Source organism: Somniosus microcephalus, unplaced genomic scaffold, assembly GCF_052327205.1.
Source record: "Somniosus microcephalus isolate GS21.2 unplaced genomic scaffold, FLI_Smic_1.0 scaffold862, whole genome shotgun sequence".
Classification (NCBI taxonomy): domain Eukaryota; kingdom Metazoa; phylum Chordata; class Chondrichthyes; order Squaliformes; family Somniosidae; genus Somniosus; species Somniosus microcephalus.
The window spans coordinates 16,992-84,575 of record NW_028226049.1 but is presented as its reverse complement, the minus strand read 5'-3'; the positions used below and the strand labels follow the sequence as shown (position 1 = coordinate 84,575).

At 49.4% G+C, this 67,584-nt stretch overlaps 1 long non-coding RNA gene across 2 annotated transcripts; it reads right to left on the bottom strand.

The window, feature by feature from the left end:
• Positions 1-28,621: 28,621 nt before the first annotated feature.
• Positions 28,622-42,250, bottom strand: LOC147081037 (uncharacterized). Of its 2 annotated transcripts, XR_015076896.1 has the most exons (7): positions 42,160-42,250; positions 39,148-39,208; positions 36,478-36,729; positions 34,432-34,497; positions 33,731-34,304; positions 32,821-32,948; positions 28,622-28,813 (listed from the first exon to the last, which is right to left on the bottom strand). It is a non-coding gene; the product is annotated as an uncharacterized LOC147081037 (long non-coding RNA). The 2 variants fall into 2 exon arrangements; XR_015076895.1 differs by lacking the exon at positions 33,731-34,304 and having other exon boundaries at positions 42,160-42,247.
• Between the last annotated feature and the right edge of the window lie 25,334 nt (positions 42,251-67,584).

The window sequence follows — 67,584 nt, the reverse complement described above, 5'->3', positions numbered from 1 at the left end:
ACAGAGCCGGGGAGTGGGACTAATTGGACAGATCTTGCAAAGAGCCGGCACAAGCATGATGGGCTGAATGGCCTCCTTCTGCGCTGTATCGTTGTATTTGATCAGAAATCTATCTAGTTCCTTTGACAGAGTCACAGCGCTGGGCAGCACCCTCTGACCCAGGCTCACTGAGTTCGGACTGATTACAAAAGGAGGTGTGGTTGTGGTTTTCACAAGTTCATGAATCGCCCCTCCCACCTCTGCTATCAGTGGAGAAGGGCCCAATCCCCAGTGCTTGGCATTAACCCACACTTGGCTGTCAGGCAGGCTCCCACCTCGGGAAGATTCTCCAGCCTCTGCCCCTCCCGATCCCTTTTTCCCATCCACACAGCGATTCAGTCATTTAACGGAGGCCACAGCTGGTTACGGCAGTGTTGTCACTTGATTTGACACTGGTACAAAACACACCTTTTAATGATACTCTAAATCCATCCCCTCATATTGCTCTCCCCCTGCCCCAATGACAGTCTCGCACCCACCAGTACTTCACCCCAGTGTTCGCTCTCTTCAGTTTGGAAGGACATGACCGATTGCCGTTCTGCCAGATGTTTCTCTGCAGTTGATGGCAACTTGAACCCATAACCTTGAGTCAGAGGAGAGAGTGATACCACTGACCCATGGCTGACAACCTCCCTCAGCCTGGCACCAATTTCCAGTCACGTTTGGTCATGTTTTTCTTCTGAATCAGTTGGTAGCACTTTTGCCTCTGAGTCAGAAGGTTGTGGGTTCAAGTCCCACTCCAGAGACTTGAGCACAAAATCTAGACTGGCACTCCCAGTGCAGGGCTGAGGCTCGGAGCGCTGCACTGTCGGAGGTGCCGTCTTTCAGATGAGATGTTAAACCGAGGCTCTGTCTTCCCTATCATGTGAACGTAAAAGATCCCACGACACTATTGGAAGAGGAGCAAGGGAGTTCTCCCCAGTGTCCTGGCCAATACAGATTATCTGGTCATTATCACATTGCTGTTTGTGGGATCTTGCTGTGCACAAATTAGCTGCCGCATTTCCCGACATTACAACAGTAACCACACTTCAAAAATACTTCATTGGCTGTAAAGCGCTTTGGGACATCCGGCGGTGGTGAAAGGCGCTGGAGAAATGTCTCTTTCTCTGGCCTTTTCATCCCCAATGTACCTTTCCAATGATCTGAAACCCTGAGGGTCCCTCAAAGTCCCGTAACCAAAGGCATCACAAAGGACAAGCCACAAAGGGTGCTGAGGCCCACACTCCTCTAATAGCAAGCCCCCATTTACAGTGATTGTTTCAAATGCACCGAGTTAGAGGGGACCAAATGTGAATTCAGTGAAAATACAGGAGGAGGCCATTCAGCCCCGAGCCTGTTCCGCCATTCAATGAGATCATGGCTGATCTGTATCTCAACTCTATCCACCCGCCTTAGCTCCATATCCCATCATACCCGTCCAGCAAAAGTCCATCGATCTCAGATTTAAAATGATTAATTGAGCTGGCATCTACTGCTTTCTGTGGGAGAGTGCTCCACACTTCTACCACCCTTTGCGTGAAGAAGTGTTTCCGAATTTCTCTCCTGAATGGCCTGGCTCTGATTTTAATATTATGTTGATGACCCTTCGTTCTGACGTTAACTCTGTTTCTCTCTCTACAGATGCTGCCTGACCAGCTGAGTATTTCCAGCATTTTCTGTTTTGATTTAAGAGCAAATTAGAATCATGCAACTATTCTATGATTCTAGCACAGGAGGAGGCCATTCGGCCCCTCGAGCCCGTGCCGGCTCTCTGCCAGAACACTTCAGCTAGTCCCACTCCCCTGCCCTTTCCCCGTAGCCCCGCAAATAGTTTTCCTTTAGGTACTTATCCAACACCCTTTCGAAAGCCCCAATTGAGTCTGCCTCCACCACCCTTTCAGACAGAGCATTCCAGGTCATAACCACTCGCTGCGTAAAGAAGTTTTTCCTCATGTCACCTTTGGTTCTTCTGCCAATCACCTTAAATCTGTGTCCTCTGGTTCTCGACCCTTCCGCCAATGGGAACAGTTTCTCTCTATCTACTCTGTCCAGACCACTCATGATTTTGAACACTTCGATCAAATCTCCTCTCAACCTTCTCTGCTCCAAGGAGAACAACCCCAGCTTCTCCAGTCTATCCATGTAACTGAAGTCCCTCATCCCAGGAATCATTCTTGTAAATCGTTTCTGCACCCTCTCTAAGGCCTTCACATCCTTCCTAAAGTGCGGTGCCCAGAATTGGACACAATACTGCAGCTGAGGCGAAACCAGTGTTTTATAAAGGTTCATCATATCTTCCTTGATTTTGTACTCCCTGCCTCTATTTATGAAGTCCAGGATCCCGTATGCTTTTTTAACCGGTTTCTCAACCTGCCCTGCCACCTTCAATGATTTGTGCACATATACCCCCAGGTCTCTCTGTTCATGCACCCCCTTTAGGATTGTACCCTTTAGTTTATATTGCCTCTCCTCGTTCTTCCTACCAAAATGTATCACTTCGCACTTTTCTGCGTTAAATTTCATCTGCCATGTGTCCACCCATTCCACCAGCCTGTATGTCCTCTTGAAGTCTATCACTATCCTCCTCACTGTTCACTTTACTTCCAAGTTTTGTGTCATCTGCAAATTTTGAAATTGTGACCTGTACACCCAAGTCTAAGTCATTAATATATATCAAGAAAAGCAGTGGTCCTAGTACCGACCCCTGGGGAACACCACTGTATACCTTCCTCCAGTCTGAAAAACAACCGTTCACCACTACTCTCTGTTTCCTGTCACTTAGCCAATTTCATATCCATGCTGCCACAGTCCCTTTTATTCCATGGGCTTCAACTTTGCTGGCAAACCTATTATGCGGCACTTTATCAAACGCCTTTTGGAAATCCATGTACACCACATCAACCGCATTGCCCTCATCAACCCTCTCCGTTACCTCATCAAAAAACTCAATCAAGTTAGTTAAACACAATTTGCCTTTAACAAATCCGTGCTGGCTTTCCTTAATTAATCTGCACTTGTCCAAGCGACAGTTAATTTTGTCCCAGATTATCATTTTGATTAGTAGAATCATAGATTGATACAGAACTGGATTTGGCCCATCGTGTCTGTGCCGGCTCTTTGAAAGAGTTATCCAATTAATCCCACTCCCCTGCTCTTTCCCCATAGCCCTGTAAATTATTTTCCCTTCAAGTATTTATCCCAATTCCCTTTTGAATGTTACTATTGGATCTGCTCCCACTCTGCACCCTTTCAGGCACTGCATGCCAGATCATAACAACTCACTGTTTTTAAAAAATGTTTCCTCCTGTTGCCTCTGGCTCTTTAGTCAATCACCTTAAATCTGTGTCCTCTGCTTATCGACCCCCCCTGCCACTGGAAACAGTTTCTCGTTACTTACTCTATCAAAACCATTCATGATTTGGAACCCCAGTTTCTCCAGTCTCTCCACATAACTGAAGTCCCTCATCCCTGGTACCATTCTCGAATCTACATTTAATGTCGTGGCCTCAGTCACTTTCCTGGCACTATGATGGTGCGATAATATAAATTGTTGGAGATTTTGCACAGAACAGCTGCACACTTGCCTTTAGCAAAGAGTACCTTGGTGTCTGGCCTGAGCCGACCCATCATGGTACAGCCTCGGTCTTCAGGGCACTGTCAGTGCGGTAACTCAGAGCGCTGCTGCCCTTGCTCCATCCCTAACCAGCAATGAAAGGCTGACGTTTACTGCAGTAACACCGCAACACCGAAACAGCCACATCCCTTAATTTAAAAAAAATCCCAAATTGCACTGCCCGTGTTTGTTTTTCTTGCAAAAATATCAGGTCTGGAGATGCCTGCGCGTTGCATTCGCATGCAACTGTCCTGTGCATAATCTCCAACAATTGCTATTATCACGCCAGGTAAGTGGTTGAACCCACAACATTAAACATAGGTTTTGCTAATTTACTCTCACCAAAAATCTATCTAGCGGTTAAGCGTCCATGAATTGTAAATAATTGTGATTGGTCATCTAGCCTTTCTTGCCCATTTTTGTGAATTTGAGTGATGTTGAAAATAAAACCTGCCACGAATTGACTCAGGTGTTTCTGCATTCCCAATTTTTCTCCCAAATGACTCTCTCTTTCATATTTCTTTTGCATTAAAAAAATAAAATCTGGCTTTTCAAATGGTCAATTAAACAGATTTCAATTACCAGTTCAGCATCCGAACAAAACAAATCCAGCCATTTCATCAAAAGGTTTAAAGAAATCTGAAAGCATGTCAATATTGATGATCCTGGTGCTGAATATGCCTTGCACAGTCCAAACCTGAACACTCCCTTTCATTGCACAGCCAGAGATCAGAGAATGGTTCCAGCACAGGGGGCCGCCGCGGGCTCTGTACCTCGGTGCTGCTGATCCTCCTCCGGCTCCGGCTGCTCCTCCAGGCTCAGGCTCAGGCTCATCTTCATCCCACTCCCGCTCGACGGCCTCCCCGCCTCCGACTTGGCTGCTCGCCTCGGGGAGATGGTGCTGCCGCCATCCCGCTCGCCATCATCATTGTTTGTCAAACTGGGGGAGGGAGAGGAGGGATGCCGCCGGAAAGAGCCGAGCCCAGCCCAGCGCCACCGGAAAGAGCAGAGCCTAGCCTAGCGCCACCGGAAAGAGCCGAGCCCAGCGCCGCCGGAAGCGATGTAAGTGAGCCCTCCCGGCCGTTATATGGCGGTGTGTCAGGATGTCTCCCTTTATAAAGATGCCGGGCTGCAGTGAGCCCTCCCGGCCGGTAGATGGTGCTTTGTCAGGATGTCTCCCTTTATAAAGATGCCGGGCTGCAGTGAGCCCTCCTGGCCGGTAGATGGCGCCGTGTCAGGATGTCTCCCTTTATAAAGATGCCGGGCTGCAGTGAGCCCTCCCGGCCAGTAGATGGCGCCGTGACAGGATGTCTCCCTTTATAAAGATGCCGGGCTGCAGTGAGCCCTCCCGGCCCGTAGATGGCGCCGTGTCAGGATATCAACCTTTACTCCACGCCTCCACTACTCGCCTTCAAACAGCCGCCTCCTCAGAAGACAAACACGGGACATAACCAGAGTACCCTTCGTCATCCAGTACTTCCCCGGAGCGGAGAAACTACGCCATGTACTTCGCAGCCTTCAACATATCATCGATGACGACGAACACCTCGCTAAGGCCATCCCCACGCCTCCACTACTCGCCTTCAAACAGCCGCCTAACCTCAAACAGACCATCGTTCGCAGCAAATTACCCAGCTTTCAGGAGAACAGCGACCACAACACCACACAACCCTGCCACGGCAACCTCTGCAAGACATGCCAGATCATCAACACAGATACCATCATCACACGTGAGGACACCACCCACCAGGTACATGGTACATACTCATGTGACTCGGCCAACGTTGTCTACCTCATACGTTGCAGGAAAGGATGCCCTGGAGCATGGTACATCGGTGAAACCATGCAGACACTGTGACAATGGATGAACGGACACCGCACAAAAATCGCCAGGCAGGAGTGTTCCCTCACAGTCGGGGAACACTTCAGCAGTCAAGGACATTCAGCCTCCGATCTTCGGGTAAGCATTCTCCAAGGCGGCCTTCGAGACACACGACAACGCAAAATCATCGAGCAGAAATTGATAGCCAAGTTCCGCACTCATGAGGACGGCCTCAACCGGGATCTTGGGTTCATGTCACGCTACATGTAACCCCACCTGACGTAGAGTCATCCAGACTCGAGTCGTCATTGGCTTGTTCTCTCTGCACAGATGCGGCCGGACCTACTGTGATTTCCAGCAAAAAAATAGTTTTTTGTTTGTTTTTTGCTTTTCATACAGACCCCAGCATCTGCAACATTTGACCCCTTGTGACCCCATACTTGCTCTCGAGTCAGTACAAAGAAGGTTCACTCGGTTAATCCCGGGGATGAGGGGATGGACATATGAGGAGAGGTTGAGTAGATTGGGACTCTACTCATTGGAGTTCAGAAGAATGAGAGGCGATCTTTTTGAAACATATAAGATTGTGAAGGGGTTGGATCGGGTGGATGCGGGGAGGATGTTCCCGATGATGGGTGAAACTAGAACTAGGGGGCATAGTCTTAGAATAAGGGGCTGCTCTTTCAAAAGTGAGATGAGGAGGAACTACTTCACTCAGAGGGTGGTAGGTCCATGGAATATGCTACCCCAAAAAGCTGTAGAAGCTACATCATTACATAAATTTAAAACAGAAATAGACAGTTTCCTAGAAGTAAAGGGAATTAAGGGTTACGGGGAGCGGGCAGGAATTTGGACATGAGTCTAGGTTCGGATCGGTCATGGCCCTGTGGGTAGCGGAGCGGGCCCAGGGGCCGTGTAGCCTGATCCTGCTCCTATTTCGTGTGTCTAATTCTGTTAAATTCAGGAGATGGTTCTGTGAAAGTAGATTGGCGGTTAGGATCAGATCAGCCATGATCTTATTGAATGGCGGAGCAGGCTCGAGGGGCCAATTGGCCTACTCCTGCTCCAATTTCTTATGTTCTTATGTTCTTATTGTTCTTTGATGTAATGTTTTCCTGACTGACCTGTTTGGACACCATTCACACCTGTGATCGCTGTGATTATCTCTCTGCCGAGGTGTGATAAAGGGCAGTTAGAAAGATTACCAGTAATCATCTGGCAGTGCTCTCTGACTATATATGCTGTGCTTATATGCAACTCTTCACTTCACCTGATGAAGGAGCAGCCCTCCGAAAGCTTGTGATTTCAAATAAAGCTGTTGGACTATAACCTGGTGTTGTGTGACTTCTTACATTCTTCCCTTTATAAAGATGCCGGGCTGCAGTGAGCCCTCCCGGCCGGTAGATGGCGCTTGTCACGATGTCTCCCTTTATAAAGATGCCGGGCGGCAGTGAGCCCTCCGGGCCGCTAGATGGCGGTGTGTCAGGATGTCTCCCTTTATAAAGATGCCGGTAGATGGCGGTGTGTCAGGATGACATCCTGACATCCGGTCAGGTGATGAAGGAGCAGTGCTCCGAAAGCTTGTGATTTCAAATAAAGCTGTTGGACTATAACCTGGTGTTGTGTGACTTACATTTGTCCACCCAAGTCCAACTCCGGCAGCTCCACACCATGGCCTTTATAAAGATGCCGGGCTGCAGTGAGCCCTCCCGGCCGGTAGATGGCGCTGTGTCAGGATGTCTCCCTTTATAAAGATGCCGAGCTGCAGTGAGCCCTCCGAGCCGCTAGATGGCGCTGTGACAGGAAGACTCCCTTTATAAAGATGATAAACCTACAGAGGGCGAGCGAGAGCTTTACAAAGGTGCGTATTGGAAGGTGAGTATCTCTTTGGTTCAAGTGACCCACATTTCACTGCATATGTCCAGGTGCTGACACAGATAAACGGATGCACAACACACACTGTACAGGGGAAAGCTGAGGGAACTCAGGATTAAACAGGGAGCCAGCCAGAGAGAGACAGAGAAAGATGGAGTGAAATAGACACTAATAAATCGACAATCGGAACCGCAGTAACATGAATTAAAATGGCTACCACGCATCTCATTGAAGCCTCAAATTGATCGCACTGCCCAAACCACCAGCATTATTGTGGAATTATAACACGGGTTCGCGTTGAGGACGTTGATTTCCTCTTGGGGGGCCTCTTTGTCCCGCACCAGGGGTTAACGTGTTTGTGCCACATTGCAAGGCCAGGGCTACTTTAACCCCAGGCTTTAAACCTGTTGAAAACTCAAGGCCCACAATCCAACAGGAACAAGTTAACCCAAGGCCCCAGAATCCCAGGCTCCCCGAGAGGAAATGAAAGCCTGGGGTAATAAACAGACACAAACTCACGTGGGCCCATTGGGTGCAGCCTCTGGCGAAGGCCTCGGATTGTCCACTGCGGAGGAAGCTCTTGTCCCAGGTATTCCTCATCCCAAAGCGCTCTCGCTCTCTCTGCATTTTGTTACAGCTTTGCAAATATAATAAATGTCCTTGGGAGAAGAGAGAGAGAAATGAGATTGATTAAGAAACAAAGCAATGAAAAAAAAGCATAGCAAGAGCCCAGGGCTCCCTCGCTCAGTTACACAGACAATCTCCCAACAACATCCCATTACAAACAATTACATTACATTAGAAACCAGAGGATCTAAAGAGTTAAAGATGGAGACAGAGAATTTGCACACAGCAGATTGAGAGAAATGGCCCTTCTGGAGGGAGGAGGGATTGGGACTTGGACCCTCCCAGCCCCAGGACTGGGACCCTCCCACCCCCAGGTCAGCAAATTGCAGAGTCCACCCCTTGAGCCATTGACATGTTGGCTTTGCTCCATAGGGGGCCTGTCCATTGACATGCTAATCCATGGATAGCCCAGGGCAGCACTCTGGCAAGGGAAATGCTTTCCCTGATCTGTTAACCTGTTCTGAACTACACAGGATGCAAAGTGTTTATTGTAAGGACAGGAGATGGTGGAATATACAAAACACAAGGTTTCCAGACCTGATGAGGCAGAAGGTGTTACCACACATTCCAATTTCAATTTTATTTGTCACATAACCAAATACAGCAAGTGAAATCCAGTCAGTGAAATGCTTTTTTCTTAACGAGCCGAGCGCACCAAGCAGCAAAGGACACTTAGCTGCCTGGTACGCACAGAGCCCGCAAGGACGGCAGCCATCTTCATCGGCGCCATCACAATAGGGTCCGCTCTCGCCTCGCTCCGCCTTTCCCGCACTCCTGCCCGACAATCTTCAGCCGCCGTGATACCGACGTCCCGGGGCCTGCTTCTCCCTGGCTCTCCTTCCACCCGGTCTGACCTCCGAGCCTCCCGCGGTGTCCGACCTTCCAGGGCCTGCTTTTCCCACCCTCGGTCCGCTGCATCTCTTGTGTCTTTGGATCAGGTTCTGTTTAACTTTAAAATGTCTCTCTCAAATAATAGGCCTGAGAGAAATTGAGAACGGACAATCTGAGAGTTTCAAAGAGAGCAATGTTCCATTCCATTGCAAATGACTAGAATATTGATCAGTGATATTCCATTGCAATGTTCCATTCCATTGCAAATGACTAGAATATTGATCAGTGATATTCCATTGCAATGTTCCATTCCATTGCAAATGACTAGAATATTGATCAGTGATATTCCATTGCAATGTTCCATTACATTGCAAATGACTAGAATATTGATCAGTGATATTCCATTGCAATGTTCCATTCCATTGCAAATGACTAGAATATTGATCAGTGATATTCCATTGCAAATGACTAGAATATTGATCAGTGATATTCCATCGCAATGTTCCATTCCATTGCAAATTACTAGAATATTGATCAGTGATATTCCATTGCAATGTTCCATTCCATTGCAAATGACTAGAATATTGATCAGTGATATTCCATTGCAATGTTCCATTACATTGCAAATGACTAGAATATTGATCAGTGATATTCCATTGCAATGTTCCATTCCATTGCAAATGACTAGAATATTGATCAGTGATATTCCATTGCAAATGACTAGAATATTGATCAGTGATATTCCATCGCAATGTTCCATTCCATTGCAAATGACTAGAATATTGATCAGTGATATTCCATTGCAAATGACTAGAATATTGATCAGTGATATTCCATTGCAAATGACTAGAATATTGATCAGTGATATTCCAATGCAATGTTCCATTACATTGTGTTGTAGCTAATTTGGGGCTAAGCGGGCCAGGTGATATTCGAGGTCGACGCGATACCCAACAGAAGCTTTTTAGAGTCAATAAAACTCCGACTACGAGTTGAATGGCAAAGTAAAAGAATGCTTTAATTGCAGAGCTCTGGGAGAAACCGTTACACACGCCTTGTGTGATCACCAAGTCTCTCGTTTTACACACACAAGGCTCCTACCTTTATACAGGAGTCAAAACAACTTAGACGGTTGATTACATAATCACAGCGATCCCCCGTGACATCTAAAATGGTTATCTATTCTTAAGCAAACGGTTATCTATTCTTAAGCAAGCGATGGCCATAGGTTAAAACCTTTTGGGACCTCTGGCCGCAGACGAGATAAGCAGAAGTAAACAATGGTTCCAGACTGTTCATCGTTGCAAGGTGACCACAAATGTTCAGTAATAAAACTGCAGCTGACAATTACCTCACCCCTGCCTACGTGCGAGCTCGGGGGCCCCTTGTTAGCCAGTTTTAATGTCAAGTATCCCGACAGTCTTTGCAAAGTCCTTAATACTGAAATTCTCCTTAACACATTGCAAATGACTAGAATATTGATCAGTGATATTCCATTGCAATGTTCCATTACATTGCAAATGACTAGAATATTGATCAGTGATATTCCAATGCAATGTTCCATTACATTGCAAATGACTAGAATATCGATCAGTGATATTCCAAAGCAATGTTCCATTACATTGCAAATGACTAGAATATTGATCAGTGATATTCCAATGCAATGTTCCATTACATTGCAAATGACTAGAATATTGATCAGTGATATTCCATCTCAAATGACTAGAATATTGCTCAGTGTGTGTGTGTCTCTCTCTCTCTGTCTCTCCCTCTCTGCCACTCTCTCTCGCTGTCTCTGTCTCTTTCTCTCTGTCTCTGTCTGTCTCTGTCTCATTGTGTAATCCAGTTCTGCTCCTTTAGATTTCCTCTTTATTCCCCGTCAGTTGTGTCTGGGAACCAGGAACGAGAGGGAGCCTGGGTGCAGCCCTGCGCCTCTGTGCAGTGCTCGTCAGTGTTTGCAGAACCTCAACAGTCTCAGAATTAATTTGGACATGGTCCCTTTAAGGACACCGGGGTCATCAGACCCGCTTGTTGTTAACTGTCCGGGAACCCCGGCAGGGCGTGCTGAACAAACCCAATCCTGTAAAATCCCTCTGAGGGAGCCGCTGTAGCCGGGAGCGGGTCCGTGATCCGCCAACTAGCTCACCCCACCTGGGCACGGGACTTTCCTGTGAGTGTTGGTTCTTTGAATCGCCGCGCCCAGCTTGTAACTTGTACCAGTAACACTGAGCTGCAGACTGGACCGTCCGGACAGAATGATCTGGGTTAGTCCTGAATATTTGCAGTTTGTGGGGAAACAGGCGAGTGAGGATGGGGAATAATAACACAGCGCTGGAAACACTCAGCCAGGTCCGACATTAGCATCTGTGGAGAGAGACACAGAGTTAACGTTTCAGCTCGATGGACCTTCGTCAGAGCTGGAACAAGGTTTCCAGTATCCGCAGTGTTTTGCTTTTGGGTGGGGGTTCTGTACATTTTAGACAAGCCATCTTCAGGAGGGGAATGTGCAGTAAATTCAGATGCAGAAACTCTTTGCCATGAAGTACTCTCTCTCTCTCTCCACCTGGTCAAACACAGCGAGCTAACCCGTCCTCTGTTCAAAAGGAACTGCTGGAAAGTGAATGGGTGGATAAGTTTAATTTCTGGAAAGGGTCGCTAGCTGAACTTCTTTAACCGGATTTGTTTTAAACCCCGCTCTTTCGGAGGATATGAATTTATTGTATCACATGTATTGATAGTGGAGTTTAAAAAGATCACAGGGTTTTCTGAGAGCGGACTTCAGACACAATCTGGGCGGTTTCTATTGTGATTTATGAGCTGATGAGTACAGTACAAGCCACCAGGAACAGACTGGTTGGCAATTGGATTCTCTGCATTTTTAACAACATAAAGTGCAACGAAGATTTGCGCCCAATTAAAGTGTAAACTGAAATTGTAGATGGGAAATTGGCCCATCACATCTCGCCACTAGAATTGCCTCAATACAAAGCTTTGACTGTCGCTGCAAACATCAGGACAAGTGGACATCAAAGTATTTTATGTTGCTAATTATTGGATAGTTCTGCTCTGTTTAAACCTGTATTTCCCACAAGGGGATGAATATATTGTAAATTGACTGATGATATTGAATGTGATGTGTTTGTGAGGATTAAAATGAATCCTTTTAGAGATTGCAAGAGTCACTGATGGTGTGCTCCCTCCCTCAACTGTGTGTCACGATTGTTCTGCCGAGCTGCTCATCAAAGTTACTACCTGGAATGAAAAGTGGGGAAACTTCCAGTATTCGGTTCAGCTAAGTCTTCTGCTAAGTATAATGAATGAAAACAATCCTAACACCATGGTGCAAACTGCTATGCGGTGTACAGAATTGCTTCATAATTAGCATTCCAAATGACTTCAAATATTAAATTTAAAAGATGGCAGTTACCCCTTTGTAAGCTGAATCTAACCGTTGGTCAATACCATAACGCACATTAAAACAAAATCTCTTTCCAAACCATATCTGTAAAAAAACATTACTTGTCTTCAACAAAGGGTCTATACCTGAAATGCTAACCTGAGCTTTCTCTATAGATTCTGACCGACATTCTGTAATCACTTTCTGTTTGTAGGATAGTTATTTCCCTTTTCACTTCGACCTAAGGGAGCTTAGTACTGAAATGTGAGGTACAGTGTAACCTTTCACAGTGGACTGTAGAGAGCACTTCTTTTTGATCATTGTAGTTCATTATACGCTGGTCCAAATGCTGACTTCAGTTTAAGTGAGGAGAACCTTTGTTGTGTTATAGTCTCAAGATATATATATATATATTTTAAAAGTTTCATAAAGTGCCCCAAAGGTGTGTTTTGTCCTTAATCAATGGAGGAATAGATTTTGAGAGCAGCAATATTCTCAAGAGCAGTTCACAGGATTTACTGTAAAAGCCGTTTGATAACTTGTAAGGTTGTAGGTCTAAACAGAAATAGCACCCCTGAGGTTAAACACAATTTAATTTGTAACTTTATTTTTAGGCAATTAATATTTATTTTATTTAGGATCTGCTTAAGATACCCCACTATCTTCATTATAAACCTGCATAGTTTTCAAATGTACTAGTATCAAAATACTTACACACCATATAAAAACATTCATCAGCTGGACTTGACTGTTGGGGAAGGAGCCTTCACATAAAAAGGACCAGTATTCAGTAATGTCATATATTCTGATCCTAGTTTTTAGCAGTTAAAAATGCATCTTGATAATAGCGATGCCCAAAATGTGCTGCCACCATTAGGGTAAACAAACTGGAGAGAAAAGATTCTTTAAAAGTGAAACATTGGTCATAAATGATAGTAATGTAATGACAATGGTTAGTTCCTCTCATTTCAGGAAAAGTCTTTTATTTTTATTTTTTATTTTTTAAATTTTAACCAAAATCGTAAAGTGCATGTTATAGCAAAACTGCAAGTCACCGGTGATGAAGTTGGGTCGGAATAACTGGCCTTCACTTTTTATCGTTTTCAAAGTACTCCAGATTAACATGTACACACAGATTTGACCCCAAAGTAATGGCCTCACATTCAAAGCCTTACATAATGCTTACAGAGTGGGCTTCACTTGTTTTGACAGGAGGTTCCCGATGGCGGGGAGTCCAGAACCAGGGGTCACAGTCTAAAGATAAGGGGTGAGCCATTTAGGACAGAAATGAGGAGGTGTTTCTTCAGCCAGAGAGTGGTGAACCTGTGGAATTCACTACCACAGAAGGCAGTGGAGGCCAATTCATTAAATATATTCAAGAAGGAGTTGGATATACTTCTTAAGGCTAAAGGGATCAAGGGATATGGGGAGAAAGCAGGGACAGGGTACTGAATTTGGATGATCAGCCATGATCTCATTAAATGGTGGAACAGGCTCGAGGGGCCGAATGGCCGACTCCTGCTCCTATCTTCTATGTTCCCTCCCTGACACTGCTCCTGTGAGTCGATTTGTTTGTGAAATGTCGAGTTTTTCAATTGTTCAATCGTTATTCTTAATCGGCCGATATTTATTTTTCTGAAATATTCTAACGTGGTGAAGGGGGAAATAATCCACATTGGAGGGTGCAGTGGGAACAGGAGCTGTCATTACTGGGTTTCTAACAAGTGAGGGCAAATTATAACACAGGTTAGGGTTAAAGCCATTGCTCACACCCTGTGTATTGGATTGGTGAAGAATTACTTGCACTGTGTGGGTGTAAGATGGTGATGTTTCCTGAGAGTCGTGCCTGACACACGCGGAGGAATTTCTCTTCTCATTGAGCTCCGTTTCTCAAACAAGATCAGGTTTTGTTTTAACTCTATCAGGGGCAAAGCTATGGGCTGACTTGAACTGCGAGCAGGAATTGTGGTGACATTTCCAAAATATTATCGGGAGGGGTGTGTCAATAAAATTGGGTCAGTGAAACTGGCTCCTGTGTTTCCCGTGTGTCTTCTGTTGATAAACATTTCGATTGAAGGAGAGTTTATATTTATAAGCGAGTGACTGTGTTAAAATCTGTTCATGAGACAGGGACTGAACTGATCTGCACTCTGCAACACTGAACATCCTGATTTTACAGACACATTTTGCGCATATTGAATAGTCCATGTGCTTATTTCCCAATTCACAGATGTAGGTTTCACTCTGGAACAGGTGGAGGTGTGAATTTCAGTGCAGGAAGCGGTGGGACACGGGTCCCATCCCGGTTCAGGTGGAGCCCCTGTCCCATCGGTACCAGCTCCTTCCTGCCCCAGAACTGGTGCCAGTGTCCCATGAAAAGGAACCCCTCTTTCCCACACCAGCCGTTTAGTCACCTGTTAATTCTCCTGATCTCTCTGCTTCTGTGACAACTTGCACCTGGCCCAGGCAATAATCCAGAGATTGTTACCCTGGAGGTCCTGCTTTTTAATTTAGATCCCAGCTCCTGATACTCTGTCAGCAGGACCTCCTCCCTGTTCCTACCGATGTCGCTCGTTCCAACATGGACCAGGACAACTGGATTTAACCCCTCCCTTTCCAATCTGACTATTCCTCTCAACCAGAATCACTGTCCGGGTGAATGAACTTCTCCAATCAGAAGTCTACATTTCCCAACCTATCCCTTGATTGCTAAATCATCATTTACCATCAAACATTGTTGCTAAATTCAACATTTTTCATTCGTTCAATTCAGTCCTAGAACAGGCGGAAAAGCCTCTCGGTTTTAGGACTGAACATTTAATTTTAAATGTGGAATACGGAGAGGGTCAGGCGGATAATCCCACTGATGATAAATCCCCAAACTGGGTGACTCGGATTTTAATGCAAGTTTTAGGGAATAAAGTGGAAATCTAAAGGAGCAGAGCTGGATTACACAGGGACATTAATATTTAACTGATTATTATGGTCTGTGCGCTTCCTGCACTGAAATTCACACCTGCACGTGTTCCAGAGTGAAACCTACATCTGTGAATTGGGAAATAAGCAAATGGACTATTCAATCTGCACAAAATGTGTCTGTAAAATCAGGATGTTCAGTGTTGCAGAGTGCAGATCAGATCAGTCCCTGTCTCATGAACAGATTTTAACACAGTCACTCGCTTGTAAATATAAACCCTGCTTCAATCGAAATGTTTATCAACAGAAGACACACGGGAAGCACAGGGGCCAGTTTCACTGACCCAATTATATTGACACATCCCTCCCGATAATATTTTGGAAATATCACAATTCCTGCTCGCAGTTCAAGTCAGCACATAGCTTTGCCCCTGATAGTTAAAACAAAACCTGATCTTGTTTGAGAAACGGATCTCAATGAGAAGAGAAATTCCTCCGAGTGTGTCGGACACGACTCTCAGGAAACATCACCATCTGACACCCACACAGTGCAAGTAATTCTTCACCAATCCAATACACAGGGTGTGAGCAATGGCTTTAACCCTAACCTGTGTTATAATTTGCCCTCACTTGTTAGAAAACCAGTAATGACAGCTCCTGTTCCCACTGCACCCTCCAATGTGGATTATTTCCACCTTCACCACGTTAGAAGACTTCAGAAAAATAAATATCGGCCGATTAAAAATAACGATTGAACAATTGAAAATCTCGACATTTCACAAACAAATCGACTCACAGGAGCAGCGTCAGGGAGGGAATCATCAGTGACTCTTGCAATCTCTAAAAGGATTCATTTTAATCCTCACAAACACATCACATTCAATATCATCAGTCAATTTACAATATATTCATCCCCTTGTGGGAAATACAGGTTTAAACAGAGCAGAACTATCGAATAATTAGCGACATAAAACACTTTGATGTCCACGTGTCCTGATGTTTGATGTTTAGAGCGGGGTTTAAAACAAATCCGGTTAAAGAAGTTCAGCGAGCGACCCTTTCCAGAAATTAAACCTATCCACCCATTCACTTTCAAGCAGTTTCTTTTGAACAGAGGACGGGTTAGCTCGCTGTGTTTGACCAGGTGGAGAGAGAGAGAGAGAGAGAGAGTACTTCATGGCAAAGAATTTCTGCATCTGAATTTACTGCACATTCCCCTCCTGAAGCTGGCTTGTCTAAAATGTACAGAACCCGCACCCAAAAGCAAAACACTGCGGATGCTGGAAACTTTGTTCCAGCTCTGACGAGGGTCCATCGAGCTGAAAGGTTAACTCTGTGTCTCTCTCCACAGATGCTAATGCCGGACCTGGCTGAGTGTTTCCAGCACTGTGTTATTATTCCCCATCCTTACTCGCCTGTTTCCCCACAAGCTGCAAATACTCAGGACTTACCAGAAGGTCCATTCTTCAGCTCAGTGTTACTGGTACAAGTTACAAGGTGTCTGCTGCCGACTGTGACTCCTCCCAAGCTGGGCGCCGCTCACATCACTCACATGACAACAACCACAATGGTGGAGCGATGGAAATCGGGGGGATGCACAAGAGGCCAGAATTGGAGGAGTGCAGAGATCTGGGAGGGTAGGAGGAGGTTACAGAGATAGGGAGGGTTGTAGGTGTTGTGTCTGTATATAATAAGACACAGACTGCAGGAGAACGGTACAACAGGTGTTTACTCAATGTGGCTCACAGTGAAACTGCCTGTACAGATTACTACTCAGTGCTATATACAGGTGTGGTCACTGCCGGTACTACAGTATACATGAGCTGTAAAAAGTAGTTCCCCCCTTAAAAGGTATATACATTACAATTCCTCCCCTTTTAGATTAACAGTACCATAACACTCACTTAGCAATTAAATATCAAACTAATTACAATTAACACTTTTAACATGCAACATTAGCTGAAAATAGTCTATTTATATATTCAGTCTTTGGGGAGGCTTCCTGATCCTTTCTGGATAGCGCCTTTCCTGAGTGTCTTGCTCTTGGTGCGGAGGCAATTCTGGCCCCCTGTCATCGGTTGGTTCATCAGCTTCCGATTCTACTGTTTCTGGGGTAGATGCGACTTGTACGTCGGGTTCATCACCAGGTACGTATGGGCGAGGCATGGGGTTGACTTGTTCCTGTGACTCGAGGATCTGGTCAGCATGGCATCTCACGATGCTCTCCCCAATGTCCACTGTGTACATTAGTGGGCCCTGCTGTGGTGCATATCGTTCCTGGCTGCCATTTTTCTGTTCGGTAGTCGCGGGCCCAGACTGGTTGCCCTACATTGAAGCTCCTTGTTGGCTTCTCATGGATGTGCTGCAATTGCTTACTCTCAACATCTCTTCGTACGTTTGGTCTGAGCAAACCCAGGCGAGATCTTAACCTTTGGTTAAAGAACATCATGGCTGGGGCCTGGTTGGTGACTGCATGTGTCGCATTCCGGTAGGCGAACAGGAAATTGTCCACCTTGTGCTGCAGCGGAATGTTGTCATTGTACATAGCCTTTATTGCCTTCTTAAAGGTTTGTACGAACCTCTCAGCCAATCCATTTGTGGCTGGATGATACGGGGCGGATGTGTAATGCCTCACCACATTCTTTTTCAAGAACCTCCGGAACTCTTCGGACACAAACTGTGGTCCGTTGTCGGAGCAAATCTGTTCTGGCAAGCCATTCCTGGCAAAAATGGTCCGTGGGACTGCAATAGTTTTCTCCGTGGTGGTGGAGGACATTTTGATGACCTCAGGCCATTTCGAGTGTGCATCCATGGTTATTAAAAACATTGAGTCCATGAATGGACCAGCAAAATCAATATGCACCCGTTGCCATGGAGATGAGGGCCACCCCCATGGGTGTAGACGGTCCTGTGGTGGTGCATTTATGACTCTCTGGCATCCTGAGCAGCTCTTGGTCAGGTCCTCGATTTGTTTATCGATTCCTAGCCAGCACACATAAGCCCTGGCTAGGCTTTTCATTTTTACCCCTCCCAGATGACTCTCATGAAGCTCATTGAGCACTCTATCCCTTAACTTGGGTGGAATTACCACTCAGGATCCACACATCAAGGTCCCCCGGCACACTGACAGCTGTTCTCTCCTTGTCGAGAATGCTGGCAACAGTGAGTTGGGGAACAATGGGGAACAAAGAAATGGCAGACCAACTAAATACATATTTTGGTTCTGTCTTCACAAAGGAGGACACAAATAACCTCCCAGAGATGCCGGGGAACATAGGGTCTGATGAAAGGGTGGAACTGAAAGAAATCAGTATTTGTAGGGAAATGGTGTTCGGAAAATTGATGGGACTGAAGGCCGATAATTCCCCAGGGCCTGATAATCTACATCCCAGGGTACTTAAGGAAGTGGCCCTAGAAATAGTAGATGCATTGCTGGTCATCTTCCAGAACTCGATAGAGTCTGGAACGGTACCCATGGATTGGCGGGTAGCTAATGTTACCCCACTATTCAAAAAAGGTGGTAGAGAAAAGGTGGGGAATTATAGACCGGTAAGCTTGACATCGGTAGTGGGGAAAATGCTCGAGTCCATTATAAAAGATGTAACAGCAGAGCACTTGGAAAGCAGTGACAGGATCGGACAAAGTCAACATGGATTTACAAAAGGTAAATCATGCTTGACTAAACTACTGGAATTTTTTGAGGATGTAACTGGTAAAATAGATAAGGGAGAACCAGTGGATCTGGTGTATTTGGACTTGCAGAAGTCTTTCGATGAGGTCCCACATAAGAGATTAGCATGCAAAATTAAGGCACATGGGATTGGGGGCAAGGTATTGACTTGGATAGAGAACTGGTTGGCGGACAGAAAGCAAAGAGTTGGAATAAATGGGTTGTTTTCCGAGTGGCAGGCAGTGACTAGTGGGGTACCGCAAGGATCGGTCCTAGGACCCCAGCTGTTCACAATACATATTAATGATCTGGACGAGGGAATTGGATGTAATATCTCCAAATTTGCAGACGACCCAAAGCTGGGTGGGAGGGTATGCTGTGAGGAGGATGTCGTGAAACTCCAGTACGATTTGGACAGGTTGGGTGATTGGGCAGAAACATGGCAAATGCACTTTAATGTGGGTAAATGTGAGGTTATCCACTTTGGTGGCAAAAACAGGAAGGCAGATTATTATTTGAATGGCAATAGATTGGGAGAAGGGGAAGTGCAAAGAGACCTGGGTGTTCTTGTGCACCAGTCGCTGAAGGTAAGCATGCAGGTGCAGCAGGCGGTTAAGAAGGCAAATGGTATGTTGGCCTTCGTAGCGAGAGGGTTCGAGTACAAGAACAAAGATGTCTTGCTGCAGTTGTACAGGGCCTTGGTGAGACCGCACCTTGAGTATTGTGTGCAGTTTTGGTCGCCTTACCTGAGCAAGGACGTTCTTGCCATGGAAGGAGTGCAGCGAAGATTCACCAGGCTGATACCTGGGATGGCAGGAATGACGTACGAGGTGAGATTGTGTCGATTGGGCTTATACTCACTGGAGTTTAGAAGATTGAGAGGGGATCTCATCGAAACCTATAAAATTCTATCAGGCCTGGACAGACTAGATGCAGGAAGGATGTTTCTGATGGCCGGGGAGTCCAGAACCAGGGGTCATAGTCTAAGGATAAGGGGTAAGCCATTTAGGACTGAAATGAGGAGGAATTTCTTCACCCAGAGAGTGGTGAACCTGTGGAATTCTCTGCCACAGAGGGCGGTGGAGGCCAGTTCATTAAGTATATTCAAGAAAGAGTTGGATATATTTCTTAAGGCTAAAGGGATCAAGGGATATGGGGAGAAGGCAGGGACGGGCTCCTGAATTTGGATGTTCAGCCATGATCGCATTGAATGGCGGAGCAGGCTCGAGGGGCCGAATGGCCGACTCCTGCTCCTATCTTCTATGTTTCTATGTTTCTATGTGCTGGCCATCCCCTCACCGTTAAATCATATACCCGAGACAGTGTCGGGTCATTTCGGGTTTCCTTTTCGATACAAGCGTTAGTTACCGGTAGGTATTCAACTATAGTCGAATGGAATATTTCGACAGGATCCACTGCTGGTGCTTCCTCCGCAGTAGGCAGTGGCAGGCGTGATAGCCCATCAGCATTTCCATGCTGTTTCGTGCCCTTATATTCAATCTCACAGTGGTGCGCCCCTAGAAAAAGTGACCATCTTTGTAGTCGTTGCGCAGTCATCACCAGAACGCCCTTCTTCGGATTAAAAATGGAGACAAGAGGCTGGTGATCAGTCAGCAAGGTGAATTTCTGCCCGTGCAGATAGTGATTGAACTTTTTCACTCCCCACACTAGGCTGAGGGCCTTCCTGTCAATCTGGGTGTAGTTACGCTCGGCTGAGGTTAGTGATCGTGCCGCAAAGGCTATTGGCCTCTCTGAGCTGTCCGAGAATTTGTGCGACAGCACCGCTCCAATGCCGTAGGGTGACGCATCACATGCCAACCGAATTGGTAATGCCGGGTTGTAATGGGCCAATACCTCTTTCGATGTGATTAGTGTTTTGCTCTTCTGGAAAGCTCGTCTACATTCGTCACTCCACTTCCATGGCACCCCAGTTTGCAGTAGGGTGTTCAGTGGGTGTAGTATTGTAGACAAATTTGGCAAGAACTTATGGTAGTAGTTTACCAGCCCGAGGAACGACCTCAGTTGTGACACATTTTCTGGTGCTGGAGCCTTGACTACTGCCTCAATCTTCTCTGGGGACTTATGTAACCCCTTTTTATCGATAACATGGCCACAATACGAGATCTGTTTTCTAAAAAACTCGCATTTGCGGTGGTTAGCTCGGAGCCCATATTCCTGCAATCTAGTGATCACTGTCATTTTTGCCCGTGACCAGGATGTCGTCCAAATAACACTGGGTCCCTGGGATCCCTTGCAGGACTTGTTCCATTGACTTCTGCCAAATAGCCGGAGCTGATGCTACCCCAAATACCAGCCGGTTGTATTGGTAGAGACCTTTATGGGTGTTGATTGTGAGGTATTTTCTTGATGCTTCTTCTACCTCCATTTGCAGATACGCCTGGGCCAGATCAATCTTAGTGAAGCGTTTCCCTCCAGATAGTGAGGCGAAAATATCTTCAATCCGCAGAAGTGGATATTGTACGGTGTGAAGGACCAGGTTCACTGTTACATAAGAACATAAGAAATAGGAGCAGTAGTAGGCCAATCGGCCCCTCGAGCCTGCTCCGCCATTCAATAAGATCATGGCTGATCTGATCCTAACCACCAATCCACTATCACAGAACCATCTCCTGAATCTAACAGAATTAGACCTTAATGTCCCCACAGATGCAAACCTTCCTTGGTTCCCCAAGCGTGCTGCTCAATGACTTTTTCATCACAGGGACGATGGGTGTAGCCCACTCGCTCCAGTCTACCTTGGACAGCACACCTGAATGTTCCAGACTCTCCAGCTCTGCTTTGATGGCTGGGCGGATCGCATAAGGTACCGGTCTGGCCTTAAAAAATTTTGGGCTTGCGTTTTCTTCAATTTTAATCGTCGCTGTCATGCCTTTTAGTGTTCCGAGTCCTTGCTGGAACACTTCTTTCGCATCAGTTAGGAGCTTTGACAGTCGCCCAGGTGTGACGTCGTCATCCCTTTTGTCAGCCACAGTCAGTGCCTGTATGGAATGCCAATCCAGTTGTATTTTCCGGACCCATTCACGTCCCAGTAATGGTGGTCCTCCATCTTGCAATACATACAGGTCTAGTTTTGGTGTTTCCTTACCCTTATTTTTCCTTTGGGGTAGTCTTTTTGCCCTGTGTACGTCTTCAAAATAATTTTTGTGTCTCTCAAGGGTATGTGTGAGAATAGCCACTCGTAGTCCCGTCGGTTTTTGACTGTTAGGGCTGATCCTGTGTCCAATTCCATCTTTACCTGGACTCCTGCTATCTTGAGAGTGACCCAAATGGTTTGGTGATCCTCCGTTGTGATCACATTATGTAGTTTCAGACAACTCAGTTCCCTGCTTTCGGAGTCGTTATCACTTTTGTTCGTCTGAACTATTCTCTGTCATCTTATGTACCTTCTTGTACTTTTCTTTGGTAGGTTTCTTATTGCTGGTTTTCTTTCCCGACCTGCAGACTCGTGCTATGTGTCCTACTTTTCCACACTGTCTGCACACTTTCTCTTTGAACCAGCAATTATTCTGGTCATGTGTTGTTCTGCTGCAGCGATAGCACTTCTCTGTTCCAGATGACATATCATTTGTGCCATATTCTTGCGGTCTCTGTTGTATCTCTGCAGCGCCCCGTGCTGCTGCTTCATATGATATCACAATGCTGAAAGCCTTTTCCAGCGTAAGGTCCTTTTCAGATAAAAGCCGTTTCTGGGTTCCTTCACTTTGAAGCCCACACACAAACTTGTCCCTTAAGGTATCTGCCAGTCCCGCTCCAAACTGGCAGTGTTTCGATAGTTTGCGCAGTTCTGTAAAATAATTAGCATTGCTTTCATCCTTATGCTGGTTCCGTTTGTGAAACTTGAATCTTTCTGCTATCAGCAGCGGTGTGGGGTTTAAATGTTCCTGTAGTATCGTTACTGTGTCTTCAAAACTCTTTTCCATTGGCTTTGTTGGGGTTACTAGATTTTGTAATAAACCATACATCTTTGCACCCATTAAATTTAACAATACCAACGCTTTCTTGTCATCTGACACCTCATTTGCCTTGCAGTACACCTCTATTCATTCGACATATGTAGTCCAATCTTCGACTTCATTGTCAAATGCGGTGATACTGCCACTCTTCGGCATTTTTGGGTGTGGTTTAAAATGGCGTCACCCAATGGTTTAAAATGACGTCTCCCGCGCTTTCTTTCCTCCCCCGCTGCTGCCAACGCCGCTCCCGGCGGCTCTTGTGGCAATGGCGGCACCCTGTAGGTTTCGCGCACTTCTCCTGCGCTGCTGCCAACGCCACTCTCGGTGGTCCTCGTGGCAATGGTGGCGCCTCGCGGGTTTCTGCGCGTCTCTCTCTCCCTCTCTTCGACTCTGCTCGGCCCCTGAACACCGGCTGCGCCCTGTGTGCTCTGCCCTCTCTCTCTCTCTCTCTCTCTCTCTCCCCTGTTGACGCTGCTCGGCCCTTTGCTGTGCCGCTCAGTCGGGCTCTAGCCCGCCGCTGTCTGGGAAGGGTCTGCGCACTACCTGTTGCCAGCCCATTTCGCTGGACCACCTCGACTGGAAAGCCAAGCCTGGCTCTCGACAGCCTCCCCTGCAATTCTCGAGTCTCTGCTGGATGACTGGGCGGTTGCCCGTGGTTGACGCCCGAGTCTCTGGCCTTGACCTCCAATCCACTGATCTCCAGAACGAATCCCCAGGAGGTGATGCAGAGTTGCAGGTAGGTTCGAACTTGACTCATCGCCAATGTTGTGTCTGTGTATAATAAGACACAGACTGCAGGAGAAATGGTACAACAGGTGTTTGCTCAACGTAGCTCACAGTGGAACTGCCTGTACAGATTACTACTCAGTGCGAAATACAGGTGTGGTCACTGCCGGTACTACAGTATACATGAGCTGTAAAAATTATTCCCCCCTTAAAGGTATATACATTTCAGTAGGGGCTGGAGGAGGTTACAGAGATAGGGAGGGGGAGCGAGGAGGCCACGGAGGGATTTGAAATCGAGGCTTTGCCGGACCGGAAGCCAATGTAGGTCAGCGAGCACAGGGGTGATGGGTGAACAGGACTTGGTGCGAGTTAGGACATGGGGCTGCAGAGTTTTGGATGACCTCAAGTTTACATAGGGTGGAATGTGGGAGGCCAGCCAGGAGTGTGTTGGAATAGTCAAGTCTAGAGGTAACAAAGGCATGGATGAGGGTTTCAGCAGCGGATGAGCTGAGGCAAGGGTGGAGACAGACGATGTTACGGAGGTGGAAGTAGGCGGTCTTAGTTATGCCGCGGATATGTGGCCGGAAGCTCATTTCAGGGTCAAATATGACACCAAGGTTGCGAACAGTGTGGTTCAGCGTCAGACAGATGTTAGGGAGAGGGATGGAGTCAGTGGCTGGGGAACGGAGTTTGTGACGGGGACTGAAAACAATGGCTTCGCTCTTCCCAATATTTAATTGGAGAAAATTTCTGCTCATCCAGAACTGTATGTCGGACAAGCAGTCTGACAACTTAGAGAGCGTGGAGGGGTCGAGAGACGTGGTAGTGAGGTAGAGCTGGGTGTCATCAGCGTACATGTGGAAACTGGTGCTGTGTTTTCAGATGATGTCGCCAAGGGGCAACATGTGGATGAGAAATAGGAAGGGGCCAAGAATAGATCCTTGGGAAACACCAGAGGTAACGATGCAGGAGCGGGAAGAGAAGCCATTGCAGGTGATTCTCTGGCTCCGATTAGATAGATAAGAATGGAACCAGGCGAGTGCAGTCCCACCCAGCTGGACGATGGTGGAGAGGCATTGGAGAAGGATGGGGTGGTCAACCCTGTCAAAGGCTGCGGACAAGTCAAGGGGTTACGGGGATCGGGGGTGGGATATGTGTCGGTGCAGGCTCGATGGGCCGAAATGGCCTCTATCTGCACTGTGAGGTTTCTGTGATTCTGTGATTCTGTGAAGGACGAAGAATGAGTTAAATCATCTGGCACCATATCTCTGAAAGATGAGGTCCAATCAGACTGCTTTCAATCAATTAAAATTCATAAACATTTCCTCTGCACAAAATCATTACAACTAAAGCATTTGGTGGAATAGAATTCAAAAGCTGAGAAGTGATATTAAACTTATATAAAACATTTCTCCAGCACCTTTCACCACCTCAGGACGTCCCAAAGCGCTTCACAGACAATGAAGGACTTTTTGAAGTGTGATCACTGTTGTAATGTGGGAAACGTGGCAGCCAATTTGCGCACAGCAAGCTCCCACAAACAGCAATGTAAAAGTAACCGGATCATCTGTTTTGGTGATGTAGGTTGAGGGATAAATATTGGCCTCAGGACACCGGGGAGAACTCCCCCTGCTCTTCTTCCAATAGTGGTCATGGGATATATAATGTCCACCCGAGAGTGCAGATGGAGCCTCGGTTTAACGCCTCATCCAAAAGATGGCATTTCCGACAGTGTGGCACTCCCCGAGTACTGCCCCTCCGACAGTGCGGCGCTCCCTCAGTACTGCCTCTCTGACAGTGCAGCGCTCCCTCAGTACTGCCCCTCCGACAGTGCGACACTCTCTCAGTACTGCCCCTCCGACAGTGCGGCGCTCCCTCAGTACTGCCTCTCCGACAGTGCGGCGCTCCCTCAGTACTGCCCCTCCGACAGTGCGGCGCTCCCTCAGTACTGCCCCTCCGACAGTGCAGCGCTCCCTCAGTACTGCACCTCTGACAGTTTGGCGTTCCCTCAGTACTGCCCCTCCAAAAGTGCGGTGCTCCCTCAGTACTGCCCCTCTGACAGTGCGCCGCTCCATCAGTACTGCCCCTCCGACAGTACGGCGCTCCCTCAGCACTGCCCCTCCGACAGTGCGGCGCTCCCTCAGTATTGCCCCCTCCGACAGTGCGGCGCTCCCTCAGTACTGACCCTCCAACAGTGCGGCGCTCCTTCAGTACTGCCCCTCCGACAGTGCAGTGCGCCCTCAGTACTGCCCCTCCGACAGTGCGGCGCTCCCTCAGTACTGCCCCTCTGACACTGCGGCCCTCCCTCAGTACTGCACCTCCGACAGTGCAGCGCTCCCTCAGTACTGCCCCTCCGACAGTGCGGCGCTCCCTCAGTACTGCCCCTCCGACAGTGCGGCGCTCCCTCAGTACTGCCCCTCCGACAGTGCGGCGCTCCCTCAGTACTGACCCTCCGACAGTGCGGCGCTCCCTCAGTACTGCCCCTCCGACAGTGCGGCGCTCCTTCAGTACTACCCCTCCGACAGTGCGGCGCTCCCTCAGTACTGCCCCTCCGACAGTGCGGCGCTCCCTCAGTACTGCCCCTCTGACAGTGCGGCGCTCCCTCAGTACTGCCCCTCCGACAGTGCGGCGCTCCCTCAGTACTGCCCCTCCGACAGTGCGGTGCTCCCTCAGTACTGCACCTCCGACAGTGCGGCGCTCCCTCAGTACTGCCCCTCCGACAGTGCGGCGCTCCCTCAGTACTGCTCCTCCGACAGTGCGGCGCTCCCTCAGTACTGCCCCCTCCGACAGTGCGGCGCTCCCTCAGTACTGCCCCCTCTGACAGTGCGGCGCTCCCTCAGTACTGCCCCTCCGACAGTGCGGCGCTCCCTCAGTACTGCCCCCTCCGATAGTACGGCGCTCCCTCAGTACTGCCCCCTCCGACAGTGCGGCGCTCCCTCAGTACTGCCCCCTCCGACAGTGCGGCGCTCCATCAGTACTGTCCCTCCGACAGTGCGGCGCTCCCTCAGTACTGCCCCTCCGACAGTGCGGCGCTCCCTCAGTACTGCCCCCTCCGACAGTGTGGCACTCCCCAAGTACTACCCCTCCGACAGTGCGGCGCTCCCTCAGTACTGACCCTCCGACAGTGCGGCGCTCCCTCAGTACTGCCCCTCCGACAGTGCGGCGCTCCCTCAGCACTGACCCTCCGACAGTGCGGCGCTCCCTCAGTACTGGCACTGGAGAGTGTCAGCCTGGATGTAAGTGCTCACCTCCCTGGAGTGGGGCTATGAACCCAAAACCTTCTAGATCTCAGGGGCGAGAGTGCTACCCACTGAGCCACAGACGACACTTCCAAGTTGTGCCTCATAATTTGTGAACCACAGCTTAAAAGTGAAACTCCAGTGCCTTTCTCAATCAGGGCCGTTGCCCAATCGCACAAGGAACCGCAGAATACTTTGGAAGGGTTTGCCTTTACTGGCAGTTTAATTATAATCTTCTGTTTGACGTGACACAGCATATTACTATAACAACTGAGGAAAGTCCCTCCAAGGAAAGACAAACAGATCCCGCGCACTGGGTCCGTGCTGAGGTATGTGACCAGGCAGGAAGCTTGAAGTCCCCCCCGTCCCGCCATGACCGTAAATAGCTTTCCAAAGAAAATGCAAAAGAATACGGCGTTGGTTCTGGCTGCCTGCCAAACTCACTGACAGGCACTTGCGTGAGTCTTTGTCAGGGCTTGTTGCCTGGGCAATGTGATAAAGCCTTGAATGCCAAGAATCCAGAGATCTGAAGCTCTTCCTTTTTCCAAGTGCCAGCCTTTGAATCATAGACTCTCAGCACAGGAGGAGGCCATTCGGCCCATCGTGGCTTTCAGAAAAAGCTCTCCAATTAGTCCCACTCCCCCGCTCTTTCCCCGTAGCCCTCCAAATGTTTCCCCTTCAAATATTTATCCAATTCCCTTTTTGAAAGTTACTATTGAATCTGCTTCCACCGCGCCTTCCAGATCACAACTTGCTGCGTAAACATTTCTTTCCTCCTCTCGCCTCTCCCTAAACCTGTTACATCTTTAACAATTTCCCATCCTGACAAGAGTTCACCCCCCTGAAACGTTGACTGTTTCTCTCTCTGGAGATGCTGCCTGATCTGCTGAGCATTTCCAGCTCCAATTTCCGATTTCGAGCATCCCGCGACATTTTGCTCTCAGTGCACCAGGTGTTCCTCAAACAATTGCAATGGGAGCTTTTGCGGCCACTTGAGAGGACAGACGGGGCCCTCAGTTTAACGTCTCATCCGCAAGACGGCCCCTCCGACAGTGCGGCACTCCCTCAGTACTGCCCCTCCGACAGTGCGGCGCTCCCTCAGTAATGCCCCTCCGACAGTGCGGCACTCCCTCAGTACTGCCCCTCCGACAGTGCGGCGCTCCCTCAGAACCGCCCCTCCGACAGTGCGGCACTCCCTCAGTACTGTCCCTCCGACAGTGCGGCACTCCCTCAGTACTGTCCCTCCGACAGTGCGGCACTCCCTCAGCACTGACCCTCCGACAGTGCGGCGCTCCCTCAGAACCGCCCCTCCGACAGTGCGGCACTCCCTCAGTACTGTCCCTCCGACAGTGCGGCGCTCCCTCAGAACCGCCCCTCCGACAGTGCGGCACTCCCTCAGTACTGTCCCTCCGACAGTGCGGCACTCCCTCAGTACTGTCCCTCCGACAGTGCGGCACTCCCTCAGTACCGCCCCTCCGACAGTGCGGCGCTCCCTCAGTACTGCCCCTCCGACAGTGCGGCGCTCCCTCAGTACTGCCCCTCCGACAGTGCGGCACTCCCTCAGTACTGTCCCTCCGACAGTGCGGCGCTCCCTCAGAACCGCCCCTCCGACAGTGCGGCACTCCCTCAGTATTGCCCCTCCGACAGTGCGGCGCTCCCTCAGAATCGCCCCTCCGACAGTGCGGCGCTCCCTCAGTACTGCCCCTCCGACAGTGCGGTGCTCCCTCAGTACTGCCCCTCCGACTGTGCGGCGCTCCCTCAGTACCGCCCCTCCGAAAGGGCGGCGCTCCCTCAGGGACATTTTCCTATGTTAAAGGCGCTCTATAAAATCAAGTTGCTGTTGAATGATGTTTTAAAAATGGCAAATCGGAACTGCTTTGCAAACAAAAGATAAACGCCGACTAATTCAAAACAAAATTAAAGTGTTTTTATTAAAGTTCAAATAATTTAATTATACAATTTAATTACTAAACTTTAAACTTCAAAATTGTATACGTTCACTGAGGGAATGCCTACATGGAGCAGGAATAATTGACGTCAAAGTTGTGTCCATCCGTATATTGTTATAGATTTCCGCGTGGTTGGAAAGAAGTGACGACAGCCTGAAATAGAAAAGAGATAATTACAGAATATTTACAGCACAGAAACAGGCCATTCGGCCCAACTGATCCATGCCGGTGTTTATGCTCCACACCAGCCTCCTCCCACCCCTCTTCATCTCACCCCATCAACACCAGCCTCCTCCCACCCCCCTTCATCTCACCCCATCAACACCAGCCTCCTCCCACCCCCTTCATCTCACCCCATCAACACCAGCCTCCTCCCACCCCCCTTCATCTCCTCCCACCCATCTTCATCTCACCCCATCAACACCAGCCTCCTCCCACCCCCCTTCATCTCACCCCATCAACACCAGCCTCCTCCCACCCCCCTTCATCTCACCCCATCAACACCAGCCTCCTCCCACCCCCCTTCATCTCACCCCATCAACACCAGCCTCCTCCCACCCCTCTTCATCTCACCCCATCAACACCAGCCTCCTCCTACCCCTCTTCATCTCACATAGAAACATAGAAGATAGGAGCAGGAGTAGGCCATTCGGACCCTCGAGCCTGCTCCGCCAGGCAATGCGATCATGGCTGATCATCCAAATTCAGTACCCTGTCCCTGCCTTCTCCCCATATCCCTTGATCCCTTTAGCCTTAAGAAATATATTCAACTCCTTCTTGAATATATTTAATGAATTGGCCTCTACTGCCTTCTGTAGTAGAGAAAACCCACAGGTTCACCACTCTCTGGGTGAAGAAATTCCTCCTCATCTCTGTCCTAAATGGCTTACCCCTTATCTTTAGACTGTGACCCCTGGTTCTGGACTCCCCCACCATCAGGAACATCCTTCCTGCATCTAATCTGTCTAGTCCTGTTAGAATTTTATAACTTTCAATGAGATCCCCTCTCATTCTTCTAAACTCCAGCGAGTAGAAGGCCAATCGACCCAATCTCTCCTCATACGTCATTCCTGCCATCCCAGGTATCAGTCTGGTGAATCTTCGCTACACTCCCTCCATGGCAAGAACATCCTTCCTCAGATAAGGTGACCAAAACTGCACACAATACTCAAGATGTGGTCTCACCAAGGCCCTGTACAACTGCAGTAAGATATCCGTGTTCCTGTACTCGAACCCTCTCGCTACGAAGGCCAACATACCATTTGCCTTCTTAGCCGCCTGCTGCACCTGCATGCTTACCTTCAGCGACTGGTGCACAAGGACACCCAGGTCTCGTTGCACTTCCCCTTCTCCCAATCTATTGCCATTCAAATAATAATCTGCCTTCCTGTTTTTGCCACCAAAGTGGATAACCTCGCATTTATCCACATTATACTGCATCTGCCATGCATCTGCCCAATTACCCAACCTGGCCAAATCATACTGGAGTTTCTTGGCATCCTCCTCACAGCACACACGCCCACCCAGCTTTGTCTCATCTGCAATCTTGGAGATATTACATCTAGTTCCCTCGTCTAGACCATTAATATATATTGTGAATAGCTAGGGTCCTAGGACCGATCCGTGCGGTATCCCACTAGTCACTGCCTGCCACTCGGAAAAAGACCTATTTATTCCAACTCTTTGCTTCCTGTCTGCCAACCAGTTCTCTATCCAAGTCAGTACCTTGCCCCAATCCCATGTGCCTTAATGTTACATGCTAATCTCTTATGCGGGACCTTATCGAAAGCCTTCTGAAAGTCCAAATACACCACATCCACTGGTTCTCCCTTATCTATTCTACCAGTTACATCCTCAAAAAATTCCAGTAGATTAGTCAAGCACGATTTACCTTTTGTAAATCCATGTTGACTTTGTCCGATCCTGTCACTGTTTTCCAAGTGCTCTGCTATTACATCTATAATTCCCCGTTTTCTCTCTACCACCTTTTTTGAACAGTGGGGTATCATTAGCTACCCTCCAATCCATGGGAACTGTTCTAGAGTCTATCAAGTTCTGGAAGATGACCAGCAATGCATCTACTATTTCTAGGGCCACTTCCTTAAGTACCCTAGGATGTAGATTATTAGGCCCTGGGGATTTATCGGCCTTCAATCCCATCAATGTCCCTAACAATACTGATTTCATTCAGTTCCTCCCTCTCATTAGACCCTATGTTCCCTGACATCTCTGGGGGGTTATTTGTGTCCTCCTTTGTGAAGACAGAACCAAAGTATGTATTTAATTGGTCAGCCATTTCTTCGTTCCCCATTATAAATTCCCCTGATTCTGACTGCAAGGAACCTACGCTTGACTTCACCAATCTTTTTCTCTTCACATATCTATAAAAGCTTTTACAGTCAGTTTTTATGTTCCCTGCAAGCTTACTCTCATATTCTATCTTCCCCTTCTTAATTAATCCCTTTGTCTTCCTTTGTTGAATCCTAAACTGCTCCCAATCCTCAGGTTTACTGCTTTTTCTGGCCAATTTATATGTCCTCTCCTTGGATCTTATGCTATCCCTAATTTCCCTTGTTAGCCGCGGTTGCGTCACCTTTTTTGTTTTATTTTTATGCCAAACTGGGATGAACAAATTCTACAGTTCATCCATGCGGTCTTTGAATGTTTGCCATTGCCTATCCACCATCAACCCTTTGAGTGACATTCCCCAATCAATCCTACCTAACTCGCACCTCAGACCATCGTAGTTTCCTTTGTTTAAATTCAGGACCTTGTCTCCGAGTCAACAACTTCATTCTCCATCTTATTGAAGAATTCTATCATATTAGGATTGCTCCGACCGAAGGGGCCTCATACAACAAGATTGTTAATTAATCCTTTCTCGTTACATAATACCCAGTCTAAGATGGCCTGATCTCTGGTTGGTTCCTCGACATACTGGTCCAGGAAACCATCCCGTAAACACTCCAGGAATTCCTCCTCCACAATATTGTTACTAATTTGGTTAGCACAATTTATATGTAGATTAATGTCACCCATGATGACTGCTGTGCCCTTATTGCACGCTTCTCTAATTTCCCTTTTAATGCCATCCCCAACCTCCGCCTTACTGTTTGGAGGTCTATATACCACTCCCACTAACGTTTTCTGCCCTTTGGTATTTCTCAGTTCTACCCATACAGATTCCACATCAGAGCCAATATCCTTCCTTACAATTGTGTTAATCCCTTCTTTAACCAGTAATGCAGAATTCTATCATATTATGATTGCACCTCCCCAGATAAAGGGGTGAGAGAGAGAGGGATTAGAGGGACCTCCCCAGATGTGTGTGTGTGAGAGAGAGAGAGAGAGAGAGAGAGAGAGAGAGAGTGTGAGAGAGTGAGAGAGTGCTCCCCAGATACAGGAGTGTGAGAGAGAGGGGTGAGAGGGACCTCCCCAGATATAGGTGTGTGTGAGAGTGGGGTTAGAGGGACCTCCCCAGATACAGGAGTGAGAGAGAGGGGTTAGAGGGACCTCCCCAGATACAGGAGTGAGAGAGAGGTGGGGTTAGAGGGACCTCCCCAGATACAGGAGTGAGAGTGAGGGTTTAGAGGGACCTCCCCAGATACAGGAGTGTGAGAAACGGGTTAGAGGGACCTCCCCAGATATAGGAGTGAGAGAGAGAGGGGAGTTTGAGGGGTCTCAGAAGATTCGGGAGCGTGAGAGAGACGGGTAAGAGGGACCTCCCCAGATACAGGAGTGTGAGAGGGAGGTTAGGGAGACCTCCCCAGATACAGGAGTGAGAGAGAGGGGTTAGAGGGACCTCCCCAGATACAGGTGTGAGAGAGAGGGGTTAGAGGGACCTCCCCAGATACAAGAGTGAGAGAGAGGTGGGGTTAGAGGGACCTCCCCAGATACAGGAGTGTGAGAAAGGGGTTAGAGGGACCTCCCCAGATACAGGAATGAGAGAGAGCGGGGTTAGAGGGACCTCCCCAGATTCAGGAGTGTGGGAGGAGCCCAGCAAAGCTCTCTATACATTTAAAGTACGGTTCCTGAGGGAGAGTTGAGTCACCCATTGTTAATCTCTGTCAGATAGAGGACATCACCAGAGAGACCAGATCTTGCCCAGCCCCACTTCAACATCGCCCCAAATCCAAGAATGATTTACACTTCCGACTCACCTCATAGCGTTCTGGATTTGCCCTTGTGAACACGGTAAACAGTGGATACACCATCAGCAGCCCGATCACCACCGTGATGAACACCACGATTTTGGTTTGCCAATGACTCTTCTCAGTCGCTCCACCACCTGCCCCCAGAAGATGGATAAAACAATATTCTGTTACTGTCAGGATCAACCCCGAAAGAAAGATCGACACGGAGCAAGATTCGCAACCCACTCGCAACTAAAATATTTTAAGTGGCACATAGAAACATCGAAGATAGGAGCAGGAGTCGGCCATTCGGCCCCTCGAGCCTGCTCCGCCATTCAATGCGATCATGGCTGTCCAAACTCAGTACCCTGTCCCTGCCTTCTCCCCATATCCCTTGATCCCTTTAGCATTAAGAAATATATCCAACTCCTTCTTGAACATCAGAAAGGGTAGTCCTAGGAGAGATCGAGTAGATTAGGCCTGTACTCACTGGAGTTTAGAAGAACGAGAGGTGATCTCGTTGAAACATGTACGATTCTGAGGGGGATTGACAGGGTAGATGCTGAGAGGTTGTTTCCTCTGGCTGGAGTGTCTAGAACTAGGGGGCACAGTCTCAGGATAAGGGCTCGGCCATTGAGGACTGAGATGAGGAGAAATCCCTTCACTCAGAGGGTGGTGAATCTTTGGAATTCTCTGCCCCAGAGGGCTGTGGAGGCTCAGTCGTTGAGTATATTCAAGGCTGAGATCGATAGATTTTTGGATATTAAGGGAATCGAGGGATATGGGGATCGGGCGGGAAAGTGGAGTTGAGGTAGAAGATCAGCCCTGATCTGATTGAATGTTGGAGCAGTCTCGAGGGGCCGTATGGCCGACTCCTGCTCCTATTTATGTTCACAGCCTGGTTTGAAATATATGTTAGGAGAGTTGATTCACTTACACCTTAACCTCCATTATAGAATCAGCCGTCAGCAAAGTAAGACTTGCATTTCTATAGCGCCTTCACGACCTCCGGACATCCCAAAGCGTTTCACAGCCAATAAAGTACTTTTGAAGTGCAGTCACGGTTACAATGTAGGAAAAATGCACACAGCAAGATCCCACAAACAGCAATGAGATAAATGACCAGATCATCCGGTTCAATGATGTTGGATGAGGGATAAATACTGGTCCCATTACACCGGGGAGAACACCGCATCTTCAAAATAATGCCGGCGGGATCTTTTACATCCACCTGAGAGGGCTGACAGGGACACGGTTTAACGCCTCATCCAAAAGATGGCCCCTCCGACAGTGCAGCACTCCCTCTGTACCGCCCCTCTGACAGTGCGGAGCTCCCTCAGTACAGCCCCTTCGACAGTGCGGAGCTCTCTCAGTACAGCCCCTTCGACAGTGCGGCGCTCCCTCAGTACTGCCCCTCCGACAGTGCTGCACTCCCTCAGTACTGAGACTGGGGAGTGTGGGCCTGGAATTTGTGCCCTAGTCTCTGGAGTGGGATTTGAACCCATGACCGTCTGACTCAGGGGAGAGAGAGAGAGAGAGAGAGAGAGAGAGAGAGAGAGAGAAAAAAAAAAAGAGATAAACCCACTGAATCACTGCTGACATCTTGTATAAAAAGTATTAAATCTGAGCTGGTGTTACCTGGGTTTGTATCGAGACGTTTGTCGGGACCGGCAAAAGCTTTGCTTGCTTCTTGGGTAGAACAATCTGGAAAAGCAAAGCAGACAATTCAACTGAGCCGTTATGTAAAATATTTGCATTTTTCTCCTGTTAAATGCATTTTCTCCCCCTGGATAAATACTTGAAGGGGAAACATTTGCCGTGTTCTGGGGAAAGAGCAGTGGGGAGTGGGGCTAATTGGAGAGCTCTTTCAAAGAGCCGGCACAGGCACGATGGGCCGAGTGGCCTCCTCCTGTTCTGTGTGATTCTAGGTGACCCCTCCTGCTGTGGTGCAGATCTACAGGAAGCAGGCAGCCTTCGATGTGTCACCCCAGTCACAGTGACTGAACAGCGATCATGGATTGTATCACCACCGAGCTCAGAGTCCCATCTTACTTTCAACGGCATTACCATCGCCGAATCCCCCACCATCAACACCCTGGGGGTCACCATTGACCAGAAACTTAAGTGGACCAGCCACATAAACACTGTGGCAACAAGAGCAGGTCAGAGGCTGGGTATTCTGCGGCAAGTGTCTCACCTCCTGACTCCCCAAAGCCTTTCCACCATCTACAAGGCACAAGTCAGGAGTGTGATGGAATACTCTCCACTTGCCTGGAGGAGTGCTGCTCCAACAACACTCAAGAAGCTCGACACCATCCAGGACAAAGCAGCCCGCTTGATCGGCACCCCATCCACCACCTTAAACATTCACTCCCTCCACCTCCGGCGCACCGTGGCTGCAGTGTGCACCATCTACAAGATGCACTGCAGCAACTCACCAAGGCTTCTTCAGCAGCACCTCCCAAACCCACGACCTCTACCACCTAGAAGGACAAGGGCAGCAGGTGCATGGGAACACCACCACCTTCAAGTTCCCCTCCAAGTCACACACCATCCTGACTTGGAAATATTTCGCCGATCCTTCATCGTCGCTGGGTCAAAATCCTGGAACTCCCTCCCTAACGGCACTGTGGGAGTACCTTCACCACACGGACTGCAGCGGTTCAAGGCGGCGGCTCACCACCACCTTCTCAAGGGGCAATTAGGGATGGGCAATAAATGCCGGCCTTGCCCGCGATGCCCACATCCCAGGAACGAATAAAAGAATCTTGGGTCGCCGACTCTGGTTGGGCTTCTTCCTGGAGGCTTCATCACGTGAGCTCCAGTCTCCGACCACCCCCACCCTCCCACCATTGGTCGCCCGATACGTCGTTCTCGTGAGGCGTTCTACGGCGAGTTTGACGGGCCGTTAGTGCGCCAATGCTGCAGCCTCCTGAAAGTCATGGGGCGGGATTGCATTTTCGCGAGGCGGGAGCCACGGAGAGATTTGAAAACAAGGACGAGTGTTGTAAAATTGAAGGTTGAGTGTCATGACAGGACCTTAAATCTCGTCATTAACGGGATCCTTACGACATGAATTACCAGCCCTAAATGGCCGCGGCGAGATTCATTCGCCTGAACGGCATAAACCCAGCAATTTCTTAAAACGCAAAGTTCAACGGGGCGACTCAAGGCGAGATTTTAAAAAAATTATTCATTCACAGGATGTGGGCGTCACTGGCAAGGCTGGCATTTATTGTCCACCCTTAATTGCCCCTTGAGAAGGTGGTGGTGAGCCGCCTTCTTGAACCGCTGCAGTCCGTGTGGTGAAGGTGCTCCCACAGTGCTGTTAGGGAGGGAGTTCCAGGATTTTGACCCAGCGACGATGAAGGAACGGCCGATATATTTCCAAGTCGGGACAGTTGTGTGCGCGACTCGGAGGGGAACTTGGGGATTTGTTCTGTTTTGGCGAGGCTAATGGCGGAGCGGCGCTAATCGCCCAGCAATGTGGGGAGAAGTGGAACGCACGCCGTATCTCCTCCTCGACAACAACTGCCGGGGGATTTTTTAGGCGAGCTGATTAATGGCCGTGAACTCGTCCTTATTTTTCCCCGCAATTTCTGGGCCAATAAAGTGAAGACCTGTTCAGGAGAAAACAAGTGTTTAGCGCAAAGCAGGACCGCACGAAGATTCTTTTAAACTCACCGGCAGACATTAAGTTGAAACTAAACGATTCGGAGGACCCGTATTCGAGCCACCATCTTTGATCAATATCTACCGCTGAAACACTCAGGATGTAAATGGTCTAACAGCCGCTGCTGTTAAAACTTGCAGTGTAATCCTCTTCGCAATTTAAAATAATGCAAATCTCGTCTTTCATTCCACGTTTCAGGATTGCCATCTGATTCTCAGTCACACATTCCTTCAATGTTATAGTAGCCGGCTTTCCAATACAATCTGAAAGTGATGGAAGAAACAGCTTTAGGCAATGTTCCACTTGTTTTAAGAACTAAGAACTAGGAGCAGGAGTCGGCCATTCGGCCCCTTGAGTCTGCTCCACCATTCAATCAGATCAAGGCTGATCTTCGACCTCAACTCCACTTTCCCGCCCGATCCCCATATCCCTCGATTCCCCTAGAGTCCAAAAATCTATCGATCTCAGTCTTGAATAGACTCAACGACTGAGCCTCCACAGCCCTCTGGGGCAGAGAATTCCAAAGATTCACCGCCCTCTGAGTGAAGAAATTCCTCCTCATCTCAGCCCTAAATGGCCGACCCCTTATCCCGAGACTGTGACCCCTGGTTCTAGACTCTCCAGCCAGGGGGAAACAACCTCTCAGCATCTGCCCTGTCAATCCCCCTCAGAATCTTATGTTTCAATGAGATCACCTCGCATTCTTCTAAACTCCAGAAAGTATCGGCCCATTCTGCTCAATCTCTCTTCATAGGACAACCCGCTCATCCCAGGAATCAATCTAACCTTTGTTTGTTGCACCGCCTCTTAAGGCAAATATATCCTTCCTTAGGTAATGAGACCCACACTGTGCACAGTACCCCAGGTGTGGGCTCACCAAAGCCCGGTGTGCATTTTTCGCTCCACCCCCACCCCCTGCAATTTGCTCCTCATTTTCTCTCCTGAAGCCATTGACCATTGAGTACTTTGGACACATTGTTGATGCAAGAGCCTGATATAGCAAGCATCGTTGGCTATTCACCCACGTGAGGCATCACACCCAAAGCAATCCTGTCCTCACATACTTTGTGGGCGAGACCAGAGCTTGGGGCCATCAATAGAAGATAGTCACTAATTATTCCAATAACCCCTCTCTCCCACACTCCTGTATCTGGGGAGGTCCCTCTAACCCCTCTCTCTTACACTCCTGTATCTGGGGAGGTCTCTCTAACCCCTCTCTCTTACACTCCTGTATCTGGGGAGGTCCCTCTAACCCCTCTCTCCCACACTCCTGTATCTGGGGAGGTCCCTCTAACCACCGCACACACTCCTGTATCTCCCTCTAACCAGGGTGTAGGAAAGATTGAACAGGCGGGGGCTCTTTTCTCTAGAAAAGAGAAGGCTGAGGGGTGACCCGATAGAGGTCTTTAAAATTATGAAAGTTGTTCGATAGGGTAAACGTAGAGAAGATGTTTCCACTTGTGGGGGAGACCAGAACTAGGGGCCGTCAATACACGATGGTCATTAATAAATCCAATAGTGAATTCAGGAGAAACTTCTTTACCCAGAGAGTGCTGAGAATGGGAAACTCGCTACCACATGGAGTGGTTGAGGCGAAGAGCAGAGATGCATTTCAGGGGAAACTGGATTAACACACGAGTGAGAAAGGAATAGAAGGATATGGTGAAGGGGTGAGATGAAGAGGGGTGGGGGGGGAGGCTGGTGTTGACGGGGTGAGATGAAGAGGGGTGGGAGGAGGCTGGTGTTGACGGGGTGAGATGAAGAGGGGTGGGAGGAGGCTGGTGTTGATGGGGTGAGATGAAGAGGGGTGGGAGGAGGCTGGTGTTGACGGGGTGAGATGAAGATGGGTGGGAGGAGGCTGGTGTTGATGGGGTGAGATGAAGAGGGGTGGGAGGAGGCTGGTGTTGATGGGGTGAGATGAAGAGGGGTGGGGGGAGGCTGGTGTTGATGGGGTGAGATGAAGAGGGGTGGGAGGAGGCTGGTGTTGATGGGGTGAGATGAAGATGGGTGGGAGGAGGCTGGTGTTGATGGGGTGAGATGAAGAGGGGTGGGAGGAGGCTGGTGTTGATGGGGTGAGATGAAGATGGGTGGGAGGAGGCTGGTGTTGATGGGGTGAGATGAAGATGGGTGGGAGGAGGCTGGTGTTGACGGGGTGAGATGAAGAGGGGTGGGAGGAGGCTGGTGTGGGGCATAAACACCGGCACGGACCAGATGGGCCGAATGGCCTGTTTCTGTGCTACAGGCTCCATCTATGTTGAGATAATATTGCAACACCTGATACACTTGAACGATGTGCCTGTAATGATTCAGACTGTCAGTTAAGAACAAGTGCCCAATTGCTCCTGAACCTTGTGATGATGTCCATTGTGGGGATGTGTTAGTAAAGTCGAGGATGTTTTGCTGGGCCTGATCTTTCTCTTCGATGCCTCTGGCAATGAGCAGTGAATCACTTGACTCATTCTTGTATCTGCTGGAGTTGGTTTGGGTAGGCCAGCCGCGATTGTACTTTGGTCTGGGTAATGCGTCACAGTACAGAGGCCAGGTAATTTTAGACTTGTGATAACAGTGGACATGGATGGTAGATCACTAACCCAGTCCTGTCAGAAAGGGATTAAAAATCTGTTGGAAACCCTGTGATAAATATTCCGTCCATAATTAACATTGCCGGCATTATTACATACCTGCCACTGGGTCCAGCTGGCAAATGTGGATGTGTATGAATATGCTCAGCACAGCAAGTACCTGTAATTAGTAACAAACAATTAATATAGCCAGCTTGCAATTGTTGCTGTAAACTGCGCTTTGTTCTGTGCCTGTTTCTTTTAGCGCGCAGTCCCTTTAATCACTTGATTCCAATCTGTGGTGGTGGAATGACTGATGAGGTTACAGTTGTTGCTCAGTGGGTTTAGCACCCTCCCTCTCTCGTCTCCGAGTCAGAAGGTCATGGGTTCAACAACCACTCCAGAGACTCGAGCCCCATAGTCCAGGCCGACACTCCCCAGTGTCGGTGCCGAGGGAGCGCCGCGCTGTCGGAGGGGCGGCGCCGAGGGAGCGCCGCGCTGTCGGAGGGGCGGCGCCGAGGGAGCGCCGCGCTGTCGGAGGGGCGGCGCCGAGGGAGCGCCGCGCTGTCGGAGGGGCGGCGCCGAGGGAGCGCCGCGCTGTCGGAGGGGCGGCGCCGAGGGAGCGCCGCGCTGTCGGAGGGGCGGCGCCGAGGGAGCGCCGCGCTGTCGGAGGGGCGGCGCTGAGGGAGCGCCGCGCTGTCGGAGGGGCCATCTTTCAGATGAGATGTTAAACCGAGGCCCCATCTGCTCTCTCGGGTGGATGTAGAAGATCAGATGGCACTATTTCAAAGTAGAGCAGGGGAGTTCTCCCCTGCGTCCTGGCCCAATATTTATCCCTCAACCAAAATCACTAAAAAACAGATGAAATGGTCATTATCACATTGCTGTTTGTGGGAGCTTGCTGTGTGCAAATTGGCTGCCGCGTTTCCTACATTACAACAGTGACCACACTTCAAAAAGTACATTATTGGGTGTGAGGCACTTTGGGACGTCCTGAGGTGGGGAAAGGCGCTGGAGAAATGCAAGTCTCTCTTTCTCCAATTGATTTAATATAAAACGTCAACAGGGACTGAAAAAAACATGTTAAATTATAATCAGAGATTCTTCTATTGCTATTTTATAGTTCTAGTCTTGTTTTTTGCCACTGATAAATATACAGTAAACTGTCTCAGGATACTGAATGTGATGTGATTGTGGAGATTAAAATGAATCCTCGCATCCAATGTCAAGTCTGATTTTCACACTGTTACGGTTTCATGAGTTCGGTTTTTGTTCATGTCCAATGATTCAATTGTGAAATCATTATTTCTTATGGGCCGATAAATGTAACAGCGTTCTTAACTAAACTAACCTGGTTAGATATATATATATAGATACATAGATACATAGAAGATAGGAGCAGGAGTGGGCCATTCAGCCCCTCAAGCCCACTCCACCATTCAATGAGATCATGGCTGATCATCTAAATTCAGTACCCTGTCCCTGCCTTCTCCCCATATCCCTTGATCCCTTTAGCCTTAAGAAATATATCCAACTCCTCCTTGAATATATTTAATGAATTGGCCTCCACTGCCTTCTGTGGTAGAGAATTCCACAGGCTCGCCACTCTCTGGGTGAAGAAGTTCCTCCTCATCTCTGTCCTAAATGGCTTACCCCTTTCCTTAGACTGTGACCCCTGGTTCTGGACTCCCCAGCCATCAGAAACATCCTTCCTGCATCTAGTCTGTCTAGTCCTGTTAGAATTTTATAAGTTTCAATGAGATCCCCTCATTCTTCTAAACTCCAGTGTATAAGCCCAATCGACCCAATCTCTCCTCATACGTCATTCCTGCCATCCCAGGTATCAGCCTGGTGAATCTTTGCTGCACTCCTTCCATGGCAAGAACGTCCTTCCTCAGATAAGGCGACCAAAACTGCACACAATACTCAAGATGTGGTCTCACCAAGGCCCTGTACCACTGCAGCAAGACATCCTTGTTCCTGTACTCAAACCCTCTCGCTACGAAGGCCAACATACCATTTGCCTTCTTAACCGCCTGCTGAACCTGCATGCTTACCTTCAGCGACTGGTGCACAAGAACACCCAGGTCTCGTTGCACTTCCCCTTCTCCCAATCTATTGCCGTTCACTCACGTCACCAGTAATTGGCCTGCTAAACCTGCTGGGCAGGCTGAACAAGTCTATCAAGGGAAAATAGCGTGGGTTGGCCAGAAGTCGATGGAGGCGGGACTGAAACCCGACAAGTGGGAGTCCCGCCTCCAAAACCTCCCCATTGAGAAAATCCAGCCCCATGACTTGCATTTTAATGCACATTTTGGGCCATCTTTTATTCTTGGTTCCCAGACACAACTGACGGGGAATAAAGTGGAAATCTAAAGGAGCAGAACTGGATTACACAGGGACATTAATATTTAACGGATGGTTTAAACAGAACAGAACTATCGAATAATTAGCAACATAAAACACTTTGATGTTCACTTGTCCTGATGTTTTCAGCGACAGTCAAAGCCTTGTATTGAAGCAATTCTAGTGGCGAGATGTGATGGGCCAATTTCCCATCTACAATTTCAGTTTACACTTTAATTGGGCGCAAATCTTCTTCGCACTTTTTGTTAAAAATGCAGAAAAGCCTACTGCCCACCAGCCTGTTCCTGGTGGCTTGTACTGTACTCATCAGATCATAAATTACAGCAGAAACCGCCCAGATTGTGTCTGAAATCCGCTCTCCGAAAACCTTGTGAGCTTTTTAAACTCCCCTATCAATACATGTGATGCAATAAATTCATATCCTCCGAAAAAGAGCGGGGTTTAAAACAAATCCGGTTAAAGAAGTTCAACTAGCGACCCTTTCCAGAAACTAAACTAATCCATCCATTCACTTTCAAGCAGTTCCTTTTGAACAGAGGACGGGTTAGCTCGCGGTGTTTGACGAGGTGGAGAAAGAAAGAGAAAGAGAAAGAGAGAGAGAGAGTGTACTTCATGGCAAAGAGTGTCTGCATCTGAATTTACTGCACATTCCCCTCCTGAAGATGACTTGTCTAAAATGTACAGGACCCCCACCCAAAGGTGAGCCAACCGATTCCCCATCCTTACTCGCCTATTCCCCACAAACTGCAAATATTCATAACTCACCCAGAACATTGGCCCGGGACAGTCGAGTCTCAAGGTGTCTCTTGTGGACTGGGACACATGCAAGGCTCGATATGGCAATTGAAAGAACCCAACAGTCACATGACTTAAATCATCTCACCTCATATCCCGGAAAGGTGAGGTTCAATCAGACTGCTTTCCCTTCAATTAACATTTCCTCTACACAAAACCATGGCAACTGCAACATTTGGAGGAACAGAATTCAAAAGCTGAGAGGTGAAGTTAGGAAACACTTCTACACACAAAGGGTGGTAGAAGGTTGGAACTCTCTTCCACAAACGGCAATTGATGCTGGGTCAATAGTTAATTTTAAATCGGAGATTGATCGATTTTTTTTACCAAAGGTATTAAGGGATATGGGCCAAAGGCGGGTGGATGGAGTTAGATCACAGATCAGCCATGATCTCATTGAATTGCGGAACAGGCTCGAGGGGCTGAATGGCCTCCTCCTGTTCCTATTTTCCTGGACCACATTTGGAATATTGTGTTTTCTCTGGGAATGCCGTTACAGGAAGGATATGAGAGCCTTGGAGAGGAAACCGTGAAGGTTCCCTAGAGTGATACCAGGAATGAAAAGTTGTAATGATAAACGAAGGCTCAGAATGGGACTTCTTGATATCGAATTACATCGAGTGTGCAGCACAGACACAGGCCATTTATAGGGGAGGTTTCATGTCCTTATAGGGAGTTTAAAAAGATCACAGGGTTTTCTGAGGGCGGATTTCCGACACAATCTGGGCGGTTTCTGCTGTGATTTATGATCTGATGAGTACAGTACAAGCCGCCAAGAACAGGTTGGTTGGCAATTGGTTTATCTGCATTTTTAAAAAAGTGCGAAGCAGATTTGCGCCCAATTAAAGTGTAAACTGAAATTGTAGATGGGAAATTGGCCCATCACATCTCGCCACTAGAATTGCTTCAATACAAAGCTTTGACTGTCGCTGAAAACATCAGGACAAGTGAACATCAAAGTGTTTTATGTTGCTAATTATTCGATAGTTCTGCTTTGTTTAAACCTGTATTTCCCACAAGGGGATTAATATATTGTCAATTGACTGATGATATTGAATGTGATGTGTTTGTGAGGATTAAAATGAATCCTTTTAGAGATTGCAAGAGTCACTGATGATTCCCTCCCTGACGCTGCTCCTGTGAGTCGATTTGTTTGTGAAATGTCGAGTTTTTCAATTGTTCAATCGTTATTTTTAATCGGCCGATATTTATTTTTCTGAAATCTTCTAACGTGGTGAAGGTGGAAATAATCCACATTGGCGGGTGCAGTGGGAACAGGAGCTGTCATTACTGGTTTTCTAACAAGTGAGGGCAAATTATAACACAGGTTAGGGTTAAAGCCATTGCTCACACCCTGTGTATTGGATTGGTGAAGAATTACTTGCACTGTGTGGGTCTAAGATGGTGATGTTTCCTGAGAGTCGTGTCTGGCACACTCGGAGGAATTTCTCTTCTCATTGAGATCCGTTTCTCAAACAACAAGATCAGGTTTTGTTTTAACTATTAGGGACAAAGCTATGTGCTGACTTGAACTGCGAGCAGGAATTGTGGTGATATTTCCAAAATATTATCGGGAGGGATGTGTCAATAAAATTGGGTCAGTGAAACTGGCTCCTGTGTTTCCCGTGTGTCTTCTGTTGAAGGAGAGTTTATATTTACAAGCGAGTGACTGTGTTAAAATCTGTTCATGAGACAGGGACTGATCTGATCTGCACTCTGCAACACTGAACATCCTGATTTTACAGACACATTTTGTGCAGATTGAAAAGTCCATTTGCTTATTTCCCAATTCACAGATGTAGGTTTCACTCTGGAACACGTGTAGGTGTGAATTTCAGTGCAGGAAGCGCACAGACCATAATAATCCGTTAGATATTAATGTCCCTGTGTAATCCAGTTCTGCTCCTTTAGATTTCCACTTTATTCCCCGTCAGTTGTGTCTGAGAACCAGGAACAAAAGATGGCCCAACATTTGCATTAAAATCCGAGTCACCCAGTTTGGTGATTTATCACCAGTGAGATTATCCGCCTGACCCTCTCCGTATTCCACATTTAAAATTAAATGTTCAGTCCTAAAACCGAGAGGCTTTCCGCCTGTTCTAGGAGTGAATTGAACGAATGAAAAATGTTGAATTTAGCAACAATGTTTGATGGTAAATGATGATTTAGCAATCAAGGGATAGGTTGGGAAATGTAGACTTCTGATTGGAGAAGTTCATTCACCCGGACAGTGATTCTGGTTGAGAGGATAGTCAGATTGGAAAGGGAGGGGGTAAATCCAGTTGTCCTGGTCCATGTTGGAACGAGCGCGACATATGTAGGAACAGGGAGGAGGTCCTGCTGACAGAGTATCAGGAGCTGGGATCTAAATTAAAAAGCAGGACCTCCAGGGTAACAATCTCTGGATTATTGCCTGGGCCAGGTGCAAGTTGTCACAGAAGCAGAGAGATCAGGAGAATTAACAGGTGACTAAAGGGCTGGTGTTGGAAAGAGGGGTTCCTTTTCATGGGACACTGGCACCAGTCCTGGGGCAGGAAGGAGCTGGTACCGATGGGACAGGGGCTCCACCTGAACCGGGATGGAACCCGTGTCCCAGCACTTCCTGCACTGAAATTCACACCTCGACCTGTTCCAGAGTGAAACCTACATCTGTGAATTGGAAAATAGGCACATGGACTATTGAATCTGCACAAAATGTGTCTGTAAAATCAGGATGTTCAGTGTTGCACTGTGCAGATCAGATCACCCCCTGTCTCATGAACAGATTTTAACCCAGTCACTCGCTTGTAAATATAAACTCTCCTTCAATCGAAATGTTTATCAACAGAAGACACACGGGAAACACAGGGGCCAGTTTCACTGACCCAATTTTATTGACACATCCCTCCCGATAATATTTTGGAAATGTCACCCCAATTCCTGCTCGCAGTTCAAGTCAGCACATAGCTTTGCCCCTGATAAGAGTTCAAACAAAACCTGATCTTGTTTGAGAAACGGAGCTCAATGAGAAGAGAAATTCCTCCGCGTGTGTCAGGCACGACTCTCAGGAAACATCACCATCTGACACCCACACAGTGCAAGTAATTGTTCACCAATCCAATACACAGGGTGTGAGCAATGGCTTTAACCCTAACCTGTGTTATAATTTGCCCTCACTTGTTAGAAAACCAGTAATGACAGCTCCTGTTCCCACTGCACCCTCCAATGTGCATTATTTCCACCTTCACCACGTTAGAAGATTTCAGAAAAATAAATATCGGCCGATTAAGAATAACGATTGAACAATTGAAAAACTCGACATTTCACAAACAAATCGACTCACAGGAGCAGTGTCAGGGAGGGAACATAGAAACATAGAAGATAGGAGCAGGAGTCGGCCATTCGGCCCCTCGAGCCTACTCCACCATTCAATGAGATCATGGCTGATCATCCAAATTCAGTACCCTGTCCCTGCTTTCTCCCCATACCCCTTGATCCCTTTAGCTTTAAGAAATATATCCAACTCCTTCTTGAATATATTTAATGAATTGGCCTCAACTGCCTTCTGTGGTAGAGAATTCCACAGGTTCACCACTCTCTGGGTGAAGAAATTCCTCCTCATTTCTGTCCTAAATGGCCTACCCCTTATCTTTAGACTGTGACCCCTGGTTCTGGACTCCCCGACCATCGGGAACCTCCTGTCAAAACAAGTGAAGCCCACTCTGTAAGCATTATGTAAGGCTTTGAATGTGAGGCCATTACTTTGGGGTCAAATCTGTGTGTACATGTCAATCTGGAGTACTTTGAAAACGATAAAAAGTGAAGGCCAGTTATTCCGACCCAACTTCATCACCGGTGACTTGCAGTTTTGCTATAACATGCACTTTACCATTTTGGTTAAAATAAAAATAAAAGACTTTTCCTGAAATGAGAGTAACTAACCATTGTCATTACATTACTATCATTTATGACCAATGTTTCACTTTTAAAGAATCTTTTCTCTCCAGTTTGTTTACCCTAATGGTGGCAGCACATTTTGGGCATCGCTATTATCAAGATGCATTTTTAACTGCTAAAAACTAGGATCAGAATATATGACATTACTGAATACTGGTCCTTTTTATGTGAAGGCTCCTTCCCCAACAGTCAAGTCCAGCTGATGAATGTGTTCATATGGTGTGTAAGTATTTTGATACTAGTACATTTGAAAACTATGCGGGTTTATAATGAAGATAGTGGGGTATCTTAAGCAGATCCTAAATAAAATAAATATTAATTGCCTAAAATAAAGTTACAAATTAAATTGTGTTTAACCTCAGGGGTGCTATTTCTGTTTAGACCTACAACCTTACAAGTTATCAAACGGCTTTTACAGTAAATCCTGTGAACTGCTCTTGAGAATATTGCTGCTCTCAAAATCTATTCCTCCATTGATTAAGGACAAAAAACACCTTGGGGTAATTTATGAAACGTTAAATATATATATATCTTGAGACTATAACACAACAAAGGTTCTCCTCACTTAAACTGAAGTCAGCATTTGGACCAGCGTATAACTGGAACTACAATGATCAAAAAGAAGTGCTCTGTACAGTCCACTGTGAAAGGTTGCACTGTACCTCACATTTCAGTACTAAGCTCCCTTAGGTCGAAGTGAAAAGGGAAATAACTATCCTACAAACAGAAAGTGATTACAGAAAGTCGGTCAGAATCTATAGAGAAAGCTCAGGTTATCATTTCAGATATAGACCCTTTGTCGAAGATAAGTAATGTTTTTTACAGATATGGTTTGGAAAGAGATTTTGTTTTAATGTGCGTTATGATATTGACCAACGGTTAGACTCAGCTTACAAAGGGTTAACTGCCATCTTTTAAATTTAATATTTGAAGTCATTTGGGATGCTAATTATGAAGCAATTCTGTACACCTCATAGCAGTTTGCACCATGGTGTTAGGATTGTTTTCATTCATTATACTTGGCAGAACACATAGCTCAACCGAATACTGGATGTTTCCACACTTCATTCCAGGTAGTAACTTTGATGAGCAGCTCGGCAGACCAATCGTGACACACAGTTGAGGGATGGAGCACACCATCAGTGACTCTTGCAATCTCTAAAAGATTCATTTTAATCCTCGCAAACACATCACATTCAATATCATCAGTCAATTTATAATATATTCATCCCCTTGTGGGAAATACATGTTTAAACAGAGCAGAACTATTGAATAATTAGCAACATAAAATACTTTGATGTCCACTTGTCCTGATGTTTTCAGCTACAGTCAAAGCTTTGTATTGAAGCAATACTAGCGGCGAGATGTGATGGACCAATTTCCCATCTATAATTTCAGTTTACACTTAAATTGGGCGCAAATCTTCGTTGCACTTTATGTTGTTAAAAATGCAGAGAAACCAATTGCCAACCGGCTGTTCCTGGTGGCTTGTACTGTACTCATCAAATCATAAATCACAGCAGAAACCGCCCAGATTGTGTCTGAAATCCGCTCTCAGAAAACCCTGTGAGCTTCTTAAACTCCCCTATCAATACATGTGATGCAATAAATTCATATCCTCCGAAAGAGCGGGTTTTAAAACAAATCCGGTTAAAGAAGTTCAGCTAGCGACCCTTTCCAGAAATTAAACTTATCCACCCATTCACCTTCAAGCCGTTCCTTTTGAACAGAGGACGGGTTAGCTCGCTGTGGAGGTTACAGAGATAGGGATGGTTGTAGGGGCTGGAGGAGGGTAGAGAGATAGGGAGGGTTGTAGGGGCTGGAGGAGGTTAGAGAGATAGGGATGGTTGTAGGGGCTGGAAGAGGTTAGAGAGTTAGGGAGCGTTGTATGGGCTGGAGGAGGTTACAGAGATAGGGAGGGTTATAGGGGCTGGAGGAGGTTACAGAGATAGGGAGGGTTGTAGGGGCTGGAGAAGGTTACAGAGATAGGGAAGTTTGTAGGGCTGGAGGAAGTTACAGAGATAGGGAGGCTTGTAGGGGCTGGAGGAAGTTACAGAGATAGGGAGGGTTGTAGGGCTGGAGGAAGTTACAGAGATAGGGAGTGTTGTAGGGGCTGGAGGAAGTTACAGGGATAGGGAGTGTTGTAGGGGCTGGAGGAGGTTACAGAGGTAGGGAGGTTTGTCGGGGCTGGAGGAGGTTACAGAGATAGGGAGGGTTGTAGGGGCTGGAGGAGGTTACAGAGATAGGGAGGGTTGTAGGGGCTGGAGGTGATTACAGAGATAGGGAGAGTTGTAGGGGCTGGAGGAACGAACAGAGATAGGGAGTGTTGTAGGGGCTGGAGGAGGTTACAGAGACAGGGAGGGTTGTAGGGACTGGAGGAAATTACAGAGATAGGGAGTATTGTAGGGGCTGGAGGAGGTTGCAGAGATAGGGAGGGTTGTAGGGGTTGGAGGAGGTTAGAGAGATAGGGAGGGTTGTAGGGGCTGGAGGAGGTTAGAGAGATAGGGAGCATTGTATGGGCTGGAGGAGGTTACAGAGATAGGGAGGGTTGTAGGGGCTGGAGGAGGTTACAGAGATAGGGAGGGTTGTAGGGGCTGGAGGAGGTTACAGAGATAGGGAGGGTTGTCGGGTCTGGAGGGGGTTACAGAGATAGGGAGGGTTTTAGGGGCTGGAGGAGGTTTCAGAGTTAGGGAGTGTTGTAGGGGCTGGAGGAGGTTACAGAGACAGGGAGGGTTGTAGGGGCTGGAGGAGGTTACACAGATAGGGAGGGTTGTAGGGGCTGGAGGAGGTTACAGAGATAGGGAGGGTTGTAGGGGCTGGAGGAGGTTACAGAGATAGGGAGGGTTGTAGGGGCTGGAGGAGGTTAGAGATTTAGGGAGGGTTGTAGGGGCTGGAGGAGGTTAGAGTGATAGGGAGCGTTGTAGGGGTTGGAGGAGGTTACAGAGGTAGGGAGGGTTGCAGGGGCTGGAGGAGTTTACAGAAATAGGGAGGGTTGTAGGGGCTGGAGGATGTTACATAGATAGGGAGTGTTGTAGGGGCTGGAGGGGGTTACAGAGATAGGGAGGGTTGTAGGGGCTGGAGGATGTTACAGAGATAGGGAGGGTTGTAGGGGCTGGAGGAGGTTACAGAGATAGGGAGTGTTGTAGGTGCTGGAGCAGTTACTGAGATAGGGAGGGTTGTAGGGGCTGGAGGTGGTTAGAGAGATAGGGAGCGTTGTAGGGGCTGGAGGATGTTACAGAGCTAGGGAGGGTTGTAGGGGCTGGAGGAGGTTACAGAGATCGGGAGAGTTGCAGGGGCTGGAGGAGTTTACTGAGGTAGGGAGCGTTATAGGGGCTGGAGGAGGTTACAGAGATAGGGAGGTCTGTAGGGGCTGGAGGAGGTTACACAGATACGGTTGTAGCGGCTGGAGGAGGTTACACTGATAGGGAGGTGAGTAGAGGTTGGAGGAGGTTACAGAGATAGGGATGGGTGTAGGGGCTGGAGGAGGTTGCAGAGGTAGGGAGGGTTGTAGGGGGCTGGAGGAGGTTACAGAGATAGGGATGGTTGTAGGTGCTGCAGGAGGTAACAGAGATAGGGAGTGCTGTAGGGGCTGGAGGAGGTTACAGATATAGGGAGGGTTGTAGGGGGCTGGAGGATGTTACAGAGATAGGGAGGGTTGTAGAGGCTGGAGGAGGTTGCAGATATAGGGAGGGTTGTCGGGGCTGGAGGATGTTACAGAGATAGGGAGGGTTGTAGGGGCCGGAGGAGGTTACAGAGATAGGGAGGGTTGTAGGGGGCTGGAGGAGGTTACAGAGATAGGGAGGGTTGTAGAGGCTGGAGGAGGTTACAGAGCTAGGGAGGAGTGTAGGGGCTGGAGGAGGTTACAGAGATAGGGAGGTATGTAGGGGGCTGGAGGAGGTTACAGAGATAGGGAGGGTTGTAGAGGCTGGAGGAGGTTACAGAGCTAGGGAGGGGTGTAGGGGCTGGAGGAGGTTACTGAGATAGGGTGGTGTGTAGGGGCTGGAGGAGTTTACAGAGATAGGGAGTGTTGTAGAGGCTGGAGGAGGTTACAGAGATGGGGAGTGTTGTAGGGGCTGGAGGAGGTTAGAGAGATAGGGATGATTGTAGGGGGCTGGAGGAGGATACAGAGATAGGGAGGGTTGTAGGGGCTGGAGGAGGTTACAGAGATAGGGAGGGTTGTATGGCCTGGAGGGGTTTACAGAGATAGGGAGGTTTGTAGGGGCTGGAGGAGGTTACAGAGATAGGGAGGGTTGTAGGGGCTGGAGGAGGTTACAGAGATAGGGAGGGTTGTAGGGGCTGGAGGAGGTTACAGAGATAGGGAGGGTTGCAGGGGCTGGAGGAGGGTACAGAGATAGGGAGGGTTGTAGTGGCTGGAGGGGGTTACAGAGATAGGGAGGCTTGTAGGGGCTGGAGGAAGTTACAGAGCTAGGGAGGGTTGTAGGGCTGGAGGAAGTTACAGAGATAGGGAGGCTTGTAGGGGCTGGAGGAAGTTACAGAGATAGGGAGGGTTGTAGGGCTGGAGGAAGTTACAGATATAGGGAGGGTTGTAGGGCTGGAGGAAGTTACAGAGATAGGGAGGCTTGTAGGGGCTGGAGGAAGTTACAGAGATAGGGAGGGCTGTAGGGCTGGAGGAAGTTACAGAGATAGGGAGTGTTGTAGGTGCTGCAGGAAGTTACAGAGATAGGGAGGGTTGTAGGAGCTGCAGGAGGTTACAGAGATTGGGAGAGTTGCAGGGGCTGGAGGAGGTTACAGAGATAGGGAGGGTTGCAGGGGCTGCAGGAGGTTACAGAGTTAGGAAGGATTGTAGGGGCTGGAGGAGATTACAGACATTGGGAGGGTTGTAGGGGCTGGAGGAGGTTACAGAGATAGGGAGGGTTGTAGGGGCTGGAGGAGGTTACAGAGATAGGGAGGGTTGTAGGGGCTGGAGGAGGATACAGAGATAGGGAGGTATGTTGGTGGCTGGAGGAGGTTACAGAGATAGGGAGGGTTGTAGAGGCTGGAGGAGGTTACAGAGCTAGGGAGGGGTGTAGGGGCTGGAGGAGGTTACAGAGATAGTGTGGTTTGTAGGGGCTGGAGGAGGTTACAGAGATAGTGAGTGTTGTAGAGACTGGAGGAGGTGACAGAGATGGGGAGTGTTGTAGGGGCTGGAGGAGGTTAGAGAGATAGGGAGGGTTGTAGGGGCCTGGAGGAGGATACAGAGATAGAGAGAGTTGTAGGGGCTGGAGGAGGTTATAGAGATGGGGAGGGTTGTTGGGGCTGGAGGAGGTTACAGAGATAGGGAGGGTTGTAGGGGCTGGAGGAGGTTAGAGAGATAGGGAGGGATGTAGGGGCTGGAGGAGGTTAGAGAGATAGGGAGCGTTGCAGCGGCTGGAGGAGGTTACAGAGATAGGGAGGGTTGTAGGGGCTGGAGGAGGTTACAGAGATAGGGAGGGTTGTAGGGGCTGGAGGAGGTTACAGAGATAGGGAGGGTTGTAGGGGCTGGAGGAGGATACAGAGATAGGGAGTGTTGTAGGGGCTGGAGGAGGTTACAGAGATAGGGAGGGTTGCAGGGGCTGGAGGACGTTACAGAGATAGGGAGGGTTATAGGGGTTGGAGGAGGTTATAGAGATGGGGAGGGTTGTAGGGGCTGGAGGAGGTTACAGAGATAGGGAGGGTTGTAGGGGCTGCAGGAGGTTAGAGAGATAGGGAGGGATGTAGGGGCTGGAGGAGGTTAGAGAGATAGGGAGCGTTGTAGGGGCTGGAGGAGGTTACAGAAATAGGGAGGTTTGTAGGGGCTGGAGGAGGTTACAGAGTTAGGGAGGGTTGTAGGGGCTGGAGGAGGTTACAGAGATAGGGAGGGTTGTAGGGGCTGGGGGGGGTTTACAGAGATAGGGAGGTTTGTCGGGGCTGGAGGAGGTTACAGAGATAGGGAGGGTTGTAGGGGCTGGAGGAGGTTACAGAGATAGGGAGGGTTGCAGGGGCTGGAGGAGGTTACAGAGATAGGGAGGGTTGCAGCAGCTGGAGGAGGTTACAGAGATAGGGAGGGTTGTAGTGGCTGGAGGGGTTACAGAGATAGGGAGGCTTGTAGGGGCTGGAGGAAGTTACAGAGACAGGGAGGGTTGTAGGGGTGGAGGAAGTTACAGAGATAGGGAGGCTTGTAGGGGCTGGAGGAAGTTACAGAGATAGGGAGGGTTGTAGGGCTGGAGGAAGTTACAGAGATAGGGAGGCTTGTCGGGGCTGGAGGAGGTTACAGAGATAGGGAGGGTTGTAGGGGCTGGAGGAGGTTACAGAGATAGGGAGGGTTGTGGGGGCTGGAGGAGGTTACAGAGATAGGGAGGGTTGTAGGGGCTGGAGGAGGTTACAGAGATAGGGAGGGTTGTAGGGGCTGGAGGAGGTTACAGAGATAGGGAGGGTTGTAGGGACTGGAGGAGGTTACAGAGATACGGAGGGTTGTCGGGGCTGGAGGAGGTTACAGAGATAGGGAGGGTTGTAGGGGCTGGAGGAGGTTAGAGAGATAGGGAGGGTTGTAGGGGCTGGAGGAGGTTACAGAGATAGGGAGGGTTGCAGGGGCTGGAGGAGGTTACAGAGATAGGGAGGGTTATAGGGGCTGGAGGAGGTTACAGAGATAGGGAGGGTTGTAGGGGCTGGAGAAGGTTACAGAGATAGGGAAGTTTGTAGGGCTGGAGGAAGTTACAGAGATAGTGAGGCTTGTAGGGGCTGGAGGAAGTGACAGAGATAGGGAGGGTTGTAGGGCTGGAGGAAGTTACAGAGATAGGGAGTGTTGTAGGGGCTGGAGGAAGTTACAGGGATAGGGAGTGTTGTAGGGGCTGGAGGAGGTTACAGAGGTAGGGAGGTTTGTCGGGGCTGGAGGAGGTTACAGAGATAGGGAGGGTTGTAGGGGCTGGAGGAGGTTACAGAGATAGGGAGGGTTGTAGGGGCTGGAGGTGATTACAGAGATAGGGAGAGTTGTAGGGGCTGGAGGAACGAACAGAGATAGGGAGTGTTGTAGGGGCTGGAGGAGGTTACAGAGACAGGGAGGGTTGTAGGGACTGGAGGAAATTACAGAGATAGGGAGTATTGTAGGGGCTGGAGGAGGTTGCAGAGATAGGGAGGGTTGTAGGGGTTGGAGGAGGTTAGAGAGATAGGGAGGGTTGTAGGGGCTGGAGGAGGTTAGAGAGATAGGGAGCATTGTATGGGCTGGAGGAGGTTACAGAGATAGGGAGGGTTGTAGGGGCTGGAGGAGGTTACAGAGATAGGGAGGGTTGTAGGGGCTGGAGGAGGTTACAGAGATAGGGAGGGTTGTCGGGTCTGGAGGGGGTTACAGAGATAGGGAGGGTTTTAGGAGCTGGAGGAGGTTTCAGAGTTAGGGAGTGTTGTAGGGACTGGAGGAGGTTACAGAGACAGGGAGGGTTGTAGGGGCTGGAGGAGGTTACACAGATAGGGAGGGTTGTAGGGGCTGGAGGAGGTTACAGAGATAGGGAGGGTTGTAGGGGCTGGAGGAGGTTACAGAGATAGGGAGGGTTGTAGGGGCTGGAGGAGGTTAGAGATTTAGGGAGGGTTGTAGGGGCTGGAGGAGGTTAGAGTGATAGGGAGCGTTGTAGGGGTTGGAGGAGGTTACAGAGGTAGGGAGGGTTGCAGGGGCTGGAGGAGTTTACAGAAATAGGGAGGGTTGTAGGGGCTGGAGGATGTTACATAGATAGGGAGTGTTGTAGGGGCTGGAGGGGGTTACAGAGATAGGGAGGGTTGTAGGGGCTGGAGGATGTTACAGAGATAGGGAGGGTTGTAGGGGCTGGAGGAGGTTACAGAGATAGGGAGTGTTGTAGGTGCTGGAGCAGTTACTGAGATAGGGAGGGTTGTAGGGGCTGGAGGTGGTTAGAGAGATAGGGAGCGTTGTAGGGGCTGGAGGATGTTACAGAGCTAGGGAGGGTTGTAGGGGCTGGAGGAGGTTACAGAGATCGGGAGAGTTGCAGGGGCTGGAGGAGTTTACTGAGGTAGGGAGCGTTATAGGGGCTGGAGGAGGTTACAGAGATAGGGAGGTCTGTAGGGGCTGGAGGAGGTTACACAGATACGGTTGTAGCGGCTGGAGGAGGTTACACTGATAGGGAGGTGAGTAGGGGTTGGAGGAGGTTACAGAGATAGGGATGGGTGTAGGGGCTGGAGGAGGTTGCAGAGGTAGGGAGGGTTGTAGGGGGCTGGAGGAGGTTACAGAGATAGGGATGGTTGTAGGTGCTGCAGGAGGTTACAGAGATAGGGAGTGCTGTAGGGGCTGGAGGAGGTTACAGAGATAGGGAGGTATGTAGGGGGCTGGAGGATGTTACAGAGATAGGGAGGCTTGTAGAGGCTGGAGGAGGTTGCAGATATAGGGAGCGTTGTCGGGGCTGGAGGATGTTACAGAGATAGGGAGGGTTGTAGGGGCCGGAGGAGGTTACAGAGATAGGGAGGGTTGTAGGGGGCTGGAGGAGGTTACAGAGATAGGGAAGGTTGTAGAGGCTGGAGGAGGTTACAGAGCTAGGGAGGAGTGTAGGGGCTGGAGGAGGTTACAGAGATAGGGAGGTATGTAGGGGGCTGGAGGAGGTTACAGAGATAGGGAGGGTTGTAGAGGCTGGAGGAGGTTACAGAGCTAGGGAGGGGTGTAGGGGCTGGAGGAGGTTACTGAGATAGGGTGGTGTGTAGGGGCTGGAGGAGTTTACAGAGATAGGGAGTGTTGTAGAGGCTGGAGGAGGTTACAGAGATGGGGAGTGTTGTAGGGGCTGGAGGAGGTTAGAGAGATAGGGATGATTGTAGGGGGCTGGAGGAGGATACAGAGATAGGGAGGGTTGTAGGGGCTGGAGGAGGTTACAGAGATAGGGAGGGTTGTATGGCCTGGAGGGGTTTACAGAGATAGGGAGGTTTGTAGGGGCTGGAGGAGGTTACAGAGATAGGGAGGGTTGTAGGGGCTGGAGGAGGTTACAGAGATAGGGAGGGTTGTAGGGGCTGGAGGAGGTTACAGAGATAGGGAGGGTTGCAGGGGCTGGAGGAGGGTACAGAGATAGGGAGGGTTGTAGTGGCTGGAGGGGGTTACAGAGATAGGGAGGCTTGTAGGGGCTGGAGGAAGTTACAGAGCTAGGGAGGGTTGTAGGGCTGGAGGAAGTTACAGAGATAGGGAGGCTTGTAGGGGCTGGAGGAAGTTACAGAGATAGGGAGGGTTGTAGGGCTGGAGGAAGTTACAGATATAGGGAGGGTTGTAGGGCTGGAGGAAGTTACAGAGATAGGGAGGCTTGTAGGGGCTGGAGGAAGTTACAGAGATAGGGAGGGCTGTAGGGCTGGAGGAAGTTACAGAGATAGGGAGTGTTGTAGGGGCTGCAGGAAGTTACAGAGATAGGGAGGGTTGTAGGAGCTGCAGGAGGTTACAGAGATTGGGAGAGTTGCAGGGGCTGGAGGAGGTTACAGAGATAGGGAGGGTTGCAGGGGCTGCAGGAGGTTACAGAGTTAGGAAGGATTGTAGGGGCTGGAGGAGATTACAGACATTGGGAGGGTTGTAGGGGCTGGAGGAGGTTACAGAGATAGGGAGGGTTGTAGGGGCTGGAGGAGGTTACAGAGATAGGGAGGGTTGTAGGGGCTGGAGGAGGATACAGAGAAACGGAGGTATGTTGGTGGCTGGAGGAGGTTACAGAGATAGGGAGGGTTGTAGAGGCTGGAGGAGGTTACAGAGCTAGGGAGGGGTGTAGGGGCTGGAGGAGGTTACAGAGATAGTGTGGTTTGTAGGGGCTGGAGGAGGTTACAGAGATAGTGAGTGTTGTAGAGACTGGAGGAGGTGACAGAGATGGGGAGTGTTGTAGGGGCTGGAGGAGGTTAGAGAGATAGGGAGGGTTGTAGGGGCCTGGAGGAGGATACAGAGATAGAGAGAGTTGTAGGGGCTGGAGGAGGTTATAGAGATGGGGAGGGTTGTTGGGGCTGGAGGAGGTTACAGAGATAGGGAGGGTTGTAGGGGCTGGAGGAGGTTAGAGAGATAGGGAGGGATGTAGGGGCTGGAGGAGGTTAGAGAGATAGGGAGCGTTGCAGCGGCTGGAGGAGGTTACAGAGATAGGGAGGGTTGTAGGGGCTGGAGGAGGTTACAGAGATAGGGAGGGTTGTAGGGGCTGGAGGAGGTTACAGAGATAGGGAGGGTTGTAGGGGCTGGAGGAGGATACAGAGATAGGGAGTGTTGTAGGGGCTGGAGGAGGTTACAGAGATAGGGAGGGTTGCAGGGGCTGGAGGACGTTACAGAGATAGGGAGGGTTATAGGGGTTGGAGGAGGTTATAGAGATGGGGAGGGTTGTAGGGGCTGGAGGAGGTTACAGAGATAGGGAGGGTTGTAGGGGCTGCAGGAGGTTAGAGAGATAGGGAGGGATGTAGGGGCTGGAGGAGGTTAGAGAGATAGGGAGCGTTGTAGGGGCTGGAGGAGGTTACAGAAATAGGGAGGTTTGTAGGGGCTGGAGGAGGTTACAGAGTTAGGGAGGGTTGTAGGGGCTGGAGGAGGTTACAGAGATAGGGAGGGTTGTAGGGGCTGGGGGGGGTTTACAGAGATAGGGAGGTTTGTCGGGGCTGGAGGAGGTTACAGAGATAGGGAGGGTTGTAGGGGCTGGAGGAGGTTACAGAGATAGGGAGGGTTGCAGCAGCTGGAGGAGGTTACAGAGATAGGGAGGGTTGTAGTGGCTGGAGGGGTTACAGAGATAGGGAGGCTTGTAGGGGCTGGAGGAAGTTACAGAGACAGGGAGGGTTGTAGGGGTGGAGGAAGTTACAGAGATAGGGAGGCTTGTAGGGGCTGGAGGAAGTTACAGAGATAGGGAGGGTTGTAGGGCTGGAGGAAGTTACAGAGATAGGGAGGGTTGTAGGGCTGGAGGAAGTTACAGAGATAGGGAGGCTTGTCGGGGCTGGAGGAGGTTACAGAGATAGGGAGGGTTGTAGGGGCTGGAGGAGGTTACAGAGATAGGGAGGGTTGTAGGGGCTGGAGGAGGTTACAGAGATAGGGAGGGTTGTAGGGGCTGGAGGAGGTTACAGAGATAGGGAGGGTTGTAGGGGCTGGAGGAGGTTACAGAGATAGGGAGGGTTGTAGGGACTGGAGGAGGTTACAGAGATACGGAGGGTTGTCGGGGCTGGAGGAGGTTACAGAGATAGGGAGGGTTGTAGGGGCTGGAGGAGGTTAGAGAGATAGGGAGGGTTGTAGGGGCTGGAGGAGGTTACAGAGATAGGGAGGGTTGCAGGGGCTGGAGGAGGTTACAGAGATAGGGAGGGTTGTAGGGGCTGGAGGAGGTTACAGAGATAGGGAGGGTTGTAGGGGCTGGAGGAGGTTACAGAGATAGGGAGGGTTGTAGGGGCTGGAGGAGGTTACAGAGATAGGGAGGGTTGTAGGGGCTGGAGGAGGTTACAGAGATAGGGAGGGTTGTAGGGGCTGGAGGAGGTTACAGAGATTGGGAGGGGTGTAGGGGCTGGAGGAGGTTACAGAGATTGGGAGGGTTGCAGGGGCTGGAGGAGGTTACAGAGATAGGGGGGGTTGTAGGGGCTGGAGGAGGTTACAGAGATACGGAGGGTTGTAGGGGCTGGAGGAGGTTACAGAGATAGGGAGGGTTGTAGGGGCTGGAGGAGGTTACAGAGATAGGGAGGTTTGTAGGGGCTGGAGGAGGTTACAGAGATAGGGAGGGTTGTAGGGGCTGGAGGAGGTTACAGAGATAGGGAGGGTTGTAGGGGCTGGAGGAGGTTACAGAGATAGGGAGGGTTGTAGGGGCTGGAGGAGGTTACAGAGATAGGGGGGGTTGTAGGGGCTGGAGGAGGTTACAGAGATAGGGGGGGTTGTAGGGGCTGGAGGAGGTTACAGAGATAGGGGGGGTTGTAGGGGCTGGAGGAGGTTACAGAGATAGGGAGGGTTGTAGGGGCTGGAGGAGGTTACAGAGATTGGGAGGGGCGAGGAGGCCATGGAGTGATTTGAACACGGGGAATGAGAATTTTGAAATCGAGGTGCTGCCGGACCGAGAGCCAATGTAGGTCAGCGAGCACAGGGGAGATGGGTGAACGGGACTTGGTGCGAGTTCGGACACGGGGCAGCAGAGTTTTGGATGACCCCAGGTTTACGTGGGGTGGAATGTGGGAGGCCAGCCAGGAGTGTGTTGGAATAGTCAAGTCTGGAGGTAACAAAGGCTGAAGCCTCTCATCCCTGGTACCAGTTTTTTGTGAGCTGCCCTTCAGCCTTCTCCGTGGCTTTAACATCCTTCCTAAGGCAATGTAGCCGACAATTTAAACCCAGAATGGAGAAGCAATGTTTTAAAAAGTCGCTGTGCACATTTAACCAGCCTGAACCTGCTGCAATACCACTTGGCCGACACCAGGGGGCGAGCTAACAGTCCCCTCTAGTGGCCGGGCCGGGTACTACAACAGTTTGTCCTTTCTTCAGATTGAATCAAAGAATCTCACAGCACAGGAGGATCCCATTCAGCCCACCCTGCCTGTGCCTGCTCTTTGAAAGAGCTCTCCAATTAGCCCCGCTCCTCCCATCCCCGCTCTTTCCCCCATAGCCCTGCAAATCTTTCCTTTTCAAGTATTTCTCCAATTCCCCTTTTGAAAGTTACTATTGAATCTGCTTCCACCGCCCTTTCAGGCAGCGCGTTCCAGATCACAACAACTCGCTGCGGAAAAACAATTCTCCTCATCTCCCCCTCTGGTTCTTTGGCCAATTATCTTCAATCTGTGTCCTCTGGTTACCGACCCTCCTGCCACTGGAAACAGTTTCTCCTTATTTACTCCACCAAATCCCCTCATGGTTTTAAACACCTCTATTAAATCTCCCCTTAACCTTCTCTGCTCTAAGGAGAACAACCCCAGCATCTCCAGTCACTCCACATCACTGAAGTCCCTCATCCCTGGGACCATTCTGGTCAATCTCCCCTTAACCTTCTCTGCTCTAAGGAGAACAACCCCAGCTTCTCCAGTCTCTCCACATCACTGAAGTCCCTCATCCCTGGAACCATTCTGGTCAATCTCCTCCTTAACCTTCTCTGCTCTAAGGAGAACAACCCCAGCTTCTCCAGTCTCTCCACATCACTGAAGTCCCTCATCCCTGGGACCATTCTGGTCAATCTCCTCCTTAACCTTAAGGAGAACAACCCCAGCTTCTCCAGTCTCTCCACATCTCTGAAGTCCCTCATCCCTGGGACCATTCTGGTCAATCTCCTCCTTTACCTTAAGGAGAACAACCCCAGCTTCTCCAGTCTCTCCACATCTCTGAAGTCCCTCATCCCTGGGACCATTCTGGTCAATCTCCCCTTAACCTTCTCTGCTCTAAGGAGAACAACCCCAGCTTCTCCAGTCTCTCCACATCACTGAAGTCCCTCTTCCCTGGGACCATTCTGGTCAATCTCCCCTTAACCTTCTCTGCTCTGAGGAGAACAACCCCAGCTTCTCCAGTCTCTCCACATCACTGAAGCCCCTCATCCCTGGGACCATTCTGGTCAATCTCCCCTTAACCTTCTATGCTCTAAGGATAAGAATCACAGCTTCTCCAGTCTCTCCACGTCACCGAAGTCCCTCATCGCTGGTTCTGTTCTGGTAAATCTCCAAGGCTGTCCACAATGCATACGTATGTACATATTTAAACCAATTTTCTCCTCTCCTTGATTCTTGCTGGCAAATGCTTCCATGGGCAGCAAACATTCTCAAGTACCGAGCACATGTGGCCGTTATTCATGTGTGAGCCTGGAGTATTGGCAGGCTGTTCGACTAGGGGAAGCATCATGATGCAGTCCTTGCCTGACATGCTCACACACTCACACACACCTGACGGCTTTCATATTAGCGGAGATAAGGCAAGTTAGTAGGGCCGGGAGCTGAACCAGGCTGTTATTGAAGTATAACACATAAATAAAAAGGAATTAGATAGTTTAATCAAAAAAATGGAATATTAAAGGGTCTGGGGAGTGAGGGGGAGAGTGGGAGTAGACTGGGTGGGACATTAAAGGGTACGGGGAGTGAGGGTGAGAGTGGGATTAGACTGGGTGGGATATTAAAGGGTGTGGGGAGTGAGGGGGAGAGTGGGATTAGACTGGGTGGGATATTAAAGGGTACGGGGAGTGAGGGGGAGCGTGGGATTAGACTGGGTGGGATATTAAAGGGTGTGGGGACTGAGGGGAAGAGTGGGATTAGACTGGGTGGGATATTAAAGGGTGCGGGGAGTGGGGAGAATGGGATTAGACTGGGTGGGATATTAAAGGGTACAGGGAGTGAGGGGGAGCATGGGATTAGACTGGGTGGGATATTAAAGGGTGTGGGGAGTGAGGGAGATTGGACTGGGTGGGATATTAAAGGGTGTGGGGAGTGAGGGGGAGAGTGGGATTAGACTGGGTGGGATATTAAAGGGTGCGGGGAGTGAGGGGGAGAGTGGGATTAGACTGGGTGGGATATTAAATGGTGTGGGGAGTGAGGGGGAGAGTGGGATTAGACTGGGTGGGATATTAAAGGGTGCGGGGAGTGTGGGGGATAGTGAGATTAGACTGGGTGGGATATTAAAGGGTGCGGGGAGTGAGGGGAAGAGTGGGATTAGACTGGGTGGGATGTTAAAGGGTGTGGGGAGTGAGGGGGAGGGTGGGATTAGACTGGGTGGGATATTAAAGGGTGTGGGGAGTGGGGAGAATGGGATTAGACTGGGTGGGATATTAAAGGGTGCGGGGAGTGAGGGGGAGAGTGGGATTAGACTGGGTGGGATATTAAAGGGTGTGGGGAGTGAGGGGGAGGGTGGGATTAGACTGGGTGGGATATTAAAGGGTGTGGGGCGTGGGGAGAATGGGATTAGACTGGGTGGGATATTAAAGGGTGCGGGGAGTGAGGGGTAAAGTGGGATTAGACTGGGTGGGATATTAAAGGGTGCGGGGAGTGAGCGGGAGAGTGGATTAGACTGGGTGGGATATTAAAGGGTGCGGGGAGTGAGGGGGAGAGTGGGATTAGACTGGGTGGGATATTAAAGGGTGCGGGGAGTGAGCGGGAGAGTGGGATTAGACTGGGTGAGATATTAAAGGGTGCGGGGAGTGAGCGGGAGAGTGGGATTAGACTGGGTGGGATATTAAAGGGTGCGGGGAGTGAGCGGGAGAGTGGGATTAGACTGGGTGGGATATTAAAGGGTACGGGGATTGAGGGGGAGTGGGATTAGACTGGGTGGGATATTAAAGGGTACGGGGAGTGAGGGGTAAAGTGGGATTAGACTGGGTGGGATATTAAAGGGTGTGGGGAGTGAGCGGGAGAGTGGATTAGACTGGGTGGGATATTAAAGGGTACGGGGAGTGAGGGGGAGTGGGATTAGACTGGGTGGGATATTAAAGGGTACGGGGAGTGAGGGGGAGTGTGGGATTAGACTGGGTGGGATATGAAAGGGTGCGGGGAGTGAGGGGTAGAGTGGGATTAGACTGGGTGGGATTTTAAAGGGTGCGGGGAGTGAGGGGGAGAGTGGGATTAGACTGGGTGGGATATTAAAGGGTGCGGGGAGTGAGGGGGAGAGCGGGATTAGACTGGTTGGGATATTAAAGCGAGTGGGGAGTGAGTGGGAGAGTGGGATTAGACTGGGTGGGATATTAAAGGGTGCGGGGAGTGAGGGGGAGAGTGGGATTAGACTGGGTGGGATATTAAAAGGTGTGGGGAGTGAGGGGGAGAGTGGGATTAGACTGGGTGGGATATTAAAGGGTACAGGGAGTGAGGGGGAGAGTGGGATTAGACTGGGGGTGATATTAAAGGGTGTGGGGAATGAGGGGGAGAGTGGGGTTAGACTGGGTGGGATATTAAAGGGTGTGGGGAGTGAGGGGGAGAGTGGGATTAGACTGGGTGGGATATTAAAGGGTGCGGGGAGTGAGGGGGAGAGTGGGATTAGACTGGGTGGGATATTAAAAGGTGTGGGGAGTGAGTGGGAGAGTGGGATTAGGCTGGGTGGGATATTAAAGGGTGTGGGGAGTGAGGGGGAGAGTGGGATGAGACTGGGTGGGATATTAAAGGGTGCGGGGAGTGAGGGGGAGAGTGGGATTAGACTGGGTGGGATATTAAAGGGTGCGGGGAGTGAGGGGGAGAGTGGGATTAGACTGAGCGGGATATTAAAGGGTGCGGGGAGTGAGGGGGAGAGTGGGATTAGACTGGGTGGGATATTAAAGGGTGCGGGGAGTGAACGGGAGAGTGGGATTAGACTGGGTGGGATATTAAAGGGTGTGGGGAGTGAGGGGAGAGTGGGATTAGACTGGGTGGGATATTAAAGGGTGCGGGGAGTGAGGGGGAGAGTGGGATTAGACTGGGTGGGATATTAAAGTGTACGGGGAGTGAGGGGGAGAGTGGGATTACACTGGGTGGGATATTAAAGTGTACGGGGAGTGAGGGGGAGAGTGGGATTAGACTGGGTGGGATATTAAAGGGCATGGGGAGTGAGCTGGAGAGTGGGATTAGATTGGGTGGGATATTAAAGGGTGTGGGGAGTGAGGGGGGCAGTGGGATTAGACTGGGTGGGATATTAAAGAGTACGGGGGTGAGGGGGAGAGTGGGATTACACTGGGTGGGATATTAAAGAGTGTGGGGAGTGAGGGGGAGAGTGGGATTAGACCGGGTGGGATATTAAAGGGTGTGGGGAGTGAGGGGGAGAGTGGGATTAGACTGGGTGGGATATTAAAGGGTACGGGGAGTGAGGGGGAGAGTGGGATTAGACTGGGTGGGATATTAAGGGGTGTGGGGAGTGAGGGGAGAGTGGGATTAGACTGGGTGGGATATTCAAGGGTGTGGGGAGTGAGGGGGAGCGTGGGATTAGACTGGGTGGGATATTAAAGGGTACGGGGGTGAGGGGGAGAGTGGGATTAGACTGGGTGGGATATTAAAGGGTGCGGGGAGTGAGGGGGAGAGTGGGATTAGACTGGGTGGGATATCAAAGGGGATGTGGAGTGAGTGGGAGAGTGGGATTTGACTGGGTGGGATATTAAAGGGTACGGGGAGTGAGGGGGACAGTGGGATTAGACTGGGTGGGATATTAAAGTGTGTGGGAAGTGAGGGGGAGAGTGGGATTAGATTGGGCAGGATATTAAAGGGTGTGGGGAGTGAGGGAGAGAGTGGCATTACGCTGGGTGGGATATTAAAGGGTGTGGGGAGTGAGGGGGGAGTGGGATTAGACTGGATGGGATATTAAAGGGTACGGGGAGTGAGGGGGACAGTGGGATTAGACTGGGTGGGATATTAAAGTGTGTGGGGAGTGAGGGGGAGAGCGGGATTAGACTGGGTGGGATATTAAAGGGTGTGGGGAGTGAGGGGGAGAGTGGGATTAGACTGAGCGGGATATTAAAGGGTGTGGGGAGTGAGGGGGAGAGTGGGATTAGACTGGGTGGGATATTAAAGGGTGTGGGGAGTGAGGGGGAGAGTGGGATTAGACTGGGTGGGATAGTAAAGGGTGTGGGGAATGAGGGGGAGAGTGGGATTAGACCGGGTGGGATATTAAAGTGTATGGGGAGTGAGGGGGAGAGTGCCATTAGACAGGGTGGGATATTTAAGGGTGTGGGGAGTGAGGGGGAGAGGGGGATTAGACCGGGTGGGATATTTAAGGGTGTGGGGAGTGAGGGGGAGAGTGGGATTAGACTGGGTGGGATATTTAAGGGTATGGGGAGTGAGGGGGAGAGTGGGATTAGACCGGATGGGATATTTAAGGTTACGGGGAGTGAGTGACCCAACAAAGAGAATCAAAGTGTCAATGGATGCATCAAAAGATGGCCTAGGCGCAGCCTTGCTACAAGCAGTGGGTGAAGATTGGAAGCCTGTTGCCTATGCCTCCAGGTCTATGACTGATTCTGAGTGTCGATACGCCCAGATTGAAAAGGAATGTCTAGGCTTGGTAGTTGGACTAGAAAAGTTCCATGGCTACATATATGGACTTCCCACCTTCACAGTTGAGACAGACCACTGCCCACTGGTTGCCATCATCAAAAAGAACCTGAATGAGATGTCTCCAAGGATTCAACGACTCATGATGAAGCTGCAAAGATATGACTTTGAACTGATATACACACGAGGCAAACACATAGTGTTAGCAGATGCACTATCCCGAGCACCCACAATGAGTCATGTGAGCTCTACTGAGGAAGACGTGGATGTTCATGTGAGTATGGTCACTGCTGCGCTGCCCGTGTCAGACACAAAATCAAAGCAAATAGCAGAAGAAACAGTAAAAGATACAGTGTTGCAAACAGTAATAGAGAACATTCATCATGGTTGGCCAAAAGGTTCCTGTCAAAAGTACTTTCACATCAGGTCAGAGTTGAGTGTCGCAAGTGGACTATTACTAAAACAGAACAGAATAGTCATTCCACAGGCTTTACGTCAAGACATGCTCAAAAGGATTCATGAGGGACACCTCGGAATTGAAAAATGCAAAAGGAGAGCAAGAGACACTGTTTATTGGCCTGGCATAAATAAGGATATTGAGAACATGATAGGCAAATGTGAGACATGTCAGAAACACCAAAACAAACAAGCAAAGGAACCAATGATAGTAGCTGACTTACCAACAGCACCATGGCAAAAGGTTGGTATGGACCTTTTTCATTTGAATGGTAAAGAATATCTATTAGTGATTGACTACTATTCTAACTATCCTGAGATGGCACTGCTCTCAAGCACCACAGCAAGCAGTGTCATAATGCATGTGAAATCCATCTTCGCCAGACATGGAATTCCCAGGATTGCCGTTAGCGACAATGGTCTGTGCTTCAACTGTAAGGAGTGGCAACAGTTTGCAGCACAGCATGACTTTCAGCACATCACATCCAGTCCTTTGTATGCTCAGTCAAATGGTAAGGCAGAGAAAGGTGTTCAAGTTCTCAAACAGCTACTGAAGAAAGCAACAGAAAGCAAGTCTGATCCTTATCTCGCCCTGCTGAGCTACCGAGCCTCGCCTTTAGACTCTGGTTCTTCACCTGCTGAACTCCTAATGGGTCACAAGTTGCGTACCACGCTACCCTGCTGTGCAAAAGAAAAGCAGAGTAAGGAACTGAGACAGAGACTTCAACTGTTAAAGCTGAAACAGAAATCATACTATGGCAAGTCATCCAAAACTCTGAAACCATTGACAAGGGATGATGTTGTCAGGATTGAGGATCCAGATGCATGGAACAGGAAAGCTACAGTTCTTGAGGAAGCAGGACCAAGGTCATACACTGTTAGAACTGAGGAAGGACAGATTCTCAGGAGGAACCGCCGTTCCCTCCTGAAAACACAAGAAACTATCCAAGAGCAAATCGATGACAATGCCGCAACTGAATCTTTTCACTCACCACCAGAACAATCTAACACAAACACACATACAGGCTCTCATGAAAACACAGCAGACTCACCTGTGCTGAGAAGATCCACACGTGAAGTAAAAAAGCCTGATAGACTTAATCTTTGAGTATAAAGTAAAGCTTTGAAAATGTGTTGACTGTTGTGAAAATGTTTATGTTTATAGAGCACTAACAAAAGTGTTACTGATATCATCTTTATCGTGTTTCTTGAAAGTTGATTGATATTGATTGATATTGATTTTGTTTAACCTCAAAGAAAGGGGGATGTAATGATCAGTAACATGTCATTCTAGAATGGTACACTAGGTGGAGCTGTATGTATATAAGAGTGGGGCTACCCACGATGCACTAGGCTACCCACAAGGCAGTGGTCAAGATGGATGCTGTACAAATCCACATGGCTGAATAAAGTGACTAGCTCAAGCTAGCTGTTCATAATAAGAATGTCTATTTATTTATGAACATAACATGTGCCTTCAGCTGCCCGGGCCCTAAGCTCTGGAATTCCCTCCCTAAACCTCTCCGCCTCTCTCTCTCTCCTCCTTTAAGACGCTCCGTAAAACCGACCTCTTTGGCCAAGCTTTTGGTCACCTGTCCTAATATCGCCTTATGTGGCTCGGTGTCAAATTTTGTTTGATAATCGCTCCTGTGAAGCTTCTTGGGACATTTTACTATGTTAAAGACGCTATATAAAAGCAAGTTGTTGTTGTTGTTTTGGTTCCTGTATTAATGGTGCTCGGCCAGGAGATGGCGGTGATGCCCAGCTCAATGGGCCAATGGTAAACCGAGCAACAGCACCACCCGGTGGACAAAGGGCGGTACTGCAGTGACACCCTGGAACAACATTTAAAGACAGACTGGCATTTCTCCAGCACCTTTCACCACCTCAGGACGTCCCAAAGCGCTTTGCAGCCAATGAAGGACCTTTTTTGAAGGGTCCTCACTGTTGTAATGTAGGAAACACGGCAGCCAATTTACACAAAGCAAGCTCCCACAAACAGCAATGTGATAATGACCGGATAATCTGTTTTAGTGACGTTGGTTGAGGGATAAATATGGGCCCCAGGACACCGCGGAGAACTCCCCCCTGCTCTTCTTCCAATAGTGGTCGTGGGATCTTTTACATCCACCTGAGAGGGCAGACGGGGCCTCGGTTTAACCTCTCCAAAAAATTGCGACTCCGACAGTGCATCGCTCCCTCAGTACTGCCCCTCCGATAGTGCGGCGCTCCCTCAGTACTGTCCCTCTGACAGTGCGGCGCTCCCTCAGTACTGCCCCTCCGACAGTGCGGCGCACGCTCAGTACTGCCACTCCGACAGTGCGGCGCTCCCTCAGTACTGCCCCTCCGACAGTCCGGCGCTCCCTCAGGACTGCCCCTCCGACAGTGCGGCGTTCCCTCAGTACTGCCCCTCCGACAGTGCAGCGCTCCCTCAGTACTGCCCCTCCGACAGTGCGGCGCTCCCTCAGTACTGCCCCTCCGACTGTGCGACGCTCACTCAGGACTGCCCCTCCGACTGTGCGGCGCTCCCTCAGTACTGCCCCTCCGACAGTGCAGCGCTCCCTCAGTACTGCCCCTCCCACAGTGCGGCACTCCCTCAGTACTGCCCCTCCGACTGTGCGACGCTCGCTCAGGACTGCCCCTCTGACTGTGTGGAGCTCCCTCAGTACTGCCCCTCCGACAGTGCGGCGCTCCCTCAGTACTGCCCCTCCGACAGTGCGGCGCTCCCTCAGTACTGCCCCTCCGACAGTGCGGCGCTCCCTCAGTACTGCCCCTCCGACAGTGCGGCGTTCCCTCAGTACTGCCCCTCCGACAGTGCGGCGCTCCCTCAGTGCTGCCCCTCCGACAGTGCGGCGCTCCCTCAGTACTGCCCCTCCGACAGTGCGGTATTCCCTCAGTACTGACCCTCCGACAGTGCGGCACTCCCTCAGTACTGCCAATCCGACAGCACGGCGCTCCCTCAGTGCTGACCCTCCAAAAGGGCGGAGCTCCCTCAGTACTGCACGTCCGAAAGTGCGGCACTCCCTTAGTACCGCCCATCCGACAGTGCAGTGCTCCCTCAATACTGCCCCTCCGACACTGCGGCGCTCCCTCAGTACTGACCCTCCGACAGTGCGGCGCTCCCTCAGTACTGCCCCTCCAACACTGCAGCACTCCCTCAGTACTGCCCCTCCGACAGTGCGGCGCTCC